At 40.7% G+C, this 72,089-nt stretch overlaps 1 protein-coding gene across 2 annotated transcripts; it reads right to left on the bottom strand.

Annotated features, from left to right (window-relative positions):
* Positions 1 to 26,769: 26,769 nt before the first annotated feature.
* ARF3 (ADP-ribosylation factor 3) lies at positions 26,770 to 68,619 on the bottom strand. 2 transcript variants are annotated; one of them, XM_087692610.1, is made up of 8 exons: positions 68,226 to 68,596; positions 68,092 to 68,130; positions 54,917 to 54,979; positions 54,786 to 54,804; positions 53,740 to 53,851; positions 32,960 to 33,007; positions 27,488 to 27,618; positions 26,770 to 27,362 (listed from the first exon to the last, which is right to left on the bottom strand). In XM_087692610.1, exons 1-8 carry the CDS (start codon positions 68,326 to 68,328, stop codon positions 27,329 to 27,331), a joined length of 549 nt encoding a protein of 182 aa, XP_087548736.1. In that variant the 5' UTR covers positions 68,329 to 68,596; the 3' UTR covers positions 26,770 to 27,328. The 2 variants fall into 2 exon arrangements, with proteins under 2 accessions (XP_087548736.1, XP_087548745.1); XM_087692619.1 differs by lacking the exons at positions 26,770 to 27,362; positions 27,488 to 27,618; positions 32,960 to 33,007 and adding an exon at positions 51,219 to 51,341 and having other exon boundaries at positions 68,226 to 68,619.
* Between the last annotated feature and the right edge of the window lie 3,470 nt (positions 68,620 to 72,089).

Genomic DNA, 72,089 nt, shown 5'->3' with positions numbered 1-72,089 from the left:
GGTATTAGAGTAGTGCCATTGAGAACTTGGTTTTGAAGGTTGAAGCTAAGGAGAAGGAAAAATGATTTAATCAAGTAAGCAATTGACAAGAAGCTTTTCAGTTCTCTCTCTTATCCTTGGATAGTACTTATGGAGTCTTCGGAAGTAGGACATAGCAAAAGTCTTGATCATTTTGAGATTTGGTGTACAAGTAGAACATTGCATATTTTGTAAATAAGGCCTTTAGAACTTGCTCAATGTGTTTTTGACCATCTGAGGCCATTTCGAGCCTTGTTTTAGCTTTGTAGGGTTGCATATATTAGTTTTAAAACATACTGTAATTTCAGATGTATTGGTCATTCTCTAGTGTACATGTTATATATTTCAAATTGTTAAGTTTTGAGGTGTTTATTAAGAAGAAAACGCAATGTTTATTTGGAAACAGGTTGCAGATTGTATATATTATTGAGGAATTAATGAAAAAGATAGCATAATTTATTACTGTGCACATTTTGTGAAGGGTTATAGAATTTTTGTTGCTTGTTTGGTACTTAGTTGTGTCATAATGGCTAAGAATAGTGGAAATCCTATTATTGAGAAGCTAAATAAGAATAACTACCTCTCATGGAAGTTCAATGTGATGAATTTCCTTATTGAAGAATGCCTCTTTGAGTTTGTTTCACACGAAGAAAATGAACCAGAGCTAAGTGATCTTGTAGTTGTAGAAGAAATAAAGGCGTGGAAAGAATGCTATGTAAAAGATAAAAAGGTAATGTATTGGCTATTTGCAATCATTGATAACACTATGTTGGAGCATATTAGAAATGGATGAAATTCACATGTGGCTTAGACAACCTTTGAGAATATGTTTTTAGTAAACACAAAGACATGGAAGATTCAACTTAAGGAAGAGTTGAAGACTTTGAAGAAAGAGGTGTTTGTAAATTAGTATGCTTTGAAGGTGAGGAGCATTGTAGATGCCTTACAAACTATCAATGCAATGTTTGATGATGATGATTTAGTTTCATCTACTTTGGATGGTTTTAATAATGAGAAGGCTTGGGAATCATTTGTTACTTTTGTGTATATATGGAAACTATTTCTAGATTTTAATTAGTTAGTCTCTCTCATGATCATTGAAGAGATCAACATGTAGGGTGAACCATTTGAAAAAAGTGTTAAAGTCTATGTATTTTACTCAAGTTTAGTTAGGAAGGGGATATGACAGATCCTCTTCAAGTGGCTATAGTATGGGACATGCTGACGGTAACCAACAAAATAAGTTAAATTCAATAGTTTGGTGACATGCAGATTTTGGGAGGCCATGGTAATTCTAGAGGTAGGAGAGCTCTAGAGGAAGAGGTGGATGGCAGAACAAATGTTCTAGCAATTTTAAGTTACTATTATCGTGGAAGAACATGTCATATTGCAATCCATTGTTTGGATAAGAAGGATCACATTTACAATGGACAGTTGTAGCAAGGAAATTATGCATTATCTTCAAGACAAAATGATGAACAAAATGAGCGTTTATTTATCATGTAACATATGATCTATGTTGTTATAAGAAAGGGGACATATGATAATGCATGGTATGTTGATTTGGGTACATCTAATCAAATGACCAGCCATGTTGAATGGTTTGGAGAGATATAGGATGTACAGAGTCCAAGTTATGTACCGAAAGGTGATGATTCATATCATCTAATTTCGCATATTGAAAAAGTTTCATTGTCCTTGCATGATGGTTAGACAAAGTCTTTGTCAAATGTTTTACATATACCATCTATTACAACGAATTTGGTATATGTTGGTCAAACGTGAGCAAGTACCATAGGTTAGATTTCATGCAAATGGATGTTTTGTTGAAGATGTCAATAATAAGTATAAGTTGGTTGCAAAAGGAAGTAGAGTTATGTATATATTTGCTTAGAATGTTGAAATTTTTGCTATAAATGCTGCTATGTGTATTAAACATAGGTATGTGGTTGCAAACATTGAAATATGACACAAACACATTGGATATGCACATCTGCAACAAAGGTTGAAGCTAATGTATTTGAAAGAGTTGCTTACACATTTTTCTACGTTCAAAGTTGCAAAATTACATAAAGTTTGTGAAGCATGTCAATTTGGAAAGTGAGAAAGACAATAATGTTTGCTATTACAGATATGTAAGCAATAATATACTTGTGTGTAGAGATATTTGGGGGCCTATCCAAAATGTATCTCTTCATGGCAGTAAGTATTTTATTATGTTTATTGATGATTTCTCTGAAAAACTTTGGGTATATTTTATGAATGAAAATAGAGAAGTATTTGAGCAATTCAAAACTTTCAAGGAGGTTGTTGAAACAAAAACATGCTTGAAAGTTAAGTGCTTGAGGTCAGATAGAGGGGGAGAATACATCTCTAATGAGTTCATTGATTTTTTGAGGTCTCATGGGATAAAGCGACATTTTACATGCATGTATATCCCACAAGAAAATGGGGTTGCAGAAAGGAAGAACATATGTATTATAGAAGTTACACATGCATTGATAGTTGAGAAAAATATGCATAAGTATTTTTGGTTCGAGGCTGCTCATACTGTTGTTACATTATGAACGGATCTTCCACAACTACAGTTCATGGTATGACATGTAAAAAGTGTTTTACAGGCAAGAAACTTGATATATCACACTTGGAAGTGTTTGGTTATATTGTATATGTTCATGTGTCTAATGAGTTGAGAAAGAAATTGGACCCCAAGAGTGAAAAATGTACTTTCATTGGATACTCTACTGAGTAGAAAGAGTATCATTGTTATAATCATATTACTGGTAAGTTTTGGATTAGCAAGGATGTTACTTTTTATGAGATAATCATAATAGTCATGCGTAGATAGAAAAGTAGGAATCATAGACTCTTAGTGGACTACATATATCATTTGGTAGTAGATCTACAATTAGTCCTTGGTTTGGGAAACTAAGGAGTAATCCCATATCTTCATGTGCATCTACTAGTGTGGCAAGTAATGACAAAGGAAAGAAGAAAGTCTCAAATGATAATAATGCATCTACTACTCATGTGGTTCTTGATGGAGACTCTAGTGGTTTAGAGAGTTTGGATGATGAGCTTGTTATTCCTTCAATCAAGACACTAGGTGTACAAAGAGCACATGGTAATGTGAAGGCTCTATTTAGTGATCTACTGGTACACAAGTCTATGAGGGTGAGATACCCTATTAGAAGATTTGGTTTTGAGGGTTATGCAACTTACCATTATGCTTATATGGGAAAGATAGTTAAGGATGTTGAGCCTACTAGTTTTGAGGAGGTTGTTGGTCATGCTTATTGGGATGCAATGGATAAGATGGATGCATTGGAGACCAGCATGACTTGGGATCCGGTACCATAGCCCAAAGGAAAGAAAGCTATTGGTTGTAAGTGGATCTATAATATAAAGCATAATGTAGATGGCTCCATCAATAGGTATATGATAGAACTAGTTGCAAAAGGCCATGCATAGATATATGATATAGATTATGAAGAGACATTTAATCTAATTGCTAGGATAGCAACTGTTAGATGTGTAATTGCTTTGGCAACAATCAAACATTGGAGTTTATGCAAATAGATGTGAAAATTACATTCTTGCATGGGGATTTACAAGAAGAGGTATATATGATGCATCTAGTAGATTATGAGGATATAGAGTATCCCACTTATGTTTGCAAGTTAAAGAAGGTGCTCTATGGATTGAAACAAGCACCAAGAGCATGGTCTAACAAGTTCTAGGAGTATCTTATTAACATTAGATTTTATTATTTAACACAAATCACTCACTTTATGTAAGAAAGGATGATGCAGTTTTGGTTATCATAGTCATCTATGTGGATGACTTGATTATTATATGTGACACTGATAGTGGGATTGCTAATGTCAAGAACCTTTTGAAACAAAAGTTTGAGATGAAGGATCTGGGTGAGTTGAGATACTTCCTTGGTATTGAAGTGATCAGATGTCTTGATGGTATATGGTTGTAGGTTGGATATGTTATCCAAGTATAGTATGATGGCATACAAGCCTCTTTAAGTGCAATTGGAGCAAAATATAAAGTTGAGCATTGATGTTAGAGATGAGATAGAAGACCCTACTATATTCAAGAGATAGTAGGGAGTTTGATCTTTATGACAATCACAAGGCTAGACCTAAGCTATGCTATTGGACTTATGGACTTTTTAATGAGGTAGCTAAGGATATATGTGTTTGCTTATACAAATGTAGATGGGGATGGTAGCAAGTCTGATAGAAGATATATCAGTGTATTCATGTCTTCCCTCGGTAGTGCAGTAGTTATTTGGAGCAGCGTTGTTTTATTGAGTACAAAGGCTAAGTATACAAGTGCTATTATGGTAGCAAAAGTTATTGGGTAATTTGGATATGTAGGGAGATGATCCAATTGTCATTTACTATGAACATGATCAGTATGCAACTAGCTAGAAACTTGGTGTTCCATGTTAAGACAAAACACATTGAGGTGCATTATCATTTTATGAGAGAGAGGGTACTTGCAGAAAAGATTAACTTGGTATATGTCAGCACATGGGATCATATAGCTGACATTTTCACAAAGGTATTGGGTATAGAGAAGCTTTAAAATTTTTGAAGCTTACTTGGAGTTACAAAGATGTAGTTGAGCTTGAGGGAGAGTGTTGAGATGGCAAGCTCAATATGTGCAGATATTGTGATGATGAGACACCTAGTTAGAACGGTCTGCATGTCTACACTTAGCACAATGATGGCCATTATAATTCTCACATGGTCACTAACTTATCATTTTCTATAATTAGTTAGTTACACCTACCTAAAGCCAGCATAGTTATAGCACCAATCGATTAGGATAGTTAGATATGTACTGTTTGAATTAGTAGGCCACTTTCCTTTGTATTGTATCTTATCTATACTTTGTGTACATTGCATTGTGTGAAGTAGAAGGAAGAAAAACCAGTAAGAAAATGTTTTGGTCTCCATCTCTCTTCTTATGTTCTTGAGTGAGCTTTCTTTTGTTTGTATTGTGCATGTTTAGTGTATTAGCTCAAGCAAGTCCCTCCACCACATGTTTCGTGACACTTAGAACTAGGTTGTACTAAGCTATTGATTCTACACTTCTTTTATAATTAAAAATGATGCATATGCCCTCTTGATCATTTTAATTCTTGTAATAATGAAATGGTATATTGCTAATATTTGATATATTGAGTACACATTCATATCTAAACAAGCATTGCAGTACATTTTAATGCATGTGATTACCACAAATTACACTTTTTTTAAAAAAATTTCTTAAAGAAGGATACTAACATTCAGCATCACAAACATAGTCTAAACAAACATCACAAAATCATACAAATATAATCTTTACATTTATAGCAATTAAGTTAGGCACTTACTATTATAAATTCAATGTCTTGCTATTTTTCTTGGTTGCTTGGTTGATCTTCTAGAGTGATTGCCTTGTTTGATGACCACTAGTATGCAAATGAGAGCTTTTTTAATGTGAATATGAAGTAGATGATTTGTACAATTCAAACAATGCTCTCTTGCGTTCTTTTCATCAATGGATGCTTTCAAAATGCTCTTAGAAAATACTCTCTCATGTATTTTTTAATCATCAATAGATGCTTTCAAAATACTAATATTTTCTTTCCTTGTGTGATACCATGTACCTTGATGTTTAGTCTCAAGGCTAAATTTGACCATATATTTCTTATATCTTTCACTAGAAATTGGACAAGTTTCTCAAGTTTTGGTATATTATATTATAGTTTGTGATGCAATATTCTATGTTGTTCATTGTTAAGCAAAGCACATATTATTTCACTGTTTCATTATTTATACTTTTATAATGAGTATATATGGCCATATAATACATTTGAATAAGCAATGAAGCATTTTACATATAATGCTGCATAAGATTTTACCGTAGGATGAGATTTAATATTTTACAAGATATTAGTTTGTAGATTTGGCCATATGCTCAAATCTTTTAGCAAGATAACATTTGATCTTTTAGCATGATACATATCATGCTCTTTCTCAAAATTGTAGATTTGGTGATATGGTCAAATATTCTTTAATAATACAATTAATTTGTATACTTAACCCCATTGAATATGAGATTTAGTCATGTGATCAATTCTTCTACTTTACTTATCTCTTTGCTAAAAGGACTCTTTGTATTAGGAATAATATGTCATTGTATTATGATATTTCTCCATATAGTCAAATCCTTTTTTCTGATGTTAGCAATGTATATTATATTCAGTCCTTTGAAATATCAGATTTTACTATATGGTCAAATCCTTTCTTTTGTTATCAATTCTAACCTCCCAAAATCTCTCATTCTTAATCCATGTACTTTATTATGAGGTTTAAAACATGATCTCAACTTTGAGAGGGTACTCCCCTAACTTCATATCTTGATAAAATAGATATTCTTTGTAGAGACATTTTTCATAAGTCTAAATCTCAAGAAGAGTACTCTTTTTTAAGCTTATGATACATATATCATAGCAACTTGTTGCCATTGTCAAATCTTTGGATATAAAATTTCAAAAAAATGCAGAGTAAACCTATGCTAGGTTTGATCACATATTGTTCGGTACAAGAGATTTGGCTGTATGGAAAAATACTCTAAGAATGCTATCTAATATACTATTTCTAAGAGGGCATATCATTTTCTACTCTTCAAATACTTTCCATTAGAATAATAAGTCATGCCATGTGATCAATTCTTGTCTTACAACAAATGAATCATTTTGTGTTGTTAAACCATTTCTTTCATTCCACTATCTATCAAGATTTAGCCATATGGTCAAATCCAATATCATATTATCTTGCATTAAATTAGTCATTTTCTTCATTCTACTATAAAATGAGATTTGCCTACAATCTCACATATCTTGCAAATCATGAGACCGCTTCCTTCATTCCACTATAAAACAAGATTTGGTTATACACTCAAATCCAATCAAATATTACCTTGTAGTAAATAAACTAATTTTTTATTTTACTATAAAAATATATTTATCCATATGATTAAATAAAATGTATATACCTTGTAAGTCTTACAATTTATATCTTTCTATTAGGGGATTCCGTTTCAAGTATATTTTAGATACGATTTATTCAAATCACTATATTTTGAGATTTGATTACATGATAAAGTCATATCTTACATGAGAATATTACATTGTTCAAAGTATTATAATTTAATTTTTTTAAATGTTTAAATATCTACACTTTAAGTTTACCACACATCATCTTATGTCCTAATCTATGAGTTTTGCTTGATAAACACATTTGTTTATATCTCAATCTCATACCATACTAAATAGGATTTGACCACATAGCCAAAGCCCATGGCAAAGTTTCTAGAGTAAAATCATTGCATGGGAAACTTACATGAAGAAAAAATCTAATGTTAACCTAGGGTCAAAGTATTCCATGAGGTTTGTTACATAATCACATTAATTTTTGAATATATTCCATACTATATTGAAGCTATGAAGTCTTATTATTAGAAAGTATTTGACCACATGGCTAAAAACAATGGCAATATTTCTAGAGTATGATCCTTGCACAGGGAAACTTACATGTTTAATAAATCTAATATTAACTTTGGGCCAAAACCATCCATGAGAGATATATGGCGAGATATCATGTCACACTAATCTCATTCCTTGATTAAATAGGATTTGACTATATGGCCAAAACCTATGGCAAAGTTTCTAGAGTATGGTCCTTACATTCTAAACTTATGTGTAGAATAACTCAAACGTTAACTAGGGATGAAAGAATCCATGAGATTTGCTGCATAACCATACTAATTTATGGCTTGATCTCATACTAGACTTAATATCAAAAGTTTTGATACTACATTTCATGGAGAAGTCCCTTTGGAGCATATTCATCTTATACTTTGTAAAATCTTATGATGTTATGTTCTTATTTTTCCAATAAAATTCAAGAAATTCTTCAATCTTTTTATCTTTTTATCTATTTGATATCTTTTTCTCTTTGTAGGTCTCTTTAATGGTAAAGAAAGATAGTACATCTAAAAAGGATTCCCAAATCATTAATGGTATTAATGGTAATTTTTTCTATCCATGGTATGTGGATGTTTATGATAATGAAGGAAAATGAGTGATTTTGCATTTTTTCAACAAGATGGTGTTATAGAGAAGCCAATAGATGAATGTATAGGAAAAGAAGGGATACCATGTAGTATTAGTGTTAAGATCAACAGAAAGAATATGACTTACAAACTTGATCTTGTATTATATCACTTTGCATATATTAAAGAAGATGAAGAATAGTCTTTTTAGAAAATGGGTTGGGACTTGATTGAGGAGGTAAAGGGCACATGAGACATAATATCAACATATCAAGATGTGAAAAAGTGAACTACCTTTCATATCAAGGAAAGGTGATCGACCCAAAAAAAGAATGGAGCTTCAAGAAAAACAAACACACTTAGGATCTTCAACTTTTGCTCAGGAAGACAATAATGTTGATGGAGAAAATCCATCAACATTAGTGTTAATGGAGAAAATCTAGCTTTGTGGCCTCTTCACAAAGCCTGGTTGCTCTTCTCATTAAGGGTAGAAAAAGGGACACCACCCAAAATGAAAGTGGGAAGGGATACTTTTTACTAACACAAATTGGGGAAGAGATATCAATGGCAAAATGAAGAGGAAAATGGATTATAAAATTCAATGGACTAGTAAACACATGAAGACTCTTAAATGCTATAACACTAGTGAAGATAGAACTAATGATATTTTACAAATAGAGGGGATGATGGGTGATGAAGAAGAAGAGGGGGACAATTGAGGATGGCATTGAGGGATTGAGAGTGGTGGAAGGGAGGGATGATAGGGATAATGCAAGGATGGGGAATGTGAGAAGGGGGAGAGGATGATGGGTTAGTCAAGATGTGGAGGAGGAGAAAGAAGGTGGGGAGTGATGAGATGGGAGCAAAGGAGAATGATGGAATGATAAGAAAGGTGGAGGAATGTTGAAGGAGAGAGAGATAGAGAGAGACTGGAGTGGAGATGGAAGAAGGAGAGGGTGAAGTGGAGCTTTTGCTCCTTTGGAGAGCCGAACAAGAGTGGGGAAGCAACGAGTGAGAGGGAGATGGGAGAGGGCAAGCGTGGACTAGGGCGAGAATAGAGTATAACTTGTGTCCCCTTGAAGGCCCAAGGGGTCTCCTTTTATAGGCCTTTGGTTGAATTATATTATTTTCTTATCCAAGGTAATTAAGTTTAACCTTGATTAGTTACATCCTTAATATGGGTAATGCACCATGTGATTTAAGAGGGTACATCAGGCTTGGGCCTCTCTTCATAATACTCTTAGTTGTCTTGTGTACACATGGAGTCTTCATAGTCAAGTTTCCCATCAGGAAAAGAAAATAATAAGGAAGAGGGAAGGTAGATTACAAGGGATGGAGAATGTGAGAGATGTGCACACGCATTGCTAGTATAGTGTGAGCTTTTACATCACGTGATGGATTATTTTACAAGGGAATGAGAAGAGAAAATAGGAAAATGAATATGCATTTCTTACAAGAGTTTCTCATTCATAAAAGGGAAAGGAAGCTCACTTTATAGAGAGATACATGGAGAAAATGACTTTGAATAATAATTTAGGAGGATCTAAAACCTTCACCATTTGTAGATATGGCCTTTGTTACCAACCTTGTTTAGCACAAATATTTATTGTCTTTTCTTCCTTGGGTGGATCAAGGCTTCTTCCATGCATGCACAATTTTTGAAGCTCCAAATATTAAAATAGGGATGGGTGGTATGCTTGAAGAATGAGGGAAAGAATGAATATCATGGATATTTTAATAATAAGCTAGGAGAAGTGAGATGCATGAAAAGAGAAAAGATAAGGGAGGAGAAAAATGAATAGGTATAGGATGTATGCACCATATGGAAAATTTATGGAAATGGCCATTGGGTTATTTTCTTAAAATACTAAAAAGTGTGTGTATTTAAGCTTGCTCCCACTCCTTTCCTTTTCAAAGATATTAGGTCTAATTGACAAGGTTTAATGATTTATAAAATGTATCCACATATCCCCTTGTCCTCGTGTTAACTTTTTGTATACTTGGCTCCATTTCCTTAAACATGAGAAGACTCTCATGCCTAGCTCTAAGGTTTTTTGAAATATCATGTGGCCCGCCTTCCAAATCCATGCAAACCCAATTCTAGAATCATTATAGGTAAGTATTCTCCAAAGAGAATTATTTCTGGAAAGGAATTTCCTAAGAGAAAAGTAGATCACTCTTATTTGGTGGAAATGTGAAAGCCCTTAGAAATGTTGGTTCCTATATAAGGTTCAAACTATGCACAACAAAGCTATCTACATCTTATGGCTGACATAAGACTGCGTGTCAACGCAGGCACATAGCGTACATCATGTAAAACAAAAGAGCTGCTAGAAGAAAACTGCAGCGCAAACATCTCCAATGCCCACAATGTCAAAAGACCTGTCATCACCAAGACACACAGAACCAGACATGGTATGATAGGTATGAAACCAATATCGATAGGGTGTCACATCAGAGGACGCACCCGAATCCATGAGCTAGCATTGGCATACATAGAATGTATCTCAGAAGTCTGTAAGGCATCGCATGAAGAAGCTGCAATTATGTAATCATCATTTGAATCAGTGTGGCCAGCATGACATTAACCTCTTCTATCTTCACACTGGACTTTGCAGGTACAATACTACGCTCAGAAGACTTTTCCTGCACTTTTTCTTTTCCCTTTTCCTTGCGCTTATCATTGCGCATTTTATGGCACTGCGGCCTAATATGCCCTATTTTCCCACAATAATGACACGTAAGATCAGACTTTTGTCCACGGGACTTACTGTGACCACGTGACTTGGACCTGGACTTCTAAGAGTCCCTGCCCTTATGATCATTATCATGCCTGCCATGTCTACAACCTCTAATGGTCAATGCATGTGAAGAGCAGGAAGCATCATTGTTTCTCATGTTGATTTCCTCAGTCAATAAAGCACTCTCAACATCTTTGATTTTCAACCCATCAATCTTGTTCATGCATATGGTAGTACGGAAGACATCCCATGATTTAGGCAAGGTGCCAAGCAGAAACAATGGGTGCAAGTTGTCTTTGAACTCAATCCCCTGTGACAACAGACTCTTCATGATAGCATGAAACTGACTGAAATGAGATGAAAGGGAGGTCCCCTCCTTCATGCGAAGGTCCATTAACTGCTTCAGCCAATACATATGTGACGCACGACTCTGCTGTGCATAGAGCTCCTGAATCTTCTCCCATAAATCCCATGCACTCTGATTCTCATATTCAACAACATTATGATGGACCTCTTTTGAGAGTGACAAAATAATGGTAGACGCATAGCTCATCAACTTCCATCCAAACATCATCATCCAAATCCTCATGTTTGATACCTTTGAAACACAAGGGTTTAATCTGTAACTTTTGCACCAAAACCTGCTATATTTGGGATTTCCAATACTTAGAGTTGGTACCATCCAACTTGGCAATGTTAAAGAGAGCTGTGTCTTTTAGATGGCCAGCCATATTGTCCCAAATCAATGCAAGAAGATAAAATTGCAAGTTGCTGCAATTAGCAAAAAATGCACTAAAACCACTGCTAAAACTGGCTAAAAGGGTGGATTTCACCAAGAGAAGCACCTGTCTACCAAATATGACCAAGATAACATCAAATAGTAAGCATTATCCTCATAGAAGTGCTCAAAATCTGTGGATTTCAGCTTGCTGTAATAAATGATAGATTTCAATAAATGAGAGCTAATGTGCCAGAAGCGGATCCCAAGTCAATCATGTACTGCCAAGACCATAACCAGCATCATGCGGGCATAACATAGGCAACATGTCATGAAATATCTACCAATGAGTAGGCACACTCCTTGGCAAAGGAGCAAAGTGTACCTGCCACTACCAAGACTTGACACAAGTAGGTGTCAGCTCACAAGGAAAGGGACCCGAGTCAGAGAGTCAGCTCATAAGCATCGAAAATGAAACAAGACATATGAACCATGCATCATCCCAAAGGTAAGAAATCCCAAATAGTCTCAAAAGCTCAAATAGTATAGACCGCCTACTTAATATCTGTCAAGCATCCAAAGACGCTCCCACTGGCACAAAAGCCGTAAATATCAAGCAACCAAGCTCGAACAAAGCATGTACAAGCACCAGTGACAAGTGTCCAAGATCAAGCATCAATGATACATCCTGAATATGTAGGCGGTATGACATCCATATGTAGCATCCATAGACATCAATTATATCCCAAAATGAACTCTGGTAAGCCAATAAATCTCCAAAATATGCTCCAGACAATCGAATTTCAAGCCCAAGTAAAGCTCCAATAGCATCCAAGCTCAAACAATGTAACCGACATAGGTAGGTGACATGAGCATAAGTGCATGTCCAAAGTGGTCAAGCATAGACCGATAAATGCCAAGATACATCCAAGATAAATATCCAAATGCTAAGAAAAGCGGAGCTCAAGCTCAACCAATGATTAAGAAGCAATGTCGAACTCTTTTCCAATCCCCGATGGTCAATACATCAATGTACATCTCTAAGACATGACCCGAATAGCATAGGCATAAGCATACATGAGTAGAATAACTTCAGCCCAACTGTTTACAGCAGACATTCATTGCTCTAGACTGAGTATTTTAGGCCTCAAATCAGTACCAAAATGATGACAATCCATTAACATAGCATCTACATACATGTAGACATCATCTGGACATCAATATGCATCAAGTGATCAATCGCGGTAAGCATAGACTTCAAGAGATAAGTGTTGTCCTGTTTTGACCAGATCTAGGACTATTCAAAATAGTCAATGGTTGAGCTAAATCAACTCCAAATTCATCTCACATAAGAGGCATAACATCCACAAGTGATCCGGTATCAATAGACATTAGTAGAAGCATCACATAAGCCATAGGCATACAAATACATGCTGTCTCATACCTGAAATCTGTTGCAGAATATTCTGCCATCAGAATTTGGCAAATCCAACATCACCATTTCATCCGGAGCGTGCCAAAATCCCAATTTAGACTCTTACCTTGAATCAGGTTCCGAATGCCCGAGATATGACAAAAAGAGTGATTTTTTAGCCATTTTTGCAAACATGCGCAAATAAAATGTGAGCATGCTGTTGTACTTGAGGGGCCAAATCAGGGTGGGTAGGGGATAAGCAAGAGCCCAATGAAGGCTTACAATAGGCCTACACAAGCCTAGGACAAGTCCAAGCAAGAGGTGAAGAGAACAAGCTTCAATGATGGAAGCTATGACTGCCTCTTCATGAAACCCTACTGTTCATGTCAAAGAATGGCTGAGAAAACTGAGTGAGAAGCAAGCTCTCATACCTCTGTAGATGCCGGGGAAGGCCGCGGGAGGAAGGAAACTGAGAATGCCACAAGCCAAGCTCAAGAGTTGGGAAGCCGTGCTCTGATACCAGTTGAAAGGTGAGAATGATTGAAGCTTGCATGCGAGAGCTATGGCGGGAGAGCAAAAGCAAGAAAGAGAGAGACAAGAAATGGGAACTCCAACAACCGCAATGTGTGGCTGGGCCTTCCTTTATTCAAATTGTCACTAAAAGAATAAAGAATAAGTGACTATGATAGGCACCCGCCACCTATAGTGTGTAGTGGCGGGTACTGTTAGTGTAGTAATACACAGGCGGCTAGGCAGAGGCACCTTTACCCCCAACATCTCTCTCTTAATCTGCATCTCCATTGACACACCCTTGAAGCTCCATCAAACATTGGTCTACAGCAAACTAGTATCAAAGCAAAGCATCTTAGAGAAGGAGCTTCTTACATTTTGACCCAGTAGCAGTCAAGCCTATAGATCCAACTCTTGGCAGCCATATCTCATTATTTGAGGTTTGTCTTGATCTCTCCTTTCTTGGCACTCATTAGGGAAGCATTGGAGCTTCATCAAAGCATCTTTAAGCCATTCTTGAGCCCGTTTTTTAAGAACATTTTGAGCACACAACATGGCATTTGTTGCACACCTCTCATCATTGGAGATTGTGACCTCTATGCTCGATGCCTTGCTTCAAGGCTTCTTGAGGAGGCTCTCAGTGATTGATCAGAGCTCTAAATGCTCTCTTTTCAAGCAATAGCACCCTATAAGCTAGCAAAATAGCATCACATTGTTTGTGCTTGTTTTGCAGGCCCTTCTTTTGGGTCTTTTTTGACAGCCATACAAGCTATAGTTGCTCCATGTTGGCTTGTTTGATGATACTCCAATAAGCACTCTAACATTTGTACAAAGGATTGGCAACTTCCATATGCATTCTTGGAGCACTCTTTGTAGTGGTCATGCTTCAGACCTTGGCTTTATAACAGGCTAGAACTGCTATATATTTTAGGCTAGTACTTATGAAGAGCCTCTAATGCTCATGTAACACACTTATGTGATGCTATTTTGATGTTGATCATTGTAGCTTGGTAGAGGTTTTGATATACTTTGTGGCTTACATTGACTTGATTTTGCTCAGTTTTCAGCCAGTCTTTACTATGACCTAATTTTGCTCAATTTTCAACCACTCTTTTCTTGTTGATTAATATGGCCTAAAGTTACTTATTAAGGGAAAAGATTTAGGCATACTATGGCTACACATATCTGGATGATATATGGGTATGCCATATGGTGGTACTGATGCTCGACATTCAAGTTTGCATTTGGATATGCTTTGATAGAGCTATGAGCTCGGTTTTGGAGCTTGAAAACATTGTCTTGGCTATGGAAAATTGCAAGCAACAAGTACCATACCTATAAGAGACTTTGATTGGGTTGTATGCTTCTAGTGAATCTCTCTAGTATTGATTTGGTACTGACATAATAGCATTTTCTTGAGTAGTGATTACACATGCTTTGTGCATCATATATGGGCTAAAACATATCTGATTATTCAAAAATTTCTTGATGATGTACACTATGAACAATAGGTACCATTTGCAAACAATCTATGTCTAGAGCTATCATATGCTATTTGCTTATGTATGATACTAACCTGAAATTTCTTGGAAATGCTGGAATATGATTAGTAATAAGTACTAAGCACAAGAATTTGGAAACATCTTGCTAGTTGGATTGTGCATCCCCCCTTGGTCAGTTGTGTGAAAGTTTGGGCTTGTCTTTGGTGACATTTCCTATCATTTTGGGCTATAATCATGGCAAGCAACAGTGATAGCAATAACCTACTCCATATCAAGAAGCTTGAGGGTACACATAGCTTTGCCATATGGCAGAAGCAGTGCTACAATGTCTTGGTGTAGAAGAAACAGGTGAAGCCTATTAAGACAAGGGGTACAATCAATAGGCATTGAGGAAGAGGATTGGGATGAGCTTTATGAGCTTGCACATTCTACGATTGAACTGTCAGTTATTGCAAATTCATTGTTGTTCAACATAGAGAAGCTCGGCTCTACATATGCTATGTGGACCAGACTTGAGGAGTTGTATGCTCAAAAGAATGTTGCTAGCAAGGTTTACTGGTTGAAGAAGTTGATGGACCTTCGCATGAAGGAAGGCACAACCATGTCTGTACATCTCAATGAGTTCAACTTGATTTTCAGCCAGCCAGTTGCCTTGAAGTTTAATTTTGATGATGAGTTGAAGGCCGCTTTCTTGCTATGCACTTTGCCTAAAAGTTGGGATACATTCAGGACAGCTATGAGCAACTCAAATGTGTTGCTTATGTACTCTGATGTGGAAAGCTCTTTGCTTATGGAAGAGGTGAATTGACATAATATTGCAGTAAACAAGTCATCCAATGCATTGCATACTAGAGGTAGGTCTCAATAAAAGGGAAAATCTGACAATAAAGGATGCAATAAATCTCACGGGAAAGATGTTGAGTGTCATCATTGTGGCAAGAAAGAACACTTTAAGAGGGAATGCTACAAGTGGAAGAAAGAGAAAGTCAAGGGTAAGAAGACTGATGATAACAAGGATGAGAAGGACACCTAACCTACAAAGAATAGCAATGTCAAGATGAAGTCAATGTGGTCAGCCATGAGAGTGACAATGGCAGGAGTGGTGTACTATTTGTCTCTTCTTGCTTTAGTACACACTCATTGGTCACAGATTTCAATGATGATATGCATACTTGGATCTTGGATCCATGTGCTTCTTTTCATGTCACACCCCATCGTGAATGGTTCTCTAACTACAATGGTGGCAAACATGGTGTTGTCCACTTGGGGGACAACTATGCATGTGATATTGCAGGCATTTGCAGTGTGCAGCTGAAATTTCAACATGGCTCAGTGTTTACCCTCCATCATGTTAGGCATGTACCCGAGCTCAAGAAGAGCTTGATAAGCACAAGGCAGCTAGATCACAAGGCAGCTAGATGACGAAGGCTATCATACTACTTTTGGAGATGGCAAATGGAAGATATGTAAGGGATCTAAAATAGTTGCTCGTGGTTCTAAGAGTGATACCCTCTATCCATTGCATGTATCTAGTGTCCGTCACCATGTTGTTGCCATTACCGAGCAGCCAAGTGTTTCCATGTGGCATGGCCAGTTGGGATACATGAGTCAAACTAGAATGAAAACGCTTTCTCGTTTGGGTTATTTGCCCTGTTTGAGGTAAGTTGATTTTGACCATTGTGATCATTGTGTCTATGGTAAATATGCTCAAACATCACATAAGAAGTCTCTTTATTGAAATCTTCTCCTTTAGAGTTGGTACATTCAGATGTATGTCAAATGCCAAGGTTGTCTCTAGGGGGAAAGAAGCACTTTATCACTTTTGTTGATGATGCTACATGCAAAGTTTGGGTGTATCCTATCTATGCTAACGACGAAGCTTTGGATAAATTCGAGAAATTCCTCGTATTGGCTAAAAATATGACAGGTAAGACACTCAAGTGTCTTCACTCTAACAATGGTGGAGAATACGTGTTTAAGGCCTTTCAGGACTTTTGTGATAGTAAAGGGGTAAAGAGGGAGATCAGTGCCCCTCATAATCCAGCCAAAAATGGAGTCGCAGAACATATGAATACAACCATTCATGAAAATGTCTGCACCATGTTGTCTCGTGTTGCATTATCCCATGGTTTTTGGGTAGAGGCTATTATGACAGCTATTCGTTTGGTTAATCGATCATCGAACAAGGCTTTCGGGGGGAGAGTTCCTCAGGAAGTGTGGTCGAGCAAGCCATCTTTGTATGCTCATCTGAGAGTGTTTGGCTTTGAGGCTTTTGTGCATATCCATAAGGAAGAATGCAGAAAACTTGAGTCAAAGTCTTGTCAATGTAATCTCATAAGGTATGGTGGTGAGGGTGAAATTGGGTATCGATTATGGGATCCCAAGAAAAGGAAAGTAGTATGCAGTAATGATGTTATCTTCCAGGAAGATCACATGCACAAACAGCCTGAAAAGACATAGGAGGTCAGAAGGGTTGTATTTTGGGAAGATGTACTAATTGGACTGCAAAGAATGCCCATTAGATAGCAACAAATACTTGCTATAAATGGCCCTAAAAATGTAAGGAATAATACTAAAAATGATCAGCACAAGTAATTGCCCATGGTGTCCCACAATCTCAGTAGGACAACACATAGTTAGGATAGCCAGAACGAACAGGACAGCATGTTGAAATTTCAAGATAGCAAACTGTAAATGTAGATTTACACACCCAACAGCTAGCAAATGTGGAACCTTTGCTTCGTAGGTCAATTCAACCTTCAAGACAGCCTAACAGGTTTGTTCCTGGTGCTCAATATGTTGTAGATTTTGTCATGTTGACTGATTGTGGTGAACCTTCATGCTTCAAAGAAGCAATGGATAGGAAGGATAGCCAAAAATGGAATAAGTCTATGCTGTCATAGATGGAATCTCTTGGTGCATTTTCCTAAAGGGAAAAAGATACTACCATGCAAATGGGTTTATAAGATAAAAGTCACTTCTGGTTTCTTGCCAAAGTACAAAGCATGGCTTGTTGAAAAGGGGTACAAGCAGGAACATGGAGTTGATTTTGATGAAATCATTTCTCCTGTGGTCAAAATGACTGATTTGTGGACCATCTTGTGCTTGGTTACATCTGAGGATATGGAACTCATGTAGATCGATGCAAAGACTTCGTTCTTACATGAAGATATACATGAGGACATCTATATGCGACAGCAGTCAGAGGGTTTTGTGGTGGCAAAGGGGAAATAGCACATGGTATGTAAACTCAAAAGAAGTTTGTATGGGCTGAAACAAGCACCTCAAGAGTGGCATCACAAGTTTTAGTCTCAATGCTACAATAGGAGCCAAGTGGATCACTGCTTGTATATCAAGAAGGTAGCTCATGGCAGCCTAATACTATTTGTTTTGTATGTGGATGACATGCTGATTGTAGGGAGGGATGCTCATGCCCTGGACACCCTGAATCAAAGCCTACATATAGAAGGTTTGACATGAACAATCTTGGTGAGACAAATCATATTCTTGGGATGCAAATACTCAAGGACAGGTCAAAGGGTCTTCTCTATTTGTCACAGTAGGAGTATGTATCCAAGATTTAACAATGTTTCAATATGGAGGGGGGAAAGTGATTGGTGTTCCATTGCCTCCATATGTGAAACTCAGTGTAGAGGACAGCCTTACATCTAATGATGAAAAGTTTGAAATGTCCAAGATTCTATATGCTTCGGTTGTTTGCAGCTTGATGTATGCTATGGTTGCTACACATCCTGACATTGCATTTGCGGTGGGAGCAATTAGCATGTGCATGATGGCACACCCTAGCAAGAAGCATTGGGAAGTAGTGAATGGTATCATGAGATACCTTAAGGACAGAAAGGATTTGTGCATCTATTTTGGGAAGCAGAAGGCATCTGTGGTTGGCTTTACGGATGCAAACTATGCTAGTCATTCAGACTACATGAAGTCTACTTCAAAGTATGTATTTACCTTCACAGGAGGAGCAATCTTGTGGATATCGAGGCTACATAAGTGTGTTGCAAGGCAAAGTATATGACTACCACCACTGAGGCATGCAAGGAGACTTTATGGTCCTCACATCTGGTGGGACAGCTTGGAATTACAGAGGTTCCTGTCCTCCATTGTGATACTCAAAGTGATATCATGTTAGCACGGAATCATGTCTTTCATGCAAAGATAAAACACATACAAATGAAGTATCATTTCATCAAAGAGGTACTTGATAGCAAAAGCATTGAGCTTACCAAGGCACACACATATGATAACCATGTAGACCTTCTCACAAAGGGTCTTCCAATAGAGCGGTTTGCTCATTGCTGCCAGATGATGGGAGTTGGATAGGTATAGGTTTTCAGGTTTGTGCATACTTAAACTTAGCTGATTCTTTCACCACCTTTAGGCACGGTGCCTTTAGGTGGGAGGTTGTTGGAAATAAAGGGCCACCATGCCCACACCCACATTGGGTGTAAATGTCTCTTCCCAAGACAATGTACTATATATGTATCTAAATGAATAAGTGGTACACATTGAAGTATCCAAGAAGAGAATTGTGTATGTGTCTCCCCTCTCTCTTAATCTTCATCTCCATTAATACACCCTTGAAGCTCCATCAAACATTGTTCTACAACAAATGGTGTGATTTCGATGTTCAACAATGCCATTCTACTGAGGTGTATGAGGCGTCATCAATTGATGCTTAATCCCTTTGCTCTTGAAAAAGTCTAAAAACTCCTTTGAGTTGAACTCACCACCACCATCTATTCTAAACTTCTTCACACTTTTCCATGTTTCATTCTCAACAAGTTTTATAGAAACTGGGTGGAGGCTCTTAAACCTCCCCTTCCTAGGAGGTCACCCATCCCAGCATTGTTCATGCCAGTGCATGCTTAACTAGAAGTTTCCCATAATTGGGCTAGCCATCTAGCCCCCAAAACCTTAATGTGATGGATGACCTTCGATCTATCCAATTATGGAATTTTTCCTCCGTTTGTCCTAGGATTCAAACCTAGTCTCAACTCATTGCCATTGCATCAATACTGAGCTAGTTTTCTCTAGCAAGTGTGGATTGCATTTTCAAAATTTTATCTTATCTTGAACAAGTCTTCTACATCGGCATGAATTTCCTTCGACTTGACACTAGGATGTCAAATTCAAATGGCACCACCACTTTAAAACCATAATTAGTTGGCATTGATCTCCACCCACTTTCCTCCATCTAAATGAGAAGATTCAAGAGTTGTCATTGGAGATCCAAATCATACTCAACTTGGTGAGTATGCCCTTTAAAGTATTATTTGATATTTTCACTTAAACATTGCATGGTGGATAGTAAGCAACATCCTTTTGGTGCTTTATTTGAAAATAGTTTGTTAGTGCTTTCATGATTTCATTAATGAGCTATGTGCTATTGATTTAAAACAAATAATCAAACCTAGTGATTATACATCCATATAGACAGGCTTTGTAACATTATTCAGCAAAGTCTTTGATCAATTATTTTAGCTACGTAATTGATCACATAAAATATTGTCATGTTCTTGCATTGAACTAGGAAAAAAAATGACCTAAAAAATGGGCCTTTTAGCCCCATTGCCTCTCCTCCTTAAAATAATGAAACGTGCAGAGAAGAATAGCAAAATAATCTTCTCACTCCACCTTTTCAATCTTTTTTTACATTTTTTATATTATCCACAAAGAATTTGCTCAATTTCCTTCTCTCTCCTCATTGAATAGCCCTTTTTCAACGAAATTTCATATTCAAAATGAAGTTAATTACAGGAGTGTGGTGCTTGGTTCTTAATGCAAAATCATTAGTTGATGTGGAGTAATTTTTTTTAAATCACAAATAAGAAAAGTAAAATTTCAAGAGTTCCTTTAAAGATCTTTTAGGGATTTTTTATATTCTAGCTTCTAGTCAAAGACACGCTTGCTAGTCAATTTTCTTGTTATTTTTAAATGTGTTTGGAGTAAAATTGAATTCTCTAGAATCCAAAAACTATTAGACATCTCTTCTCTCTGAGTTATTTTGCTCCATTTCACTACTCTCTCATAGCTCTAATGTGACCTCTTCTCTATGTCTATGTAATCTACCTTGACACTGTGAACTACCTTGACCTCTCTTACCCACAATCAATCATCACTAGCTAGTATATGCAATCAAATAAGGCCACTTCCAAAACACTAGGGAATGCAATTCCCCTTATGTCTTTCTTAGTATCAGAGGACCCTATTATGCATGTAGAGCCTATTGCACAATAACAACTAGGTTTGCTATTATTGAACAATGCTAGTACAAGTGCTCACCAAGAGAATGTAGTGTTGGTATAGACATTTGATAGAAACTAATGAGATACTTTGTGGATGTGGCTATTGTCTACTTTTACTAAGGAGAGAAACACAATAATTGGCATATTTGTTGGATGCAAGGAGGTTAGCTAATATAGAGAATGACAAACATGTTGCTTTTCAAGCCTTACTGGATATTTAGAGTTACAGAGTTTTGTAAACTCTATTCATGATGCATGTTGAATATGACTTATTTACCTCACATATGATCCTCTTTATTACAATTTACCATTATATAATGTTATGGTGTCTATATAGTTGTGTCTTTGACAATTAAGCATAAAAGAAAAATGTGATAATTTTAAATGAAAGCACATAATATATACATTTTGTGAGCAAGGATATTATCTCATTGTAGTGGAGCTAGCTACTTTATGTTTACAAGTCTTGGATGGCTCGCAATGGATATATAAGCTTACCTTTTTTATTTCATGGCTCAAAAGCTCGCCAAAAAAAAAAAAAACACTCTTATGTCACGGAAGTCACATGCTTTTATTTTTTGTGAGCAAAGGAAAGTAATCATGCAATAACATGAGTGGTTCCTTTACTCACAAACATGAAGCCTACAACTCGTGCATTGCATCATTAGCAAGCTTAGCTAATATCATTCCTAAATGAACTAGTTGGTGTCAATAAAAAGTGTCATTAAGTCTGATTTCCACTCAAAGAGAAACTAAACAGCCATCACATACATAAATATTATACTTTCCAAGAAGTATGATTTGTGGTTTTTTAGTTCATCAAATTAATACATTGTCAAACACGCTTTGCAATTGTTGAGAATGAATACTATAATGGCGAGGCATAATCAACTTCCAAACTAGCTTATACAATTCAAAAACCAACATCAAGTTTAAAATTGTTTATAAAAAAGATTAACATATCCTTTATAAAACTAATGCAAACACTATTAGAAATAAAACGCTAAGTACAACAAGATCGTGTCACCCATATTTTAATGACAAGTCCTACAACATAAAAGGAGAGATTGTATCTGATGAATAGGACTTATAAGAAGTGGCACACTGCCCTCTTTAAATGCACAATCAAGGAGACACATTGCCCTACCAAACATTGGTATTATATTGTTTAGTGTTGCAATAGGTCTCTAGATAACCTAGTTTAATAATGTGAAATTTCAATTCACTTATGTAACATTATATAATGTGCAATTTTTGTGGAAAATAATTAAAATATCATAGGCAATGCATTATGGATTAATCCATTGAGCCAAACAACAAAACAAAAGCTATATATCTCGAAGTGTTGTTTTAAACATTAGAGCTTTATTCTAAGACACTTTCAAAAAGGCCAAAAGTTCCATTGATGACCAAAGGTGCCAAATTGGCCATCCTAGATCTCCGCCCACTTCCTCAATCCTCTACTACAAACACTTTTGAACATTATATGTTTCTTTTTTGTTAGGGACACTTTTAGTCAATGAAGGGATTGAGTAACATGTTGAGACAAGAAGAATCCCTTTTGTTGCTTCAATTGCCTATCTCATAGTGTTTACAAACCTCTTCCATTTCAAAAGTAGCATCTAATGGTACATTCAAATCTAGGATCCTTACTAAGATGCCTCTCTTCACAAAAACATCCTCCTAATTGATTAACTCCTAATTAAGGCCCACAATTAGTATCGCATGAGCCGAGACCAAGGCTAATTGGTAGAGAGCCTATTAGATAAGGCAAAGGCCAGATAAGGCAAAGGCCAACAACATCAATTTCACATTTGAGCCTTCAATACCCATACCACCTTGTTTCTTATCTACCAAGATTGATTCCTTAGAGTTACCATCACTTCATCCCTGAAAATCTTTAATGAAGTTGATGATTGAACTTAAAATGTGTCCAACCCTTATTTCTTAGCTTTGATGATACTCGCATTGCCCTTCATAAAAATTTGAGCCACAAAGCCCCTTAATGATCCTCTAATCAATTTATCCTATCAATTCTACTTAACAACCACTACTACAAAGAGTAGCAGGGTGATAGGATAAGCATACCTAACTAATATTCTCACTTAGAAGGGTCTCAAGATTAGCCTTCAAATAAATGTAGGTGGCGGCATTAGAAAACAAGATGTTTATCGTGTTTACAAATTAATTTTGAAACACCAAAGACCTTAGCAAAGAGAATTTCACTCTGTCATATGCCGAACCTAAGCTCATATTGATTAACACAAACTTAAAACTTTTGAGCAAGGGCATAATCCATGGACAATATTAAGTTAAGGATGGCATCTTGTATCCATTTTCTATGCACAAATCCATATTGTCTTACATGGTGAACTAACTTAGGTAAGATCAACTTAATGCTCAAGACTAGATTTTGGGCAAAAACCTTGCATGAGATGCTGAGCATGGTTATTTGCCTCCATCGAGAAATGTTCATTCTATCAAGGGACTTCATGATTGACTTGATCAGATCCATATTAATAATTATAGGTAGCTTCCCAAATAGTCCAAAGTGATTGAGAAAATTGTGTGGCATCATTTGTACACACCTCCCATAATTCTGTAATGGCCATCATTGGGATTCAATCCAATCTCATGGGCTTCTTGGTTTAACTACCTTTCAAGTAGCATGGCCTATTTCATTGAGATCAAGCATCTCTAAGTGAAGGACTCCTTCAATTATATTGTCTAGCTTCAAATGCATATAGTAGAGGCAAGTTGTGTTCTTGATGCATCCAAGATATATTCATCACCTCTGTGCAAGTTCCTTTGGGCATTTTCAATCACTAAATATGTTCTTTTTCAAGGCACTAGAGAAGAATGTTAAGGGCACTCATCCCCAGACCTCATACGTGGCTCTCATTTGAACCTTTGCACCTTGAATTCTCTTATGTTCATGAGCTTTAAGAAAAGATTCAATTCCCTAAAGTAGCCTATGGAGATGAGCACCATTAGGCTAAACCTTAAGAGATAAAAGCACAAAATCCCTACATGTGATACATGAACTCCTAGGAAATATCTAAAGTTGAGCTTGACATTTGCCATGGACTTTTGTGTAGTTAGTCATTTTATTAACACAACCCACTCAAAACTTAATTAGAATTGAGCCCTACCATGGTAGAACTTGTTTGTCTAGACCCCCTTAAGTCACTCCATGAAGTATCAATTGTTTAGGAAGGATGAGTTGAAGCAAAAGAGGGGTGGCCCAGTGAATGAACTTCCTATAAAGATTGTCCAAAAGAAACATGCAATATAGATACGACAATGAGTTTACAACATAAGAGGAAAATATTATGTAACATGAACTAAGCCACCAACCATCATGAGTAGCATATGCCCTATCAAGCCTTGCTCCATAGCACATGGGACCACTAAATATTATTTTTGGGATGCTCACTACGTGAACATGACGCATATCCAACTTTCAAAACATCTTCCACTCCAATACTTCGCAAAACTAAATATAATTTTTGGGATGTTCAATACATGAACATCATGCATATGCAACTTTCAAAACATCTTCCACTCCAATACTTTGCATATGTAGAGAATACAAGCTCAAAATATCTATGTAGATTTTCTTGCTTATAGCCAATGCATTTTATTATGCTTGGGGCCTCGTTGAGATTTATGGGGACAACCCTTAAGTACCCCATAATTGAAACAATTCTAATATTTTAAAGAATCAATCCAAAAACTATTGTTCACATCTCATTTTAACCACCCATTGTTATCTCCCTTCCATATAAGTGTTACTTCCATCCTAGAGATAACACCACACTAAAGAGGTCTTATAAATCCTTGGATTGGATTCAACATACAGAAAGTATCGTTTGAGTAAATTTAGTGACAAGCCTCATTAACTTTGCAAACTTTTGTAGGCATCCTAGTTCAAATGATGAAAAAACATTGGCAATAGACAAAATGAAATGACTTACTAACATTCACAAAAGGTTTAAGTGACCTATAAGACCATGAGTTACAACCATCTCTATGATGATACAACTATCTAGAAAAACAATAAATGTAAATGAACAATAAATAAAAGCTAAGCGCTATAGAGCCAAAAGCCAAAAGAAAGTTCTAGCTAATACAACGATAGATAATAAAGCATAATGAACATGGACCAAGACTAGTAATATCATGGAGGAACATGGGCTTGGGCTTCATCCATGCATGTGCGTATGCAATGGTCGTGTCCAAAGTACCATGTGAGATGATGACACCTAAAAGGTTTAGAAGCCTTTTCCAAGTTTCCAAACTTTGTGAGATTTTGTAGCCTATATAATATGCTTGCTATGAGCTAAGGATGTTCCCCCTTGTATATTTGAATTAGGAAGTAACCCTCACAAATATACAAACCTAATTATGACTAGAATACAATTAGCATGTCCCAAAAGTGATGCCCTAAAGTTGAAGTCCCTCTAATTATGGTGAGTACACAGCCCCCTCCCTTTTAAGGGACTCACTTGTGGCTATGGTGTATATGATAGACTTGGCTCTTGCCACACACCCCAATCGAAAACAAGCTGCCATAGTCATATACAGCCACCTCCAAATTGTGGTTCCTAACCCCAATTGAGTGGGAATCCATCACATACAATACTCCATGGGATCCTTTACAATCCTCAAAGCCAAAAAATGTTTGAGGACAAGACTACATTTTCTAGGCAAGTCGCATATGCGGAAGTTACTGAAAAGAACCAATGAAAGCATTGTGCATACATGGAAATTTGTAATTGGAGAAAGAAAGCACGGGCTGTAGCAACCCAATATAATTTAGTTGAAGAAAATAGGGAAATTTGACCTATTACAGTTTGCTGAAGCTGTGTCATCTTGAATCAACTCAACAATATAATTTTAGTCACACTTTGAATTACTTTCGAGGAAATCCAACATTCTTATGCACGTTGCATCACTCTAATTAAGCTGTCCTTTGGCAATTTTACCATCATTCACACTCCATGAGCGTTCATTTGGACATCTATCAAGTATAGATGTACGGGGCAAGAGATGCTTTTAGTCCAAAAATATACATATCCATGGCAGCAAATCTGTTTTCTTTTGTTTTGTAGAACATATCATCACAACATGGGATGAAATTTATGTTTCCTTGGGCCCTAAGAATATAAAATAGGGTAGCTTCAGCCACTTAAAACGTGTACTTCCAACTCTTCATAGAAGCAGGCCACAAACTCAAATAGAATGAGCAACTCCAAATCACAAAATGCAAAAGTAGATCGTGCGTTCTTTTGACTGAAATACGATCTAAAAACTCTAAACCATTTAACGAATAAAAAACACAATTTGATAGACCCAAACCTTCAATTAACTCTGAAATTTTTTCCTGAATACTTCAAAATTTCTCCCGACAATTGTAAGACATATCTCATGTTTGTTTTATCTTACAGACATTTGTTTTATCTCAGTGTTCCAGTTTGCCAGAAAAGTACTCCAGTAAAAGTGACCATGCAATACAATGGTCAAGGCTAGACAAATAGCATAAGCAGTCTTACCACTTGATGGCTCAATAAGCGTACAAGAGGGCAGGGAGACTCAAACACAAAAGCACATCTACTTGAGCCAAGCTATTGCGCTTAACTTGGCCCTGTCAAAAACAAGCAAACAAACACAATCTAAGCAGGCAGACATAAATGTCTTCACTGAAAGGTCTAGAAAAATCAGAGAGACTAGCTTGAAACTCTGGCTTTCCTCACAAGGGCCAGGTTGGCCACTTGCAACTTCAAAGCTACGCCTGTAAAATCTTGTTGCAAAGCAGGAATGTTAACTTTACAAAACACAACAATTAACACAGTAAATGATTGCCTGCAACTCTGACCAGGTATAAGAGATCTTCACATTTAACCAAAAACTCTACTGCCATATAGAGAGTGGTGGCACCATGCAATGTACAGAATGTATTTCCAACCTTAAGGTTTAGTCTGATAATTAAAGACAGAAGAGGACAAAAGATCTGTATACTGAAACGTCAGAAATCACCTCCCTCGACCTTTTAAAGTATTGCTCAACCTACAGCAATATGGAATTAGTTAGGCAATGGCAGGATAAAATCTGAAGAAAACCTAAAGGAGTTTTATTTGTCAAAACCAAACATTTACAAATGTAAAATGCATGCACAAAATATGATTTTATACCAGTCTAAGCCCTCATAAAGGCCCTCGCCCTTGATAGCTGAAGTCTTGAAAATCGCCCATTGCCGACTTTTAATCTTATGCAAGTTCAAAGCTTCTGTGATGGCAGCATCATCTAATGCTCCTGGTAAATCCTGAAGCAAAGACTCAATTTGTAAGTGCAGTAAAGATATGCTTTCAACCTCACTCTCACAATAATGTTGAAGCCATTGCTAGATGAAATGCCTTCCATCTAAAGAATACTCTGTTTGGCTCACCAAAAGTTCAAGACGGCTAAAGTGTACTGGCTTGTGCAATATGTTTCTAATCCATAGGAGGTACTAAACGCAAAACCTACCCCACAGTAATCCCAGACAGCCCAGACACTCCATATGCTCAAACTTTTACAACTAGTGTTGCTGATTTCATACAACACTTGTAAGTGTGATACTGCAGAGTAAAAGGAGGTTTTTTCCGAAGTACATGGTCAAAAGGACGAGTTAACCTAAAAGTTGAGTTAAGCGCTCGATGGGTCATATGGTCATCCTATAGGAAAGGCTATTAAGAATCAGGTAATGCTGCTCTAGGGTTATCTAGAGTTAACCAAGAATGATGCGAAGTAAACTCTGTTGAATAAAACTTGGCTTTGATTATTTGCTGACTGATCTGGTAAACTACTCGTCACCATTCACCACTGCCTCACTCAACCTGCCGCCTTGACTCTGCCACATCATCGATCAAAAAAGGGGCAAAGAGACATTGCAGTAATAGACTACAAGGCATAAAGAGCAAAGAAGAACATGAGCACTCAAAAAGAATACGCTCAGGAAATGAAACCCATACACCAAGGTACAAGAACAGTGCAAAGGCTGGAATTGAGTCACCAGCAGTGTGCAGTCTCTCTGTCTGCACCAGGATGCAATCATGCTAAATAATGAGTATATATGATAGATAACAGAGCAGGGAGCCTGCCTATAAATAGGCAGAACGTGTGTCAAATATCATGATCAGTTGGCAAGCCATAAACTGGAGCCAAAATCCCAATCAACCAGCCACAACACTCTGGCATGAAGTAAGGAATGCACACTAATACAAACTCTAATACCTATGAGATGTACTCTCTTCTAATAACCTCTCTCAAATCATGGGTAATCGATACAAACTCTACTACCTAGGAGATGTACACTCTCCTAATGACCTCTCTCAAATCATGGGTATTTAATACAATGAAATATACAATGATAATGGCTCATCATAGTATATACAACAATGACCATCAAATAGGACCATGGATACCCAAGCAATGGGTGATCAAGCCACCACCAAGGTGCCTCAGAAATACATTAACATTGATGTCGATTGTACCAATCCTTGACCGCAAAAAGTAGTCATAACAGTTCTGCTTCTTGTTGGCAACCTTTCCATCTCTTCTTCTCTCCTTCTTGGGTCTTTCAATTTGAGAGGTAGAGGGACAAAGAGTTGTCACAAACCAATCCTATGGAAAGAAAATCATAACCATGGATTCCCATCCTTCGGCCACACTACCAAAGTGTCCCCTAATGTGAATACGGACTAGGAGCAAAGACCACTCATTATCAAGACAAAAACCGCTCATCATGAATCTAGATGTCAATCCCACCTCCAAGATTTCAAAACCTACCAAACATAAAAAATATGTGTGGGAAGCCATACTTTGGGTCCAATGCACTTGCATATTAACAAGCAAAGATGCCCCACCACCATCACCCTCTCACACACTCTTTGGCGTTGGAGAGTCATGAGGGATAATAGCACTACTAGGGATAAAAGGTGGAAGAGGAGGCCTTCACGATCTTTGCCTTGATTGCAAAAGAGGAATCCTTCGTAGCCTTGGCCTTCACCTTGGCCAGAGGGCTTGAGTCTAAGTTTGAATCTGAAGATAATGATGACTTGTTGGAGTTCTTAGCCTTCTTTGTTGTCTTCTCCTCCTTCTATTGGGCCACTAGTACCTTGCATTTCTTTCAAAGATGCCCTTCTTGCCACAGTGACAACATTGTAAATTCTTCTTCTTCAGTTTGTCATTCCTCTTTGAAGCTGCAAATGCTCCATCTAGACCACCATGTCAAATTGGTAACCCTCCCTTGTAAATGCAAAGAAGCCTTATGCTCAAGTAGCAGAAGAAACATATCCTCAAAGCTAATAGGTGTTGACAATGTATGGGCTCGTACGGCATTGGCAACACCATCAAACTCCAAAGCAAGCTTGTAGAGAATAATCCCCACAAGATGTGCTTCTAGAATAGCAGAGTGTACGTTGCAAAGCTCGCCTTGAATCTGTGTTACCCGAACAAGAAATAACCGAATCATACCAATCGCCTCAAACTTGATACTCTACAATTGACCATAGAGGGTCATAGCTCTTCGTCAATGGAGTGTATTACATAAGCTGTAACTTTTCCCATACTTCCAAAGCCAACCTGCAAGAGGTAAACACCGCAAGAACTTTAGAGATGCATTGGAGAAGAGCAAAGTAGAGACGAGCATTATCTGTCTCCCAAGTAAGCACTACTTCCTCACATTGGCTCGATCCCAATTTTATGGAATAGGAGATGGCATCCAAGGATGCAATATGGCTCTTGAAACAACAACCCACAAGTACAGAGTGTCTTACATAAGTTGTAACCTTTCCCATACTTCCGAAGCGGACCTGCAAGAGGTAAACACCGCAAGAACTTTAGAGATGCATTGGAAAAGAGCAAAGTAGACCCGAGCATCATCTGTCTCCCAAGTAAGCACTACTTCTTTACAATTGGCTTAATCCCAAATTTATGGAATAGGAGATGGTATCCAAGGATGCAATATGGCTCTTGAAATAACATACCACATGTGCCTTTATACCAACCAAGCTTTCACCACAACACTCCAATGAGATAGTTAGGTCCCTTAAGTTTACCATCATTGGAGTAACATGGAGGTCCCATTTGAGAGGAAACACAAACAAGATGAAGTAATGAAGAGATTGAGAAAGATATAGGTGGGTGCCAAGAATTGGCCCAAAACCACAAGTTCAACACCGGAAGCAGTACTGTTCAAAACACAAGAGGAACAAAAGTGAAGAGAGTGTAGTGACAAAAGCACGACAACTAACACATGTGATCCATCCTATAAGTGTGTTGAAATCAGGCTGAAAAGAAAATGCAAACTTTCGGAGAGCAAATCTGCGCACACATGCACACACACAAAAGTTGAAAAACATTGCACAAACAGCAAAATGTTAGCTATACCAACAAAATTCCTTGGAAGTATCTGCACAAACACACAGAAATACATGTTGTTTTTTGATGCTGCCCGAACAAAGAAGTGGTCAGCTACACTGCTGAAAAACAGGTTGTAGATGCTCCGCACATGCCAGAAATAGCATACACAAAAGTCTGCATTTTATGTAATCAAGGCTGAAAAATGCTATTGCCAACAGTGATCAGCAATCGCCCACTATTAAATGGCTGTTTGATGTGTGAACCTGCATAAAAACAAGGTATGTGTGGTCTCCTCTTCATAGAACCTCTAAGTCCTCTCTTTTGGTGATGATACCATGTGAGTGCGCGCAACAGAAGAACACAAGCATGGATAGAGAAGGGAAGAGAGAGACAAAAATGAATGAAGAAAATAGGGGAGAAATCCGCACTGATCTGAAATAATGCTAAATACAATCTAAACTGATCAGTACATGCATGCAGCCCGAAGCATCAATGAGGGCACTGGATCAAGCTGGTGACGGAGGAGTATGCAAGCTGATGGAGATAAAGGATGTTGATCTGCAAAACAAGATGGGTGCCAAGTGTTTTGGGGGCTGCTATAAATAGAAAGCAGTCCCCCCAACTGGCCAACTGATGCAAAAGCATGCCAGAAATTTGACCAACTGCACCTGGCAGTAAATGCAACCACCACCCTGATCAAAAAGCTGATTGCCAGCCCAAAACAGGGCACTCCAATGTGAAGACAGCCTCTGGGCAGTCTAATATTGAAATGCACTAAGCTGGATCGATGACAACCAGTGTGGACACACTAAAACTGACTAAAAACTGAAACGCACACTAATGCAAGAGCTGGAAACTGTCAGAGCTCCTGCTCTCCATCAAACTTTGACAGAGCTCACAACCAAGAGATGACAAGCATGCGAAATACAGGCCAGCTCCAAAGAACATAATGGATGATTCTCAGCATCAAATTACTGGCCTTCACACACAAATACCATAAGAGAGATGCGAACCTGAGTTTTGGCCTCAAATTGAATGTTCATCATCTTTGCAGTTTGAAAAGAGGCTGATCTCCAGCTCAAGTAAAACTTCGTACCACTTCAACTGAAACCTCATATCAAGAATGTTGCAAATTGAGCCTTGTTAGCATTTGGCCATCTCCTACTTGTTAGATCCTACAATAGTGGGGGATCCTAGGAGATTTGTCCACATCCAATCTTGTTTAGGATTCAAACTTGGGCATTATTGATGAGGATTGCAGTTCTGCTTCCGCGATCAGTTTTCATCTTTGACTACTCACCAACTCCTCTAGCAAGATCTTCAACGTCCAAGGATGAATCTACAAGCAGAGACTTCCCAAGGGTGGAACAGCACCAGGAACAGTGACAGTGTATTCTTCGAATCCAAACAGTGGACAGGAGGACTATGCTTGTATCACCTTGTGGCAACAGTTGGTGCCATCAAGTACTTGTGTTTTCTACCACTAATGGTAAACAAGTTTGCAATGTCCAACCCATCATTCCATGAGAAAATCAGAGTTTGACTCCTCAAGTACTCTATAGTTATGACTACCGGAGCATATGTTGCTAGTGTAAGGACACTCTACTATCGAGCACTATTTTTGTGGACTAATTTCTGGGAAACTTCTAATGCTGTAGGCACCTACAAACACACGTGAGTGCTGTCCATGAAGACTTAATCTTCAGGATCATTTGAATGACATGATTAACCGATTAAGTGATCCCATCATGTGAGTGAAGGAATGAGGAAAACAGGGATTCAAAGAAAAGAAACTGACAAAAAAGAAGAAAGAGCAGTATATTCCCTAATCTAGCACCCTTGATGACTGAAATCGCTTTGCTTGCATAATATTCAACCATATATCTACATTGGGAACTGTCCTATAATGGAAGTTCAAACTCTCCAAAAACACCCCTTTCAAAAATCCATCTTTCTTGCAGGCCCTACATTGAGGAGGGTTTGGAGAAGGGAGATAGCAACACTCACAGAGCAGCTTTAATCCATGGAAGTTAAGTATAGAATGTCTTCAATAACGAATGCAGTAGCAGAAATAGTGGAAGTGAGAATGAAAATGCACCAAGTGATACGAATAATTATATTCTGCATTAACAGTTGATAAAAGGGATCATTCCCACACACAGCTGGGCATGCATGCATGAAATAGGCAGACACGCAAGTGCCATGTACGCAATTACAATAAAATACCAGCCACAAATATGTCTAAAGCATGCAAGTATTACCTGTTTATTGGCATACACAAGCACAACAGCATCCTTCAATTCCTCTTCCTGCAGTGCAGAGTATCATTTTTTCAGTTTTTGGCATTGCATACTATTACAAGTACTAAAGAAATATTTTGTGCAAATTGTCAACAAATTCCTGAGCTTGCTGCAGCTTAAAATTAGTTTCTAAACATAGCAGTCTACTAGAACTTCTGCTGTACTGATAGAACAGCAACCATAGTAGCCATTAGCGTGATATATTGTTGGAAAAAAACAGTAAACAAACTATGCCCACACACTTCTACAAAACAGATTCCTCACAGCCCATCTGCTCGAGGTGACGTTGAAATGAATCATATAAAGCAATTTTCAAGCTCGTGAATTGGAACTCAAGGACTTCAAGAAAATCTCAATGATGGTGAAAAAAGCTATATTATACAGATTTGCCAAGTGCATTGGGTGCAACTACCATGCTCATTGGTTCAAGTGTTCAATCTTGCCACACAAAAATCCGTTTGCCTCTCTTAACCTTTATATCCCATTGCTTTTGTTTGTAGCCCCTAATTCCTTACATTGTGCAACCAATTTCCAAGCCTGCCTTTTATCAGCGTTATTTTCAGACCAGCCTTCTTATCAGCCTTTGAAAACTTTTTGGATGGCTTCTCATCATCATCTTGAAAGCCCAAATCCTTTCCACACAGCAAAGCATCGGCTGTATTAGACATCTCTATGAGTTGTGGCATACTTGTCAATGTGGTATTAGTGCAAAAAACTTCTGATTCCTTTAGGCAGCACACAACAATACTTCTCAATTTGCTCATGAAGGGGAACCAGGTGATAAGAATATACTGCTCCAGATTTTTGCACTACAATGCATCCAACTTCCAACCAATCATAACATCCACTTCAAAACTGCTTGTCAACCAATTTGAGTCAAACACTTTCCTAAATTGTACCCATGTTGACGGTGCTCTACCTTGCATTAGAAGTGTGGACCACCCCTACAATGCATCTCCCTTCAAAAGGTGGCTAACTTTCGAATCTTTGAAGATTCGATGAAGTTGCATAGGCTACATAAAACTGTTGAATGAAAGTCTAGGCTTTCAATCTAACTTGCACACCACTAAAAGGCTCAAACTTTGCCCCTTTACCACCCTCATCATAGTCCTTTACTAAACCCTTTGGAGTCAAGTTATCATAAACCGGTGGCTGAACAAAGGGTGCATTTGTTGTATTGGCATTATAACTAGCATCATATGAAGCATTTCCATGGCCAGCATTTCCATATGAACGAAGGGTGCATTTGTTGTATTGGTATTATAACTAGCACCATATGAAGCATTTCCATGACCAACATTCATTCCTTGAGCTCCATACGTACCAAGCGGTGTGAATGTATTTCCATACATGCTACTATGTGCCCCAAGCATCATGTCAATGCTATCAGTAACCATACATGGGGTTTTGCACTCCACTAGGCATACCTAGATACATTAGGCCTTGCATTCCATGTATTGGTTGCAACATACCATAAGGATTTGTACCATACATCCCCATACCTAGTCCTTGACCAGACATAGCATGGAATATTGTACCACCACCAAGGTACCCTAGCTGCCCCATACTTGCATGCATGCCTTGTCCCAAATCAACTGGATTGCACTACCATGATGGCCTTGCATTTGCATGCCTTGCCCCACTAGCACTAACTGCTTTAGCTCATCACCAACTTTTGGTGCATCTTGAGGTTGTGGTGACTATTCTTTAGGAGCTTCTTGTTATTCCAAAGCTTTAGAGGTAGATATCTTTTTCTTGCCCTTGTTATCCTTCTTCAAAGAGTTCAAAAATCTCGACAACTATGGATCCTTGGCTAACTCCACAAAGATGTCCACTGCAACTCTCAAATGAGCCTTAAACTAGTCATCATATTCTTCATCTCCTTTCTTGTCATCAACGTCTTGTGGCTTAGAGGGACCCACTTCTTCCTCAATTCCCACATTTTCAGCTTGTTGCCCACGTTGTGTACCTTCTCCAAGATCAGACATTGCATTTCCCCCTTCATTAGATAAATTTTTAGACCGAGATACATTGTCGCATGTCCCAAGGAGAGCCTTGATTGCTAGTGAAACCAACCTTCCTTCTTGGAGAGGGTGATAATTTCCTGATTATGCACTTAATTACAGTAATCAAAAAATAAACATAAATTGAAATGCACATTTACCTTAATAATCTTGAACAATAGACACCCAATTGGCCCAAAAATTGCAGCTCCTTTCGGTATTTCTTTAACTGTAATTGCTAATGGATTGAGTACAAGTTGAGATTCCACAATCGCCTTTGCTAATCCAAAAGCCCCTCGTTGTACATACAATAAGCAAACAATTTGGGCCAATTGCCTCTTGATTTTCACCCAAGAATTGCACAAATGGAACCAACTGACCAAATGTTGTCCCAATTCACAATGGATGGTTTGGCATCTGAAATCCCTGTCAATTCTATGAATTTCAAGTACTGATTTCAGTGTACAACGCCTTTTCTTATTGGACAGTGTAAAATATTACACGGCGCAGCGAACAGAATCTGAGAAAGAGATAGAGAGTACACAACAGATAAGAGGAGAATCAGTAAAATTCTTTAACTCCAAACAACTGATTCAAAAGATGGCTCTGTCCACCCGTGCGCTTCCACTGTGTGAAGCTTAGATGGCGATCTAGACAGAAGATAGGTGAAGAGCTTAAGGCTAGTTGGAACAACAACTCTGACTGGGTGAAAGATAAGTGTGAGATGGCTGCGAAGGGGTTTAGCTTTTATAGCCCGCGAAGGTCGTTAGGTCGGCCTGCTGACCGACCTACCATATGAGCCTCCACTAGTCGGCCAGGGAATATTCCAGGGAATATTCCCTTTACCATCGGGCCGGGGGCGCTGCCCCCGGACCCCCGCCAGGGGGGCCGCTGGCCCCCCTGGGACCCCCCAGCCAGGGGCCGCTTCCGCGGCCCCCGGACCCCACAATAGGGGCCCCTTTTAACTCCCTTACCACGCAACTCAATGCAATGTGCCTCGAGTTGCTACCAGCTTAACCACTCCGTCTAACCCAAAGATTAGACCCACAACAGTCACCTTTTTGCCATCCGGTCACATAGACCTCATCTGATATACAAGTCAGGACTCAACCAATGTCCGGGCTCACATTTGGCTTCTCCTCATAATGGGGGCCTTACAACTTTGAGCACCATGGATCATTGGTAGTACCTAATGAGGGTGGGGCATTGATCATATCTAACACCCCCCCTCAATGTCCACCCATAGGTGAACTATCTCCTCGGCCCAATGCCGAGTCTCTGAAGATGAACTTGAAGCAGATCCTTCGTAAGTGCTTTGGTGAAGATATCTGCTCCATTCTCCTCTGTTGGACAGTAGACCAATTCCACTATCCCATCCTCCATCAAATCACGCACATAGTGATACTGGATCTCTATATGTTTGGTGCGTGCATGAAACACTGGATTTTTGGCAATGGCGATGCAACTCTGATTGTCACATCTCAGCACAGTTGGTTCTTCATCCTGCACTCCCATATGCCATAGAATCCTTCTCAACCATACGGCCTCACATGCAGCAAAACAAGCTGCCTTGTACTCTGCTTCGGTAGAAGACAATGCCACTGTTGGTTGCTTCTTACTAATCCAAGAGAAAATTCCTGAACCCAAAGAGAAACAATAACCAGAAACTGACTTCCTGGAATCAATGTCTCCTGCCCAATCTGAGTCACAGTTCCCCACAAGAGAAGTTCCGAAACTGTATGTGATACCATAGTCAAGAGTTTTCTTCAAGTATCTGAGCACCCGCATCCCAGCCTTCCAATGACTCTCATGAGGTTTGTTTGAGAACCTGCTCAAAACACCAACAGCAAAACTGATATCTGGTCTGGTGTTACACAAGTAGATTAGACTGCCGACCAACCTCCTATACCTCCCAATGTCTGCTAGTGCTGATGTATCCTCAACGGATAACTTTACATTCACCTCCATAGGTGTAGCTATCTCCTTGCACTCGGTCATGCCAAATGCCTTCAAGATCTCCCATGCATACTTCTTCTGAGAGATGAAGATCTTTCCTGGCTCTTGCCAGACTTCAATCCCCAAACAATAGTGCAGCAAGCCCAAGTCTGTCATTTCAAACTCAAAACTCAAAGCCTTTCGAGTTTGGTTGATCATATCTTCATAGTCACCTGTAATAAGAAGGTCGTCCACATATAGGACAATCACTACAGACTTTTTACCATCCCTGTAAACATACAAGTTAGCATCTGAGGCACATCTTTTGAAGTTTAGGTTTAAAAAGAACCTATCTATCCGCTGGTACCATGCTCTGGGGGCTTGTTTCAGCCCATACAATGCCTTCTTCAGTTTACACACTTTGTTCTCAGAATGGGGGGCCTCAAACCCTGGTGGCTGAGCCACGTACACCTCCTCCTTGAGGTCACCATTTAAGAACGCTGACTTAACATCCATTTGGTACACTGGCCACTTCTTGTGGGCAGCCACTGCAAGTACCGTGCGAATAGTGGTCATTCTGGCAGTTGGGGCAAATGACTCTTGAAAATCAAACCCTTCAACTTGTGAAAATCCTTGGGCAACCAGTCTAGCTTTGTACTTTTCTAAGGTACCATCAGCCTTGTACTTTACCTTCCAGATCCACTTGGTGCCAATAATCTTCCGCTTTGCTGGTCGATCCACTAGCTCCCAAGTGTCATTCTTCATTATGCTGTCATACTCCGCCTGCATAGCAGCCTTCCATGATGGATCTGCAAGTGCTTCTTCTAAGTCAGTTGGCTCCTTTACTTCTCTCATAATCTCAACCATCAAGGCCATGTTGACTATGTGAGCAGAAGCCCTCCTTTGCTCCTCTATTCTCTGAGACCTCCTTGGTCCGTCTGCCTTCTCCTCAACAGATGCAGGCATAGGATTATTGTGGTCATAGAGCTGCTTCACCCAGCGCGGCAATGGCTTTTCCGGTGGGGTGATGTCAGGTTGGTGAACTTTTTCCTCATCATCTGAAGATGATGCTTCCTCCTCCTTAAGGATAGGGATAGCTCTCGGGACAGGTTCATAGTGGACTACTTCTTCGCTTGATGATAAAGTGGAAGACCTTGCCTTCTCCTCCTCCACTGTATGCGGCTCCTCCTTGAACACCACATCACGGCTCGCGATGATCTTCTTTGCCTCTTGGTCATATAACTTGTAAGCCTTCTGCTCATCACTATAACCCAAGAAGATACATTTTCTGCTTTTTGGTTGTAACTTGTTTCTCTTCTCATCTGGAACATGTGCATAACATTCACATCCAAAAATTCTGAAATGTGAAACAGATGGTTTCTTACCAGTGTAAGCCTCATGAGGTGTTTTTCCCTTGAGAGCCTTTGTGTAGCTCCGATTTAGAATGTAGACTGCAGTATTAACAGCTTCAGCCCAAAAATGGTTAGGCAATCCCTTGCCCTTTAGCATGCATCTTGCCATCTCCACAATGGTACGATTCCTGCGTTCCACAACACCATTCTGCTGAGGTGTGTGAGGCGTCGTCAATTGACGCTTGATCCCTTTGCTCTTGCAAAAGCCTTCAAACTCCTTTGAGTTGAACTCACCACCACCATCTGTTCTAAATTTCTTCACACTTTTCCCTGTTTCATTCTCAACAAGTATTAGCCATTCTTTAAACTTACCAAAAGCTTGAGCCTTATCACGAAGGAAGTACACCCACATCTTCCTACTGTAGTCGTCGACAATCAACATAAAATAAGAAGATCCCCCCAAGGCCTGTGTAGGCATCTTACCACACAAGTCAGCATGCACCAACTCTAGAGGAGCATGTGCTCTATTCTTGCTTTCTTGTGGAAATGCCTTTCTCTGTTGCTTGCCCATCATACAAGCTTCACATGGTTCCTTCAATTCAGTTATTGTAGGTAGGTGAGCAACCATACCTTGCTTTTGCATCTCCTTCAATACTGCAAATCCGATGTGTCCAAACCTTTCATGCCAAAGCTTACTTGTGCCCACTCCAGCGGTGGCTGTAAGAGCACTTAGCTCATACAGGTTGTTCCTCCTTTCTCCTTTGCCAACAATTGTGCCAGCACTATCAATAATTTCTGCACCTGTCTTCTTGAACCTTACTTCATGACCAAGATCAGTTATGGCAGCAACTGATAAGAGATTTCTCCTGATTTCGGGAACATACAACACATTTGAAAGCTTTTTGACTTCACCATTTGCAGCAACAAAAGAAATAGTACCTGTGCCCGCAGCAGGGCATTTAGCATCATTTCCAACCGTCACAGTGATGGATTCTTGTAGAGGCTGCATAGAACTGTATAGACCTTTCTTGTTGGTCATGTGACGGGAGGCCCCACTATCCAACACCCAAGAGTCAGTGGTAGATTCTTCTTGCGCCGAGGAGCACACTTCCTCAATGGTCGCCATGAATAATTCCAACTCTGCTTCAGCCGTATTGGCTGTCTCTTTCCCTTTACTTTTAAGGGTACCATTCTTTTCATCTGCCTTCTTGACACGACAATCTGCAATTGCATGTCCTTTCTTCTTACAGTAGAAGCACTCTCCTTGAAACTTCTTCTTGCCGCCCTTCTTCTTTTTGTCACCATCATTTTTGGTGGAGGAAACACCTTTGCCTTTTGCATTGGCAGAGAATGCAGCATCTCCATTGTTGCTTCCTTCTCGGGCTTTCAGCCTCAACTCCTCCTCCATTAATAATGCACAAAACTCCTCAAAAGTCAAAGCTTGAGGTCTCACCTGAGTATTAAGGGCAGTTACTAGTCCATCAAACTTTTGTGGACAAATCCGAAGACACCTCCGAGCTAGCTCTTCGCTAGTCTTTTGTATCCCAGCGCCAGCCATCTGGTCGCGCAGATTCTTAATCCGAGTGATGAATGCTTCAACCGTCTCTCCTTCAGCAAACTTCTCCGCTGCTAGTTGATTCTCCAAGTTTTGAATCCTTGTTTGGTTTCGTGTTTCATACTGACTCCTTAGTACATTCCAAGCCTCTGACGCTTTGGTTGTATGCTGAATCAGAGTCAAAACACTGTCAGAACAGCTTGTAACTAAGGCACACAATGCATCTGCATTCTTTCGTTTCCAAGCTCGTAGAAGATCTGCATTCGGAGGAATCATCACACTAGGATTTGATGGGTCGGGGGTAGGCTGTGGTTCTGCGTCAGTCCCCAGCACAGTCTCCAGAAGCTCATAAGAATCAAGGATAGTAGTAATTTTGAACTTCCACAAGGTGTAGTTTGTACCATCTAACTTGCCTTCGCTGAAGGTTGGTGGACGAATCCTCAGTGTTTGAATAGCCGGTACAGCAGCACCACCTCCTGCACCGCTTCCTGATGCGCCAGAACTGCTTCCCGGAGTCGACATCGTTTCTCTTTGCTGTTGAAGCCTTTGCCTCTTGCACTCTCTCCGATCTCTAGAGCCCCCTGGGCTCTGATACCATGTAAAATATTACACGGCGCAGCGAACAGAATCTGAGAAAGAGATAGAGAGTACACAACAGATAAGAGGAGAATCAGTAAAATTCTTTAACTCCAAACAACTGATACAAAGATGGCTCTGTCCACCCGTGCGCTTCCACTGTGTGAAGCTTAGATGGCGATCTAGACAGAAGATAGGTGAAGAGCTTAAGGCTAGTTGGAACAACAACTCTGACTGGGTGAAAGATAAGTGTGAGATGGCTGCGAAGGGGTTTAGCTTTTATAGCCCGCGAAGGTCGTTAGGTCGGCCTGCTGACCGACCTACCATATGAGCCTCCACTAGTCGGCCAGGGAATATTCCAGGGAATATTCCCTTTACCATCGGGCCGGGGGCGCTGCCCCCGGACCCCCGCCAGGGGGGCCGCTGGCCCCCCTGGGACCCCCCAGCCAGGGGCCGCTTCCGCGGCCCCCGGACCCCACAATAGGGGCCCCTTTTAACTCCCTTACCACGCAACTCAATGCAATGTGCCTCGAGTTGCTACCAGCTTAACCACTCCGTCTAACCCAAAGATTAGACCCACAACAGTCACCTTTTTGCCATCCGGTCACATAGACCTCATCTGATATACAAGTCAGGACTCAACCAATGTCCGGGCTCACATTTGGCTTCTCCTCATAATGGGGGCCTTACAACTTTGAGCACCATGGATCATTGGTAGTACCTAATGAGGGTGGGGCATTGATCATATCTAACAGACAGGTCCCAAGAAGGCTGCTAAACCCTAATTTCTATAAAATTTTAGGGTTTACAGCAAAGATCTCTCTGCTGTCCACCAAATTTGGCTGAGATTTACTCAAAATGGCCGAGAAATGCTGAGATCTCCTCAAAATGGATTGGAGAAGGTGAGAGAAAGCCAAGATGAGAGAGAAATCTGATTTTCTTCGCGAGAAAGCCCTAAATTCTGCCTATTGTCTGCTCTACCTTAGATTTGTCCCCCAAAAACGTTTTCTTAGTTTACATGGGCATTTTCGCCAAGTGGAAGCCATCTAAACCCATTGTTCAGCATTATCCAACCATTTGATTTTTAAAATTAAATAATCCTGAGAATTAATTTTAGCCCTTCTAACCCCGCCCAAAATTACATGTGCCCATCCATAATTAAATTGGCTAGGCCATTTGCAACCTAGAGTCATTTGCAACCTAGAGTGGTCCCCAACTTGTATTGATCCTTAGAATGACATTACCAGCTGGCATAACTTATCACAACTTTTGCCTTTGATACCCACTGCATCCTCGAGGTCCTTGGCCTGTTACCATGAAATAACTATCATGTGCATTACATGTGCTAAACAACCTTACACATTTAATTAATAACTTAATCAAATGCTATCAACAAGATTAAAACATCTCAAAATTTCACATCCCCATGACAACTAGTATATGATCACCACAACTATCACCAACTCTTGTGGGCCCTTGAGTAGCTACCGCCTGTTGCTGCAAATGTCCGTTTCAATGGCTATGGCAGCTCTCATAGCAAGCACCTAAGATTGCATAGTCTTCATCCTCCTTGCTATAACCTCTTCCAAGTTGAAAAGAGCTCTCTCCAACCTCCAATAGACTTCTTGCCACTTGGATGGACAAGTTTTGTTAAGTGGCAACCTTCCTAATTCATTTTTATTCCATCTGATTTAATTAATTTTTAAAATATTAATTAATTTTTAAAAATAATTTAATTATTAATTATTTTTCAAAACATTAACTGGACCAACCAATAATTATATTTGCCAGGCTAATTTGTCACCTAAGTATTCTTGAGTAGATCTTAAAATGGCATTAATTAATTAATTAATTAATGTCTAATTCCTAATATCACCACTGATATTAGTGACTAATAAAAAGATCTAGGTCAAAAATTGTCACCAAGAAACCTGAACCTGAAAATTTCTCCTATCTTTTAGCCAGTGACTTCCCTTTCTGCGTCACTTCCCCTTCCAAACCTGCAACAAAAGCTTTGGTGGAGGTGGATCCACTCGCTACCTTGTTGGCGCACTTGTCATGCTCCAAAACAAGCAAGGCAAGCTCCTCCCATAGAAGCTTCTCACGGCTCCTTGATGTAAGAAGGCTAGTGTAGAAGACATCAAACTAAGGAGATGGCAACTGAGTCAAAAGAATCATGGCCATATCCTCTAAAGAAATCATCCTACTAAGGGACGCAAGAACATCTCTCATGTTCTCCAGTCTGTTGATATGATCCTTCATGGAAGAAGAATCATTAACAACGAGCATTAGTAATTTCTTCTCGAGAGTAATCCGATGGGCAAATGTCTTCTAATGATACAAAGAAGCAAGCTTTATCCACACTTCCGCTGCTTTCCGCAACCTACGCACATGCACTAGGACAAAATCCTGTAAGCTCATTAAGAGGAAAGATCGAGCTCTTGAGTTGAGCCGATCCCATAAGGCCACACGATCCATCGATGATCCAATGGTGGGATCCTCCACTAGACGAGGAATAGGGTGGGTAACTAACTCCCAAAGATCGAAGATATCAAGGATACACTCCACCTTACACAACCAAAGCGAGTAGTTGAAACCATTAAGCCGCTCTTCTTTGGGCAAAGAAGGGAGTACGAGCACCTATATAGAGGGTACTATGAAAGGCGTATGAAGACCAGTAGAACGAGCCTTCTGTGAAACATGGAGAAAACAGAGAGGAGAGAGATCTTATACAAACAGGCTAGGTGACCTCCAGTCGTCGCGTAAACTAACACGAAAATCTCTCCATCTCTCAGCGGAAGAAACAAAGACCTAATCCTCTAAGTTAGCAAAGAACAAGTGATAAGAAATCTTCATATATATATATCAACAAAACACCCACAAAAAGTTGCATTTGGCTATGGACAGCCCCAAGACAAGAGGAATCGACTACAGGATACAGAGATCTTGATCTAGAAGGTCTGCCTGAGGGAGAAAATACTATCGACTACTCACGAAGGATGGAGAAGCACCAAAACGTTGATGTGAATGCTATCGCTTGCTCCTGGAAGGTTGCGTTTGACTACAGAAGGTAGTCACTTGGCTAATAGACAGTCGCCTCCACCTAGTAGGCTCCAGATGATGACATCTGAGCACCAGATGCAGTCACCAACTACTAGGAGCTTGTGTTTTCAGCAAACGCAGATGTGGATGGCCTCACAAACTCTATGTCGCTCTCAGATACCATGCTTTGATTACCATGTGAGAGTGCACAATGGAAGAAGGAACTCGAACACAGAGAAAGAGAGCGAGAGAGAGAGCGAGAGAGAGAGAGAGAATCTATAAGAGAGAAGAAAAGAAACCTGTACTGAATAAGGAACAAATGTTGAATACAGAAAGAGGACTGATCAGTCCCTGCACGCAACCCACAGTGTCAGTGAGGACACCAAATCAGACTAATGATTAGGGCGACACCGAAGACGGAGAAAGATGACGAAGTCGGAGTGCGCACCTGCCAAGAAAGGAGGGACGATGATAATCTAATTGACTGATGTCTGGCCAGCATTTAATGCTGGTAAAAATGCCAAAAATGCTCAGAAAATTTCCGAAAAGGGTGGACAATGTCCAGTAGGTGAGGCAAGCTGAAGAATGCAGAAACTACCCAAGGAAATGCACATAAAATCCCGACTAAAGGAGAAAATGCACTGAAATGCAATAAACTGAGTGATCTAGAATGAGCTACCTCCTCCGTCAAAACAAGTAATAGACAAGTCAGAGCTCCTAAAGTCCTCCCCTTACTCAGACTAAGGCTCACAAGCAGGAGATGACAAGGCATGACAAACATGACTGCTAACATCCTTGGTCCAAGAGGAACTTATGTCAATCTTAATGTGATGCGAAGAACCATAAAGAAAGATATAGACAAAGCACCCCATCTAGAAAAAGCTAGGGAGAAGATGTAGCAATTGTGATAGTATCAAGAGATGCAAAAAAATCCACCTCGGAAGGGAAAGCCTCCATGTTGGAAGAAGAGCAAGTCTCAAAGGAAGATGGAAGCACAAAGGAATGGCTAGCAACCTATCTCTCCAACCCAAAAAGGACTAGTGCAAACATGCATATTGGCCCTTAACCAAAATACAAAACCTAGCATGTAAAGTACTAAAAAAGATTAGAGCATGCATACCAGTGTTTCATAATGAGATGTTTCCACCAATGAAACTCGTGGCAAAGTGACAATGTAAAGTATGCAACAGACAGAGAGGTGGCAACAATCACAAAGGCTAGACAGCCACGTGGAGGAAGGCCAATGTCGAAGATCTTCATGAGAACGCGAAAAACCTACATAGAAGGGATGAAGATTGAATGGGAGCAGCCTATCTATTTATAGATGTAGATGGACCCTCCCAAATTAAAGTTTCATGGAAACTCTCTCGAAGCATGCATTGATTTTGCATTTTTCATTGAATAAGCATGTTTTGGGGCTGTTTAAGAGGCCGATTAGCATAGAATGCATTTCTTACCTCAACAGACCTTGTTTTGGGCTACCTTCCAATCTTGATAATCCTGCCTCTCAGCTTGCTGGCAACAGCCCAAACTACTACATTTTCAGGTAGTGACCTTCCAAACAGCCTTCTTGCTTCCTTGACAGACACCTAACAACTGAGTTAGCTCTTTTCGCACTCCCACTGCTACTCGACTGCATCCTAGTGGCTGTGGTCCTCTTCCAGCCTGCTCGTCACCAAAGGACTGATACATTTTGCTACATCTGCTTGTCTTCTCAGCCTTAGAAATATCTCCATACCTTGGATCATGTTTGGCACTCTCTACTGCCATCATCACTACCAACACCGCCTACATCAAATTCAGTATTAAGTTTCAGTGGTTTGCTGCATTCAAGATCCATTAAAGTATGATACACTCCTTTAGTATCCCTAAGCCAGCTCATTGTAGCTCTACATTTGCTCAACGTGTTGAGATATCGAGCTCTACTCGTGATACGCCAAGGTGACCATTGTGTATTTATGTCACCGACTTGTCAGTTGCAGACGCGGTTGGTACACCGCCCATGAATAATAGCTACATGATAGCTATCCTTATCTACTCTAGTTCGTGGCTCAGTTAGTATGCCACCTTAGTTAGTTGAGTTTGGTTTGAGACCCATATATAGGGTTCTTCTATTTCTTTGTATGAGAGTTCTTTTGGCTTACACAACTAAGAAGAGGAAAACTATTTTCAGCCTCCACCCTTGTGTGTATTCCCCCATTGTGCAAGCAAGAAAGCTACAAGTGAGACTCCTTCCTTCTCTCCCACAATCTTGACATGGTATCAGAGCCTTGTTCGTGGTAAGGAGCTCAAGAAAGCAAGCCAAGCTCGCGGTGTTCTGGTAAGAGGAGCAGTGTTGCTTTCATTTTCTGTTTTGGGAGCAGATCTCTGCAGGTAGCACAGCCGGAAAGTGCAGGAGTGCATTATCTCAGGTTGAGACGCCCTTCGCGGTGAAGCAAGAGGGCAGTATATGCTGCGGGAGAGGGCTTTAGCCCTTGGCGACCTTGTTTTTTTTTATTTGAGGCCATTTCGGGACCTGTTTTGGAGGCGGAAGTTTTCTGCACGCACTCAGGAAAATGCCCAGTTTTATACTATGCAGCCACTGTTCTACAGGTCGGTGAAAAGTTACTGTAGAAATTACATCGTATGCTTGTGCGCAGAGACATTGGGAGTTACAGAATCATCCTTGTTGCCTGTTGATGCAAAATCGTCACTAGGAAGTGACTGTGTGGTCAAATACCACTTTCGTCAGTTTTGCAGATTTGCCTTTGTGAGGCTGAAGCTGTGTTCTTTGCAGTGACAGAATTTTTTGCAGTGTTCTGTAATGGCGTCTGATTCTCTCTCACAGATTGTCACTGAAAAGCTTGACAAAAACAACTTCCAAGCATGGAAGTTTAGAATGACGAATTTCCTTATGGGAAAAGGATATTGGGAATTTGTTGCAGGAAATGAAGAAGAACCAGTTCTTCCTGATGTTCCCAATCAACAGCAAATGCACGCACTTAAAGCATGGCATGAGAGAGCCAGGAAAGTTATGTACTGGCTGTCTATCAGCATTTCAGACTCTATGATTGTGCATATTCAAGATGCAAGTACGCCAAAGGAGGCATGGGATACTTTGTCAAAAATGTATAGCACAAATACGCAAGCCAGGAAAATGCAGCTCAAGCAAGAGTTGCACAATGTGCAAAGAGAAAGTATGAGCATCAATGACTACCACATGAAGGTGAAGAAGATTACAGATGCACTTGCTTCCATTGGGTCGCCAATGGAAGATGATGATTTAGTCTCAGTGACCTTGAATGGTCTAGGAAAGGATTACGCACAGTTTCGGACATCCATTTCAGTTCGTGAAAGATTTCCTGATTTTGAGGAGTTGATTGCCCTTCTAATTTCTGAGGAGCAGAGAAATGGTGGTGCATCTTCTTCAGGAGGAACTTCAAAGGAAGCTGTCTTCTACTCAAATGCTGGAAGAGGTAGAGGCAGAGGTAGAGGAGGCCGATTTGGAGGCCGTGGTAGAAATCAGAATATGCAGCAAACTCAAGAAAACCAGTCCTATGGAGGAGGACGTGGTAACTCTAGAGACAGGGGGAGCCAAAGAGGTCGTGGTGGATGGCAAAGAGGCCAAAATGCAAACAGTAATGTTGAATGCTACTACTGTGGTAAAATGGGTCATATGGCTAAAGCCTGCTATAAAAAGCAGAATGACATCATGAATGGAAAACTGCAACAAGGGAATTATGCATCTTCTAGTAGACAGGGTGATGACAGAAATGAGCATTTGTTTATGGTGCAGCACATGAATAATTCTGTGACAAGTGCAGAAGAAAGCAATGATGTATGGTATGTTGACTCAGGTGCATCAAACCACATGACAGGTCATGCAGAATGGATGGAGGATGCAAGGAAAATGAAAAAACCAGGATTTGTGGAGACTGGTGATGATACTGCACATCCTATTGTGCAGATTGGAAAATTTCCTTTGTCTATACAAGATGGGAAAAAGAAATACCTGTCAGATGTATTTCATGTCCCGAATATCACCAAGAATCTGGTTTCTGTTGGTCAAATGGTTGAGCAGGGCTTGCAGGTCAGATTTAATCCTCATGGATGCTTTATTGAGGATATGAAAAATAAAGGTCGCTTGATAGCAAAAGAAAATAAGAAGGGCAGAATGTTTACGTTGGATGCAGACATGCCTGAATTGAGTGCAGCAATGTTTGCACATGGGACCGGTGTAGTTGCAGATATTGATATCTGGCATAAACGCATTGGTCATGTTAATGTACAGCGACTTAAATCAATGCAGGCCCAAAATATTGTTGCAGGATTGCCCAAATTCAAGGTTGCAGAAATGCATAAGGTATGTGAAGCCTGTCAGTTTGGAAAACAAGCAAGGAAACCATTTCCTAGACATGTTCAAGAGAGTGAGAAGCCATTGGAATTAATCCACTCTGATGTGTAGACTACTAAAGCTGCATCTCTTGGAGGCTGTCATTATTTTGTCACTTTTATTGATGACTATAACAGAAAAGTTTGGGTGTATTTTATGAAAAAGAAAAGTGAAGTTTTTGAGCACTTCAAAACTCTTAAAGCTATGGTTGAAAAAGAAACAGGCATGCACATAAAATGCCTAAGGTCAGATGGAGAGGGAGAGTACCTCTCAAATGAGTTTGCAAGGTTCCTGCAGGAGCATGGCATAAAGCAGCAATATTCATGCAGTCATACCCCACAACAAAATGGAATTGCAAAAAGGAAAAACAGGCATATTGGAGAGGTATCTCGTGCCATGCTCAATGAAAAAGACTTGCCAGATTTTTATTGGGCTGAAGCAGTTGCTACAGCAGTCTACATAATGAACAGGACTCCCACTGCAGCAATACATGGAATGACTCCAGAGGAGAGGTATACTGGTAGGAAACCAAATATTTCTCATTTGAAAATTTTTTGTTGCATTGCCTATGTACATGTGCCAGATGAGTTGAAATCCAAGTTGGATCCAAAAGCTGAGAAGTACATCTTTATTGGTTACTCTCTGCAGCAAAAATGGTATAGATGCTATAACCCTTCTACTCGTAAGTTTACAGTGAGCAGAGATGTTTTTGATGAGATGAGTAGCTGGTATAAACCAGTAAATGTGATTAATGATGTAGATGCACAAAATGGTAATGCTGCACAGAATTCACAGCAGCAGTCACAAAATATTAGTAGACCTGGAGCGTCCTCTAGCAGTGGTTCACATTCTTCGCCATGGACAGGCAGATTGAGATCAGGAGAATCTTCTCAAAGTAATGCAGATAGTGGTATGCAGGTATCACGAAAAGGAAAAGAGAAGGTTGATCAGCCCATGTTTGATGTGAATGCAGGTCACTCTTATATGGATGGTGAATCCAGTGGCTCAGAACACAGCATTGATGATGAGTTGGGTATTCCTTCTATTATTACACCTGGAGTAAGGAAGACCAGGGATGTTTTGAGAGCACCTGGGAGTGAACCTACTTTGCGCAGGTCTACGAGAGCTAGGTATCCTGTGGATAGGCTAAAATATGATGGATTTACAGCCATTCACTATGCATATATGGTCAAAGTGATACAGGAACCAGAACCCACTTCTTTTGAGCAAGCCATGGGAAAAGAAAAATGGGAGAAAGCCATGGATGAAGAAATGGATGCCTTGGAAGCAAATGCTACATGGGAATTGGTACCTTTGCCTAAAGGTAAAAATGCAATTGGCTGTAAGTGAGTTTATAAGGTGAAGCACAATGCAGATGGTTCTGTGAACAGATACAAGGCAAGATTAGTAGTCAAGAGGTATGCACAAACATATGGCATTGACTATGAAGAAACATTCAGTCCGGTTGCAAGGATGGCAACCGTAAGAGCAGTCATTGCTATGGCTGCATCAAAGGGATGGTCTTTACATCAGATGGATGTAAAGAATGCCTTCTTGCATGGTGATTTGCAAGAGGAGGTCTATATGGAGCAGCCACCAGATTATGTGCATGTTGTTCATCCTGAGTTTGTTTGCAAGTTGAAGAAAGCCTTGTATGGCTTGAAGCAAGCACCTAGAGCATGGTCTGATAAAATAGGACAGTATCTTGTCACTATTGGCTTTCAGATTTCCAAGGCAGATTTCTCACTTTATGTGAGAAAAACAGAGAAAGGTATTATGCTACTTGTCATTTATGTTGATGATTTGATTATGACAGGTGACAGTGATGAAGATATCCTTCATGTGAAAATGCTATTGAAGCAGAAGTTTGAGGAATTTGGGAGAGCTGCGTTATTTCTTGGACATTGAGGTGATTAGATCACCAAGTGGGATACAGCTCTTGCAGAGGCAGTATGGATTGGACATGCTGTCCAAATATGGGATGACAGGCTATAAGCCTATTTCAGTTCCTTTGGAGCAGAATGTGAAGCTGAGCACAAATGCAGGTGAGCTTCTAGAAGACCCTACTATGTACAGACGCATAGTAGGAAGTTTGATTTATATGACTATTACCAAGCCATGCTGTTGGATTGGTAAGTCAGTTTATGCAGGCTCCAAGGAAACCACATTTGGATGCGGCTAGACACATACTCAGGTATGTGAAGTCCACATTGCAATATGGACTATTTTATGAGACTGGGGTTCAGATACAGTTGCATGGATACACTGATGCTGATTGGGCTGGTAGCATTTCTGATAGACGATCTACCAGTGGATATGTGTTCTCTTTTGGGAGTGCTGCAGTCACTTGGAGCAGCAAGAAACAGCCTGCAGTTGCCTTGTCGAGCACAGAGGCTGAGTACAGGGGTGCAGCAATGGCTGCATATGAGATAGCTTGGTTGCATAAGCTACTTTATGATATGCATCAGTCTACAGATGGGCCAGTTGTCATTTATTGTGACAACATGACCAGTATACACTTGGCAAATAACCCAATCTATCATGCTAGAACAAAGCACATTGAGGTGCATTATCACTATGTGCGGGAGAGGGTTTTACTTGGTCTTATTAATCTAGTTTATGTCAGCACAGAGGATCGGGTAGCTGACATATTCACGAAGGCATTGGGCGCAGAGAAGCTGCGCAAGTTCAGAGACCTGCTTGGTGTGCAGGAATTGGGATTGAGCTCGAGGGGGAGTGTTGAGATATCGAGCTCCACTCGTGATACGCCAGGGTGACCGTTGTGTATTTATGTCACCGACTTGTCAGTTGCAGACACGGTTGATACACCGCCCATGAATAATAGCTACATGACAGCTATCCTTATCTACTCTAGTTCGTGGCTCAGTTAGTATGCCACCTTAGTTAGTTGAGTTTGGTTTGAGACCCATATATAGGGTTCTTCTATTTCTTTGTATGAGAGTTCTTTTGGCTTACACAACTAAGAAGAAGAAAACTATTTTCAGCCTCCACCCTTGTGTGTATTCCCCCATTGTGCAAGCAAGAAAGCTACAAGTGAGACTCCTTCCTTCTCTCCCACAATCTTGACACAACGAAGCCACCATGTCTTACGTGTCAAGGCACAACTAGCTTGCCCACTCAAATAGGTCCGTCTGCTCCATAGAAGCTAGTGATAGTCATAGAGCTAGCTCACTGCTCAAACTTCGTTCATCAAGTCCTCCATGTAAAGTTTGACCCAGTGATCCACAACCTGCATCAACCATGCAGTTGAAATCTTTGTACATAGGCAGCCGCAAATGACAATCTGAAGGAATGAAGAAGACCACTACTTTATCATGGAACTAAGGAACAAGTCAAACAGCAGTAAAGACCACAAACATTGCAATTCAGCCCACAACCTCTATACAGCTAAGAACAGCAGCATCCTGATTTCACCTCCATACATCCCAAAAGTGGTCTGAACAGCAGCAGATCTGATTGCAACAGCAGAAATCATCACTTGCAGTGACTGCAAACAACCCAACCATCAGCGATAAACAATACAAAGCAGATTCCGGTCTGGAAAGCACACAAAACCGGCATGATTCATGATAACACAAACACATAATCAAAAGGCAAATTGTAAAAGCATTAGATACAAATTCGTGTTCCCAATAACTGTAGTCAGTAGTAGCATGAACAAAAGTAAGATGCAAACAACAGTTCTATGAGCATGAGCAAAGAATAAAAGAGGAGAGTAAAATCACACTGCTAAATGGATGTGAACAAGCCACTTAGAGCAAAATTTTCACAAACGGGAAATGCAAGCAGCATAAGCAGTCAGACCTATTGAGCTAAGAAATGCATTACATGTTGATTAGCTACTTAAACACCCCCAAAACAAGCTTAATTTAATGAAAACCCTAAAATGGGGAGCAGTTTGAGAGAGTTCAGTGAAACGCTAATTTGGGAGGGACAATACTCATCTATAAATAGATAGGCAGCCCCCATTCAATCTCAATCCCATCTCTGCAGGTTCCTCACCCTTGAGTGCAGATTTCAGCCATCAGACCACACACACGTGGCTGTCCAGCCCCAACGACTGCTGCCACACCTTCCCTCTACTCCATTTGCACCTCCAATGTATAGGCGACAGCTGACAGCCCATCTCCCTCATCATGCAACCTACTGCTGCTGCGTGTGGACCTCTCCATCACTTGGCGACAACTGGCAACTGCATCTACAGCTTGCGTTTGGTGTCTTCTCTCCAAGCAACAGCTCCTCCCCAGGCGACAGTTGCCAACCCTCTTCCACACTTGTCTAGCCTATGTTTGGTGCTCCATGCCCTCCTGACACCTACATTTGCTGCACCCTCTACATCCTACACTCCAACTGGTGGTGACAGACTTGGGATCCATCTCTGATGGACGTCACTCTCTGACACATACTCTGCCCTTGGGCACACTATACATTCTTACATTCATTTACAGCATTCATTCATTTCAGAGTTGTGTTCTTTCTCTCCCTTCTTCTGTTTGTGTTTGAGTTTTTGTATTTGAGTTTTTGTGTTTAGGGTTTGAGTTTTGCATTCCGTGTCTATGTTTGTCTCGTTGTGCTTTTGGCATGGTCGTACACTCTGTGTTTCCTCAATGCAAACCCTAGCGGTACCTCCACACTCTTCTTCACAAGACTGACATATTGGGCCCTACCACAGTCACTCTCCTGCCACCACAATGCCACATGGCACTCTCTGTTGCTGGTCAACCATTCCCAAAACTGCTTGGAAGTACACTAGGAGAATCCATCTTGCACCTTCCATGTCCACAAACTGTCCAGACTAAAGGTGTACTGCAGGTCACAACAATCACAAGAATGCAGTTGAAGGGACAAAGTTTGAGTCATCAAGGTTTAAGGCAGGCAACAGTGAGTGAAGGATGCTGAACCAGTCCTAAAGTTGCTATTTGGCTTTTTGGCATTGCTATGCCACTTCTATTACGAAAACCACCCTGATGGTTTTAGCTGTAGGTGTTTTACTCGAGACATTTCTTCATTTGTTGTGTTATGGTTTTTTGATAATCAAGAAGGCATTTCTCAAGCCAAATGGCAGTTGCCAACAGCCACAGATCGGTTGGGACTGTCCAACTGCTCAACACTCTTGAATCTTCAATGAATCTTTTAGAGAATAACCAAGACATGTTTTCAATCAATATAGGGGTAAGCTGAATGCCAGGATAACCAAGCATCCTGCAATTGACGGAAAATTCTATGAACCAACGGATAGACATGACCAATTCAGACTCTCTCTCTCTGTCTATACAAGGCCAACCGTAGCTCATTCTACCTCAGAGAATCTCATTTTGTCATCAACCTCATCACAAGAATTATTTCTTAGTGTGTACTGAGGATTCTCCATGGTCTCTATTGTTTTCAAAGTGCTTGGCTCTCCCACATCCCTACATATTATGAGGTTTAAATCCTCATTGTTTTGAATCATTATCTTCTACCTTGTGTTATGCTGTCCTCCAAGCATCCACATTTCATCGTTCCACATGGTATAAGCAACATCACATAGCCCCTACTGTGGAGGTCTACTCTGTCATCGATCTCACGATGAGAATGTGTTCTTAGTCACATACTTCGAAGACTTCATGAAAGCCCCTTGGTTTTCTACAACCATCCACCTCACAGAAGAGGGGCTATGACAACACACCGCCAAAAGCAACGTCCTACGCTTACAACAATCCTAAGCCCAAGTGCATACCTCAAGCATTAGACGACATGTTAGTGCGTTACCATTACATGTCATCAAACTAGTGCAAGTACAACAATCACAATGAAATTTCATTGAGTTTCATAATCAATCCCAAAAAGTTTCATCTTTCCAAAAGAGTATTGCAATGACCTGCACACTCAAATTGTTATCTCACCTCCAAAATGGCATGAAATTCCTCTTTGGAAGTTGATAGCCTTTCGGTGTCAGTCGAATCAACAACATAAATCACAGCCTGTGTGTTGGGAAAGTAACAGCGCCAGTATGGTCTACAAATACCATAAAAGAGTATAAGAATAACATACTTCTACAAGAACTACCAGAATCATAAGTGTAAACAATGCATAAAACTATGAATGTTCTAAACAAACAGCATTGACACATAAATACATATAACACTAAAAATCCTTCCATCAAAAATATGACATGGTAAAGGAGAGGCCTAAATGCACAAGGCCTTGAGCATTCAATCACAATGGTAAATTCTGTAAGCATCAGTGCAGCTGGTAACACAAATTACAAGTTTGCAAAAAAGGTCATGATCATTGTTTACAACAAATCACAACAATTGCCCTGTAGTATATATATCTGTATGCAAGAACAATTGCTCTGTAGTATATACATCTGTATGCAAGAACAATGCAAAGATGAGATGAGCACAGCCATTTCTAGACCCCCATATCCACTAAACTAAATTGCTATGTAGTCTTTCACCTCATTCAGTAGTTTTTTGGTTCAAAGATGTTACAGTCAAGTCCTATAATTTGGCTGTTTTGATTCCAATACTATCTCCATTGATGTTTGCTGACTCTACATCAAATACAATCTCCATGGATGTTACAGTCAAGTCCTCTAATTTGACTGTTTTGATTCCAAATACAATCTCCATCGATGTTTGCTAACTCTACATCAAATGGAGTAGACACTCCAATATTATTCTCTAATTTAATCTAGGCAAAGTAGCATGTTACTGGAATGATCTCCTACTTAGGAACTGATTCATATTGGTTAATTTACCAGCTTCTTTCTGAAAATTCTGTCAAGAACAGCAATAGCTTAGACACTCCTTTGGCTCATCATCCATCTCAAAAGAAGATTATTTTACCACAGTTCTGCAGTTAGGTGCAAAGGTGGCCAGAAGCTTTCACAAAATTGGAAAAAAAAAAGTGTTTCGAAAGAATGAACAAGCACAAGAATGCTGACCTGATGCTTGTTTGACCTCCTGCCAAATAACCAAAACAAAGTGTACAAATCAAAATTCCAAGGTTAAGCAAGCTCTCTTTCACCACCTTAGTGAATTATGAAAAAACACCAAACAAAGAAATATGTTTTACCTAGATCCCACACTTGAAACTTTATGTTGTTATACTGGACAGTTTCAACATTAAACCCAATAGCTGCAGTAAGAAAAACAAAATGTAATTAGAATACTCATCAACCGAATATTAGCTCAAAGAGAAAGATAAATAGAAAAGCATGCAGGTCCCAATAAAGCTGTTCACCTGAAGCTGTAGAGTAGTTTGACAATTATTTAAAATAATTGGTCAACCATCTTGTCAAGCATTTTCAGAAATATTTCTTCAATGAGAGGGTAATCAAATATTTCTACTGAGACATGAGCCATGTTAAGGAAATCTACAAGCACTCAAGTCTTACATGGGAACAAGAAATCTGGATTGACTCTGAATACAAAGCAACATGGCTAAGGCTGCTTTACATTTTTCCTATAAAGACCATGTTTAAAAAATGTGATTTACTCCTAGAGATTTGGGCATTCAGGGTCATGCATGCGCAGTTGCCAGTGCCAGATGTGCGCTCGGCTATTAACAAGACCGAGGAAATGGTTGATTCCGAAAATGTATGCTAGAGTTAATGGCAATCTGGATATGCAAATTGGGAGTTTTATTTCACCAGATTAGAATAAAACTTTTCATTAAAGGCTGAAGTTTGGGAAGAATAACTTGCTTTTTATGTTCAGGCCAAAATTTGGGCATCTCTTGTGAGTTTGGGCAACCATTTGAAAGTTTAGGTAGTCCCCAATTTTGATAAATAAGGCAAAAGCATGGAATATTTTTGCATGCCTGTTTGGAAGGTGTAAACTGCCATTTTCATCTAGTTCTCTCTATTCAAGGCTGCATCCACCTGGGACAACCATTTTAAGTTGGCTGTCTAACTCACAGGCTGCAAATGAAATTCAGGGATTAGTTCCACATTTGAGATAACCATCCTCGGTCAATTGCCTTATTTTTTGGGAATGGACTCATAGAGACAGCTTGTTTTTGAGGGTAGTATTTTTGTGTCATAGCAGAAGTATGCTCTTAAATTGTTGGAATAGTATTGCACAAGTCAAACGCGGCCTATGGCCACGCCTCTCAATCCCACTCTCCACTTATCTAAGGATACTCTCTATAGGTCTCTTGTAGGGAAGATTCTTTGGTTAATTCACACTAGGGCTAGATATAGCATACTCAATGAGTTTGCTTAGTATTTCACTATACCTAGAATGCCACATTGGACTGCTTGTTTACATGTTTTGAGATACCTTCAATGTACCTATTCTCATAGATTGACTTTTTTCATGGTTTGTGCTTGTAGGGTTACACTAATTTCAATTGTGGACACCTTGCATTCCCACAGTGGCTACCTTTCTTCCTTGGACATGGCTCCCATCTCTTGGTCCAACCATAAATAGGAGATGATGGCGGCTTCCACAGCCGAAGCTAAGTATAGGGTTTTTTACAATGGCACCACCAAGGCCATCTATCTAAGAAGCTTGTTGCCAACACTTTAGTTCCCTTGTGTTGTTCCGACTATTATCTATTGCAATAACCAAAGTGCGATTGCACTGGCTAGTAATCCCATCATCACCCCGCGGACAAGGTGTATTGGAGTACACTTCCACTTCACTAGAGAGCATATTGCACTAGGCACTATTTGCCCAAAGTCTATGACTTCATGTTGTTGAGAAAACCTTCACCTGCAATTTGCGTTTTTTTGCATTTTTGTGTTTTGCGTTTAGGGTTTGCAGCCCCAAAAAGGGGCACTATCCTAGACTAATTGTGCCTATTTATAGGCCGCTCTCTCATTCAGTCCTTACGGCTGATTCATTCAATATGTCACCTCTTCCCTCCAGCCTCTCCACTACCCTCACACCCCTTTAGGAGGACATTGCGGTTCGTGGTTCGTGGATATCTTCATCACCTTCCTTGTGCTACAGCACCTTTGTTCCCTTGTATCACATTCACTCCATGATTCAAATCTTCATCATTCCATTCATCAAAGTTTCTTCTCTCTTCCCTTCTCTTCTCCATGTTTGCCGAGTTCACTCCGTGTTCCTCCCCACAAACCCTACTGTCTCGCTGGTACGTCATCTTTTGGCATGGTATCAGAGCTGGATCTGCTCAAATAACGGCAAAGATCTTCCACTCCAGTGAAGGCAAAGACCAGTGGCGGGTTCAACATCCACTTTTCTTCTTCCACTGCATCAACATCTCGTTTTTGCAGGTTTCAAGTGTTTTCAGCTTGCTGCCCACGCCCCTTTCGTGGAGGACATCGCAATCTCAGCTGTCCCTTGTTGTCATCTACACTCTGACGCCTATTTCCAGCCTTCCACCCGCAGTTTGCAGCTATTTACAGCAAAGCAACCGTTGCTGATCACTCTCCATTCAGAAAATAATCTCGTTTTTGAAGATTTCAGGTATTTCAGCTTGCTGTCCATACCCCGGACGTGGAGGATATCGCGGTCTAAGCTGGCCATTGCTATCTATAACAGTTTGGCGCCTATTTCCAGCCTACCACATACTGTTTGGAGCTAATTTCAGCATACTGACTATTGCTGCTGGTTTTTCCTACGTTTTTAGTCTCTCTCTCTTCTCCTCATCAAAGAAGACAAAGACCGGTGGCGGGTTCAGCATCAACATTTGATTTCTCTATCATTTTTGTTACGCATTGGGAGATATCCTTCTTCTCCCTCCCACCCTCCCTTATCCAATTTACCACACCGATACCATGGCGTCTCCCCAACAGATTGCCCTTCTACTAGGTGTTCCTACTACGGCACGAACGGTCATCTCACCAAAGACTGTCGACATTGACCTTTACTCCCCACCCCTCCGAAGTATATGCATCTTCCACCACGCACTCCTGGTGCCACCTCTCCTTTCTGAGCCACAAAGATTGTTCTACATCAGCTATCAGAGTATTATGCTCAAGGCCATAAGCCGCACCCAATGCACACTAAGTCCTTTCGAGCACATGGAGGCTCTAAGACCTTACGAGGCAATAATCCCTCTTGGAGACCACCCCACAGTGCGGAGGTTTCCCCCACCCACTTCGGGTACAGTGGCTTCCCCGACCCACATATCCTACACAGTCCACTCTTCTGAGAGCTCGTGCTTGTTCCCCACCCTTGGCTCATCCTGAGCCTCCTCCTTCCCCACCCTTTTCCACTCAGATTCAAGAGGCCACTTCTGGGTGCTTTCCGACTGCTTCTTCCAAGCCCCAGATATCTTCTTTGGCACGATCAGCGGCATTTCCTTCGTCATCAAATGCTTCGTTGTCCGTGAGCCATGAGTGGTTGGATTCCCTCTTAAACTAGGATTCAGAGGGGGATTTTCTTACTTGGCCCTCAAAGAGGGCTTCCGATTCTTCTTCGGCTTCAAAGGGGGCTCCTACTTCTACTCCTTCCGATTCAAAGAGGGACCCTATGTGCCATGAAGTACTTCACATACCACCACCTTTCACTTTTGAGGAGTGGCTCTCTTTTGAAAAGTCGTTTCCTCTACTCATACCCAAGATCTAGAGGATCTACCTAGATCGGGACCCTTGGATCTTCAGCAGCGACTTGGTGGCTAGGCCTTTGTATTCCTTCGAGCGTGGAGTCATGGAGCTAGTGGCTTCTCTCCCGAGGTTGAGTTTCAGGTTCTACAACTCATCATGTCTCCTGATTATCTTCAAAGGTCTCCTTTCAGGTAGTATTCTCAAATTACATGGTGGAGCTTCTTCTTCCCTTGGTCAGCATGGAACCACCTCCCGAGATCGAGTACGGGCATATCCTTATGGTTCTCGGCACCACACAAAGTCCGACATTCCTCCTATGCATTGCATGTTTTCATCTTTGTACTAGGGCGCTTGGGCAAGTGAACAATTTCCCCACGAGAAACATTGTCCAAGCGGCACCTACTACATGAGCATTCCTCAGCATGTAGGATTGCATCTCCACCTTACTATTCTCTTGTTCCCCTTTTTGGGCCTAAGAGGGGGTGTTGAGAAACCCTTCATCCGCAGTTTGCGTTTTTTTGTGTTTCTGCGTTTTGCATTTAGGGTTTGCAACCCTAAAAAGAGCCGCCATCCTAGACTATCTGTGCCTATTTATAGGCCGCTCTCTCATTCATTCCTTACGGCTGATTCATTCAGTCTGTCACCTCCTCTCCAACCTCTCCACTAGCCTCACACCCCTTTAGGACACTGCGGTTCGTGGTCCGTGGCTGTCCTCATCATCTTCCTTGTGCTACGGCACCCTTGTTCCCTTGTATCACATTCACTACATGATTCAAATCTTCATCATTCCATTCATCAGGGTTTCTTCTCTCTTCCCTTCTCTTCTCCATGTTTGCCGGGTTCACTCCGTGTTCCTACCTGCAAACCCTGCTATCTCGTTGATACGTCATCTTTTGACACATGTGACAATTTTGCAAACATATTGACCAAGGTGGTCAATTGGCTGGTTCTACATTACCTACTTTCCAAGATCGGCTTCGGTACACCCTCCTCTATTGCTTCAATCTAAACGGGGAGAGTGACTCCCTCCAGCTTTCCCTTTCAATTTGAGAAGAGACAGCTTTTCTCTTGATACTAATAGGGTATTTACAGTTTGATTCACACACAATCTATTTATTTTGTACTTTGTATCATCGTACGCATCATTAGAATGATCATGATTGCAAAAGGGCACTTGGGCAAATAAACAATTCCCCTAGGAGAACACTATCCAAGTGGCACCATTGCATAGCATTTTACATAAGTATGATTACTTGTATGGCCTCTTGCATAACTCAAATACATCAGCATTCTATTCTTATAAACATGTAATTGTGCCCATTTCTCCCTTTTAGGTCTTTGGAGTGGTTGACTCTACATCCACCATATTCATGGCATTGCACATGGCACTCTCCAAAGGCAGTCTCTCTTGCTTACTTAGCTCGCCAAGCTTGCTTCTGCAGATCTTTTTTGCTTCTACCACATACTCCTCACACACCACTTTTCTTCATCATTGGCACCCAATAGTGGTAGAGTTAGCTTGTGTATGATGTGAAGGTCTTGGGGTTGACCATCCCCTATTCTTCTCCCTTTGGGATGTCAAAAGATGACGTATCAGCGAGACAGTAGGGTTTGCAGGGAGGAACACGGAGTGAACTTGGTAAACATGGAGAAGAGAAGAGGAGAGAAGAAGCTCTGATGAATGGAATGATGTTCTGATGAATGGAATGATGTTCTGAATCATGGAGTGAATGTGATACAAGGGAACAAGGGTGCTATAGCACAAGGAAGATGATGAAGACAGCCACGGACCACAAACCTGAAATCGCAATGTCCGCCTAAAGGGGTGTGAGGGTAGTGGAGAGGCTGGAGATAAGAGGTGACGGACTGAATGAGTCAGCCGTAAGGAATGAATGAGAGAGTGGCCTATAAATAGGCACAGTCAGTCTAGGATGGCACCCCTTTTTAGGGCTGCAAACCCCAAACGCAAAACGCAAAAACACAAAAAAACGCAAACTGCAGGTGAAGGGTGAAGGTGTCCGAGTGCAGTGATGCAGAAGCGTAGGACAAAGACAGAGAGAGTGAACACATAGAGGAGAGAGAGAGAGAGAGAGAGAGAGAGGAGATAGTGTAAACGCAGAAAATCTGCGGTGTAGTAAGCTGTATAAGAGTGCAGAAATACACAAGGGGGCAGAGAAAATATCTGCGTATGTCTCCGACTTGATGACCTCAATCTCTGTCAGCCCGAGCACAATCTGTCTCAGTCAACAGATCTCAAGATCAAAATCTGAAATCATTGAATAAGCTGACTGTAATAAAATAATGCATAAAAACAGTCCGACTGCACTGCAGGCTGCCACATGGCACCTGCACAGTCTGCAGCCTGTCCAGGGGATGACTCAAATGCTAACACCCCCTCTTAGATCCTGGACGAGGCATCAGACTGAGGGATCAGGAATGCTGCCAAAGAAGAGCCTGGGGAAGCGCCTTTGTAAACAAATCTGCAAGATTATCCTTTGTCTTGCAATACTCCGCATCAATGGTCCCATCCAGAAGCTTCTCCCAAATGAAATGATATTGGATCTCAATGTGCTTCGTCCGGGCATGGAATACGAGATTCCATACCAAGGCAATGCAACTCTCATTGTCGCACTGCAGAAGAGTAGGACGAGTTTGGGGACAGCTAGGCTCCTCCAACAATCGCCAAAGCCAAACAACCTCACATGTGGTGGAAGACGCAACCCGATACTCTACCTCAATAGAAGAAAGGGCTACCGTGGGTTGCTTCTTGCTACTCCAAGAGATAACACCTGTACCCAAGATAAAATAGTAGCTTGTAGTAGACCGTCGGTGGTCCACATCGCCAGCCCAATCCAAGTCACTCCAACCTGCAAGAACCAAATCTAAAGCATCCACCTGCGGGATAAGAAATCCCTAAGTCAGAGGTCCCCCTCAAATACCGAAGAATCCTCAATGCAGCCTGCCAATGCACCTGTTTGGGTTCCGTCATGAACCCTGCCAAAAGACCCACAGCAAAACAAAGATCAACACGAGTGTTGAGAAGCCAAATCAAGGATCCAATCAACTGATGGTAGCGTAAACCATCCATCACGAGAGAATCTGAGTGTGAAGTGGCCTTCCAACTCGGATCCATAGGAGTAGTAATGGGCCGACAAGTCTCCATCTCAAAAGTCACCAAGAGCTCCTGAATTTACCTCTACTAAGAGATGAAAATTCCCCTCTGAGACTCATAAATCTCCTGACCCAAGAAGAAATGAAGAAGCCCCAAATCCGTCATCTCGAATGCCTGATGTAAAGCTGTGTTGGTCTCTCGGACCTTTTGTGCATGATCCCCTGTCAAAATCAAATTATCAATATATAACACGAACAACACACGACCAACCTCAGAAGTGTGCACATAAAGCTGCAGATTGGCCTTGGAGCACCGATATCCCAACATCAACTGAAGAAACGAGTCAATCTTCTCGTTCCATGCATGCGGAGCCTGCTTGAGGCCATACAAGGCCGCCTTCAACCTGTAAACTTTCCCATCCGAGGATCCAAAGCCAGGAGGCTACTCAACATAGATCTCCTCCTGCAAGTCACCATTCAGAAAGACCGACTTCACATCCAACTAATAAACAGGCCATCTCCTATAGCCAGCCAAGGCAAGAACACCTCGAATAGTCGCCATACGAGCAGTGGGGGCAAAAGTATCATGGAAATCAATGCCTGGGCGTTGAGCAAAACCTTTAGCAACAAGGCGAGCCTTGTGCTTGTCCAAAGAAGCATCGCTAAGGTACTTGGTCTTGAAGACCCACTTGACACTAATCACCTTCTTGTGAGAGGAACGAGGCACAAGAGACCAAGTGCCATTCCTCTCAATAGCCTCCAACTCGGCTTCCATGGCCTTCCACCAATGATCAGACTGCAAAGCCTTCTTCACTGAAGTGGGCTCTCGATCCTGCATAACACGGGTCAGTAAACAATAGTTGGAGCAAACAAGCTCTGAAAAATGTGTATGATTCCTCCGTGACCTCCGCGGTCCATCCTACGGTTCCCACTCCTCAAGGACCCCCTTGATCCCTAAATCTCCGAGTGTGTCACGGGCCCAACGAGGAGGAGGACAAACCTCTCCCCGTCGCTTTCCATCTGCTGAAGACTCAGGAATATCCACCAGCGGAAGCTCCTCGAGGGTGGCCGGTGGAAGAGAAGACTCTGAATCCGAATAAGAATCTCCATCAAGGGGCTCTGGCTTCAAAGAAACTGTCTCGGGAGCCCAACTCTTCCCTGGATCTCCAAGGACGGGGTGCTCCTCACCCCCCTCTGTGGCCGGTACTTCCACGAACCGCACATCTCGGCTCGTGTAGACATCCCACTTAACGGGATCAAACAAACGATAACCTTGGGATTGGGAGCTATAGCCAACAAAAACCTATCGTCGGGAAGCCGCCTCGAACTTATCACGCTGCGTCTTCGGAATGTGCACATAAGCGTCACACCCAAAGATCCTGAAATAAGAGACATCATGCTTAGTCCCGAAGTAAGCCTCAAAAGGTATCATCTTGTCAACAGCCGAAGTGGGAGATTGATTAAGGATGTGAATTGTGGTAGCCGCTGCCTCGGCCTACAAAAACTGAGGTGTCTGTCGGTGCTCCATCATGGTGCGTGCCATCTCGATCACACTTCGGTAAGCTCCTGGTGAATGCCCCTATCTACACAAAAACGAGCAAACTCATTAGACATAAATTCAACTTCCTTGTCTGAATGCAAGGTCTTCAGTCGCCGGCCAGAACGGTTCTCCTCAAAGAGAAGCCAATCTTTGAAATGAGAGAAAGCCTCTAACTTCAAAATCAAAAAATAGGCCCAAGTCATCCTACTGTAGTCATCTACGATCAACATGAAGTACAAGCTCCCCTTCAGGGACTCGGTCCTCATCGGGCCACAAAGATCCGTAGATACAAGCTCCATGGGTGAAGTAGACCGCCTAGAAGCTTTGTTGGGAATCGCATCTCAAGGCAGTTTCCCACGAATGCAGGAGACACATGGCTAATGGCTCACCACTATGTCCGGCAATCCTCGGACAAACAACCCTCACGATGCCTTTCGAATGTACTCATACTTCAGGTGGCCAAACCGAGCATGCCATAACTCGGACTGTGTTTGAGAAGTAAGAAAAAGAGAAGTAAGAGCTGAAGAAGACTTCAATTTCTAGACGTCATTCTCCTCATACCCTACAGAGAGAACCTTCCTCAATCCACGATCAAGGACTCGAACAGTATCCCTGTCAAACTCCACCAAGAGGCCAAGAGCACGAATCTTATGAACCGAAAGTAAATGATATCCCAATCCTGGAATATGCAACACCTTAGAGGTATGGGTACCACCACGTCCATCTGGAATAAGCTACATCTCACCCCGCACAGCAATAGACACATAAGAGATGTCTCCAATGAGAATCTGCCCACGCAAAGGTCGCAAATGGGCAACACCAACAGAAGGAATCATGTGCCGTAAGGCACCACTATCCACAATTCACTCTCGCGCCTCGGGAGTTGTCATCGCAGCATCAGAAGTCTTCAATGTAGAGTCCTCAATGACTGCTAAGTGTAGAAAAGCAGCTAATGAGGGTGTAGCCACTGCTCCAGAATCCTTCGTGTCCTTCTTGGTATCCTTCTTGTCTTTGTCGGGGCAATCCTTCTTCCAGTGACCGGTCTTTCCACAAATATGGCAAGTCAATTCCTTCTCCTTGTCCATCTTGGATTTGTTGTCCTCCTTCTTTTGGTCCTTCCCCTTCTTCTGAGAGGCTTGACCAGCCAATGCCTCAGATTTGGAAGCATTCTGTCCCTTCAATTGTTCCTCCTGGGCCAAGACCATAGGAACCAACTCTTCCCACCGAAGAGTCGACTCCCGCCTTGAAGCAATAAGATCATAATAAAAAATATTGAATCGTGGCGACAACTGGGATAGTAATGTGATCGCCATATCTTCGGAGAAAATAGGCTTTCCCACATTTTGAGCCTGCATCTGAAGTTGTCGAAGCTTGTTGATGTATTCCCGAAGCGAAGAAGACTTATTTACAAACAAAGTCCGCATCTGCACCTCCAAAGAAAACCTCTTCATCAGGGCCATCCGATTGTACATCTGATCAAGCTCCAATCATATCTCACGAGCCACCGTCAAGTGCTCGATGTGAGCTATCACGGCTATGGTGCAAGACAAACAAAAAAGATCGAATCCTGACATTCAGTTTATCCCAATGAGACTGGGCCTTGGTCAACTCCACACGAGCATTGGAAGTGGAAGAGAGTTTGGACTCATCCCTCACCGAGGGCCTGTTAATCTCCTCCATCAATAGTTCCGCCAAATCATAAGACTCTAAAATGGCCAACATCATCACCCACCAGGTGCGGTAATTGTCACCATCAAGCTTTTGATCTGTTGGAAGAGCCGGTAGGACAGGCACGTCTTGTCCATGATTGCTTGGAACTTCAAATCAGTAATACAAAAGGGGGCATAGGAAATATCTGTGTATGTCTCTGACTTGATGACCTCGATCTCCGTCAGAGAGAGTGAACACAGAGAGAAAAGCGAGAGAGAAAAGGAGAGTGTGAACTCAGAAAATCTGTGGTGTAGTATGCTGTATAAGAGTGCAGAAATACACAAGGGGGCATAGGAAATATCTACATATGTCTCCGACTTGATGACCTCGATCTCCGTCAGCCCGAGCACAGTCCGTCTCAGCCAACAGATCTCAAGATCAAAATCTGAAATCACTGAATAATATGTAAACAATGTGCTAGAGAACTACTATACAAAGCAGAAATAAAAGGCATAAAATAAACAAGTCGGTTGCATTAAATGCAACCAACTACAATAAAATAATACCTATAAACAGTCCGACTGCATTACAAGCTGCCATGTGGCACCTGCGCAGCCTGCAACCTATCCAAGGGATGACTCAAATGCTAATAGAAGGGTTTCTCAACACCCCCTCTCAAGCCCAAAAAGGGGAACAAGAGAAGAGTAGAGGTGGAGATGCAATGCTACATGCTAAAGAATGCTCATATAGTAGGTGCCGCTTGGACAGTGTCCCTTGTGGAAAAATTGTTCACTTGCCCAAGTGCCCTAGTACAAAGATGATAAAAACATGCAATGAATAGGAAGAATGTCCGACTTTGTGTGGTGCTGAGAACCATAAGGATATGCACATGTGGGCAACTGTCGCTACTTCTCAATGGAGTGAACCGAGAAGCCGAAGAAAAGTAAGGAGTTGAGCAGCCACCATCTCTCAAAGGAGTGGATTGACAAGGAAACGGTATTAAACAATAATTCTCTCTCGATGGAGCGGATTGCAAAACCGCGGGCCATGGTAGCCACTGTGCTCGAAAATAAGTGGGAGAAGACTGCCGCTGGCATTGCGACAATCTCCAGGAGGTCGTAGTGCCAATCAATCCTCCATGTGCTCAAAAGGACTTAGTGCGCATCGGATGTGTCTTATTGCCTTGAGCATAGTACTCTAATAGCCAATGCAAAACAATCTCTATGGCCCAAAAAGGAGAGGTGGCACAAGGAGTGCCTGGTGGAAGACGCATATACTCCAAGGGAGTAGGGAGCAAAGGTCAAAGTCGGCAATCTTCGATGGGATGACTATTTGTGCCGTAGTAGAAGCACCCAGTAGTCTGGCCATCTGTTGGTAAAGAAGCCATGGGTATCGATATGCCTTGCTAAAGAAGGAAGAGGTCAGCCACGAACCATGAACCGCAATGTCCACCTCAAGGGGTGTGAGGGCAATGTGAAGCACGAACCGCAATGTCCGCCTCAAGGGATGGGAGGGCAATGGAAGGGCTCAAAGTGTACTGCCAACAGGAGGAGGATGCTGCTAGCAATAAGAGGTCGTAACCAGTCAGCATGCTGAAATGTAGGCTGGAAACAAGCGCCAAACTGTTGTAGACAGCAATGGCCAGCTTAGACCGTGATGTCCTCCGCGTCCGGGGTGCGGGCAACAAGCTGAAATACCTAAAATCTGCAAAAACGAGATTGTTTTCTGAACGGAGAGTGATCAGCAACAGTCACTTTGCTGTAAATAGTTGCAAACTATGGGTCTTCTCTTTCTCTCTCTTTCCATCTTTGTGCAATCTCCACTCTTCTTGCAACTCTGATACAAGACATGTATCTATTGAATTGAAGTGCACACATACTACTTAAATGTAAAAGTTGCACAACACAACAAACAAAATCTAAGCAAAGGGTAGAGAGTACACAAAATTTTAAAAAAGAACTAAGATTTCTATCTATCCATGCACTTCCACTCTAAAGTTGAGATGGAGATCTAGGCAAATTCTAGGTGAAGATTGTTAAGCTTTAACTGTATAAATTTTGACTCGATGAAAGAATGGATGATAATGGTTTTGAGAAGGCCTCCTTTTTATAACCTACGTAGGTGGTCAAATCAGCCTGTCTCACATTCCATATCATTAACCCTTACTAGTCCACTAGGATCCAAGGAATATTCCCTTTACCATCACATCAATGGTGCTCTCCCAACACTCCCCCCCCCCTTCCGCCAACCTCTTGGGACCCAAAATAAGAGTCCCTGATAACTCCCACACCCCACAACTCGATACAGTGTGCCTTGAGTTACTACCAACTTAACTACTCTATCTAACCCATAGGCTAAACCCACATAGGTCACATTTTTAACACTCAGTCACATGGATCTCATCTGACAAACAAGTCAAGACCCAACCAATGTTTGGGCTCCCACATGGCTTCTCCTCATAATGGAGGCCTTCAAACTTTGAGCACCATAGAGCATTGGTAGAACCTTACAAGGTTGGGGCATTGAGCATATCTAATATTCAAGACAGGTATCATATACATACCATACACCAATTCAATAACCGGTTCCCATGTGACAATAGAAAACTTGAGTTGACTCTTGTTATACGTGGAGAATCTGCAAATAATAGGAGGCCACTCGTGCCAATAGCAAACTACCTTCAGCTAATTGGGCAATTGGCAGCTCGGTCATGGCTTTAGATTGATCACTCGGTCCATTTGAAGGCAGTTGACACACATCCCAGCAATTATTTAGGCAAACGGATAGGTATATGAACCTTAGAGTATATGTGGGAAGATCTGACAAACTGTCCAGAATTGAACCAAGTGCAGAAGGGCATGTTTAGTTAGCTGGTCAAGGCGACCTGATCTGGTTGTTTCAATTTTAGACTGCCACGTAGTGTTGCCATGTCATCAAACTTGCTATGTTACCAGTTGCCGCATCTGCAGATTCTCCGTTTTCGATTGTCCTGATTTGAAGTCTGGCCTCTATTTTCTCACCAGAACTTGGAAAAAAGAACTGCGTATGCCAACTGGACAAGCACCACACCTTGACGACATGATCGTCTTTGATGCAGGCCATTCTGGTCAAGCCTCAGCAACACCTTCTAGAGCTAAAGCTTTGATGCGGGCAATGGCTGTGACACATCAGCAACACATAGGCAACACCTTCTAGAGCTAACATTATTGCATTAAGCACGGACAGGAAAATACATGATGAACTGCATGCATGGACAATCGCATTCTCTGATGCGTAGAATTGAATAGCATAAGCTGCATACATACAAATTCTTATCTCTACAATCGTCGGTGCCAATGTGCAAACCGAATCCGAGTACAACAAAGGCGAACCACTGATCTATATTGAAAGGAAATCGCAAGGGGGATATGCATAGGTGCGAAAGCTTACTTGGAATGGTGGAAACCACTTCACCGACCTGTAGACGGTCTGCAAGAACAGAATTAAGTACGACAAATGCACTAAAACGATAGATCAAGGATTCAGATCTGCCATTTTGAGCTGCTAGTTTGAGAAAAGGATACAAAGAATGGTGGTCTTCCCGGCATTGTCCAGTCCCAGGACTAGTATTCGGGCCTCTTTTTCCCCGAAGAGAGAAGAAAAGAGGCGAGAAAGGAACATCCCCATCCTGATTTGTTTGGCTCTCTCTCTCTCTCTTTGTCTGTGCACCTTTGGTTTTGCTGACACGGTCTTGATTCTTCGATCTTCCACACAGTAGGTGGAATGGCCGCTTGATCAAAACACAGGCAGCCTGTGCATCTTGAGACGAAGCCTGCTGCCTTACACAATAAAAATCCGTGAAGACCAGGACTCAGTAAAAGGAGATCGACGCATCATTTTCGTGCGGTAAGAGTCTCTCTCTCTCTCTGTGTGCTGTCCTTGTCAGAGGTTATATTTTCGCTCTTTTAAACGTTCACTAAATGTAGGGCTCAATCCCAAGTGGAAGACCCGCAATCTTCACATCTATAAAATTTATACACACTTGCCAACTTACACTAGCCCAATTGGTCTAAAGGGTGTGTGAGTTGAGCTCAAGGGCATGGCCCAGCTAGTTAGAGCTCACAACTATGCACATGCATTCAAAATCTAGCCTCCTTAGAAGAACAACCCTCGTCTGATATATTGCCACATTAGTTAAAAAAGGGTGTGTGAGCTACTAAAGATCTCTAGTTGAGAACCCAAAATAGACGGCTCTGTAATGTCCTACTCTTGAGGATGCTCTACACTTAAATGAGAAAGGTTTGATTACCAATCAATTGTATTAGAAAACTCTTGAAAAACTTATCTCCCAACCTCTAAGCTTCAAGTTGATCCAATTTAGACACCTTGGATGTATCTAAGATACATAAGTTTAGGAAATCTCAAGCATTAATCATTTTCCAACCATAGCTTTAAGGTGATCCCACTAGACAAGCAAGATGTAAGTAGCAACTTTGTATTAAATGCTAGCATTTATAACCAAACTACCTAATTTTAAGCCTTCAAAGGCCTAAAGTCTAGTTTTGAATGTGATTTTATTGAGATCCTCCTTGTCAAGGGATTCGAATGCAATTATGATGACTCATTCCAACCCCCTATGGATGCAAACCTCCTCCATCTACTTGGGACCATGTAGCTATGCCCCCTTATTAGGCAAGACTAGCATGGAGGTAGTAGTGCTCTCTAGGGGCAAGACTAACATCTAGGTAGTAGTGCGTCAAATTATTTCTATTGAATGCTCACTTATGTAGCATTGTTAAGCTATAGTCCTAGAGTTTTGCTTATTATAAGGAGATGAGTGTGAGGCCAATATCATACCATGAAGACTAAGACTTTGAAATTTTGAATGAGGGGGAGGCTATTGTGGCTAGACTTACTAAGTATGAATGCATTAACTTCTTAAGTAACATTACAATGGTTTGTGCACTTGCTTGTATAGTTTCTCCCTTATGCAATATGTTGAGAATCTTTGTGGCACTTCTTGTTGGGTACACTATGTGTCGTGTTAGCCTCCTATTCTTTGTCCCATATCTCTCTGCATTACATCAAATTGCTACATTTGTAGAATGTGAAATGTCATTGCACTTTTTAAAATAGAATATGCATGTGCCTTATTTTCCTAGTGCATAATCTAAGCTGTTTATATACCTTGAAATTGTTGTCATGGTGTCATGCCTAAACACTTGTCTTCTTCCTACTTGTACAATTCACAATTAGCCATCTAAGGATGTGTATGAAAGGATGGTTTTTTCATTTGTACATTTAGTGTGTGTATTAACCTAACCAATATTATTTGAAGCCATAAATTATCACCTCATGTGACTTGCAAGTACTATCTTTAAAACATGTCCATGTTAATATCCAAATAATCCTCATCAGAGGGCTAAAAGATATTAACACCGATATAAATACACAAGAAATTTCAACATGAATCTCTATATGCTAGCATGTGACGTGTCCATCTTAAGTCAATTTTCAAGGCAAGTTCAACCTTATTATGTTCTTAGGAAACATATGAATCTTCATCACATAGAAGCTTGTTTTGTCTAACTTATTCCCTTTGACCATGGATTTTCTTCCTTCTTGTGAATAGAAAGATGCATTTCTCTATCATCATCAAACTACCTTTTTGCATATGGATGCTCTTAAGCTTGGTTGTTGGGATGCTTTTAAATAAATACTCTCTTTTACCACATTGTTGAAATATTGGCTTTTTTGTTATCTCTATACATATAAATACAAAATTTTATTTTGTCGTGTTTCCTTTTATTCTTCCCACTTTTTTTTTGGCACCACTTTTTCTTTGCTACCCTTTGGCTACATGCTACATGCTACTTTCCAACTTGGTTGACCATTTGGTCAAGTATCATAAGCCTTAAGTTGGGGTAGATAAATGGCATTGGACAAGTTTGAGAATTGGAGAGCTATTGTTTTAGACATTATCAACTCATTAACCTAAGTCAAGGAAATAAAGAAAAGAAACCTAAAAGCATATAACCAAAAGCAAATTCTATTGCATACCTTGAGGAGAAAGCCGCACCCCAATTAGGCACATAAGGAAACCTAGAGCTAATAGTGCCAAATCCTAGGTAAAAGGTGTCTTCATTGAGAGATTAGATTGCTAACTATATCCCCTTGCTTGCTCTTATGAATCTGATTGGAGCCCTAATAGCTAAAGCATAGAGCAAGAATCAAGCTCAAACTTTAGATACTTGGGATTTGTCACCTAGTGGCTCATAACTTAGTATGACCACCAAATGAGAATAGAACACACAAGGATACCAATGGAAAAGATATCGGTAGATACAACAATAAAAAGAAGGGTAGGTAGAGACCTCTTGTAGCATGTAGCTAGATATGCCAAAGCACAAGGGATTTGTCACCTTCTAGACCTAGTAGGAGGACTAAGCCTAAACAAGAAGGTGAGGGTGCTAGACTACCTTACAAGGACTTTATACCTTTATAACTTCTCCTTAAGAATGACAGGGAGTAATATTATGCTCAAGTGGCTAGTTAAATTTTCCTTATTGTCAACAAACAAGTTTAAAATCCTTATCGTCACCAAGCAACTTGACAACTACAAATAGGGGGGTGACCTACGCAATTTTGTTGAACATCTCAAGAAAGTCTATGAGGCTAGAAACCTCCAACACTTTGAGAAAAGAGCAAAAGCTTTTGAGGTATGCCTAGGAGAGAAGGGAAGGGCTTGGTTGATAAGTCTTGACGATATTAAAATGAATGACATTGGTACGCTCAGACTTGTTTACAAAAAGGTTCTCTAAAGTTGGATATGTAGACAAAGCTCATTAACATGAACCAAAAAGACAAGGGAAAGACTTGAAACTACATAACTCAAGTATAGGGTCTATATAAGAGAATCCTTGTGACAGAAAGATCCAATCAGAAGGCTGTAATAGGCAATGGGATTAAGAATGAGAAACTATACAAAGTTTTGGCAAGAAATTCTAGCCTGATTAGTGGATTTTTATGAAGAACCCATAAGAGTCGATGACCTATTGGTGGAGAGGAAGAATAAAATAGGTAGGTGTCATTACAATTTACAGTGAAGGAGCCACTATCCATAGTGAGCGAACGGTTCATGATAAGCAAGAGAAGGGAAAGAGAGAAATCTCTCCCAAGGGATGTCAAGTCTCAAAATATAGCTTGCAAAACTCCAAGAGATCTTGAAAGGATGACCCACGAGGCCTAATGTCCAACATGCGCATTGTGCATGAAAGCACCTTCTACCATAATACCTTAATACATGATCGAGATCTTGCAACAACTATAGGAGGTTTGGACACAACACAACCAACTTTCAAGAGACCCTTAGAACCCCCATCAAATGAATTAACATTTCCATTGTGGTAAAGGAGCTACTTTAGCTCTATCCCTACCAAATGATCAAA

Source organism: Lygodium microphyllum, chromosome 2 (genome assembly GCF_053477565.2).
Source record: "Lygodium microphyllum isolate KBCC chromosome 2, Lygodium_microphyllum_v1.1.10, whole genome shotgun sequence".
Taxonomy (NCBI): Eukaryota; Viridiplantae; Streptophyta; class Polypodiopsida; order Schizaeales; family Lygodiaceae; genus Lygodium; species Lygodium microphyllum.
The sequence above is the reverse complement of the archived record's forward strand: the minus strand, read 5'-3'. Positions and strand labels throughout refer to the sequence as shown.

Bases quoted from the DNA above. Each gene is read 5' to 3' on its own strand.
- ARF3 (XM_087692610.1), bottom strand. From the start codon at position 68,328: ATGGGGATGTTCCTTTCTCGCCTCTTTTCTTCTCTCTTCGGGGAAAAA. The intron at 33,008-53,739 runs GTGAGATAACAA...TCTGCACTGCAG, and splicing joins AATTTCATGCCATTTTGGAG to GAAGAGGAATTGAAGGATGC. The intron at 27,619-32,959 runs GTAATACTTGCA...TCTTTGCTTCAG, and splicing joins TTGTGTATGCCAATAAACAG to GATTTACCAGGAGCATTAGA.